The 72,089-nt window shown below is 39.3% G+C and overlaps 3 protein-coding genes and 1 pseudogene across 3 annotated transcripts; 2 read left to right on the top strand and 2 right to left on the bottom strand.

Moving 5' to 3' along the window:
- The first annotated feature begins 21,767 nt into the window (after positions 1–21,767).
- Positions 21,768–34,812, top strand: LOC107791612 (protein KAKU4-like). Its single transcript, XM_016613696.2, has 11 exons — positions 21,768–22,203; positions 24,440–24,495; positions 26,724–26,800; positions 29,839–29,957; positions 30,081–30,208; positions 30,790–30,963; positions 33,401–33,617; positions 33,696–33,775; positions 33,912–33,999; positions 34,136–34,229; positions 34,302–34,812. Exons 1-11 carry the CDS (start codon positions 21,948–21,950, stop codon positions 34,615–34,617), a joined length of 1,605 nt encoding a protein of 534 aa, XP_016469182.2. The 5' UTR covers positions 21,768–21,947; the 3' UTR covers positions 34,618–34,812.
- An 849-nt stretch (positions 34,813–35,661) lies between these two features.
- LOC107791610 (cytoplasmic 60S subunit biogenesis factor REI1 homolog 1-like) lies at positions 35,662–40,100 on the bottom strand (annotated as a pseudogene).
- Positions 40,101–40,886: 786 nt separating this feature from the next.
- Positions 40,887–43,728, top strand: LOC107791607 (uncharacterized). Its single transcript, XM_016613692.2, has 5 exons — positions 40,887–41,232; positions 41,404–41,608; positions 41,747–42,297; positions 42,472–43,082; positions 43,285–43,728. Exons 1-5 carry the CDS (start codon positions 40,887–40,889, stop codon positions 43,726–43,728), a joined length of 2,157 nt encoding a protein of 718 aa, XP_016469178.2.
- An 8,672-nt stretch (positions 43,729–52,400) lies between these two features.
- LOC107791608 (uncharacterized) lies at positions 52,401–57,542 on the bottom strand. The gene is made up of 6 exons (XM_016613693.2): positions 57,372–57,542; positions 54,413–55,546; positions 54,265–54,315; positions 54,082–54,180; positions 53,473–53,637; positions 52,401–52,784 (listed from the first exon to the last, which is right to left on the bottom strand). The coding sequence occupies exons 2-6, from the start codon at positions 55,520–55,522 to the stop codon at positions 52,632–52,634; spliced, it is 1,578 nt and encodes a 525-aa protein (XP_016469179.2). The 5' UTR covers positions 55,523–55,546; positions 57,372–57,542; the 3' UTR covers positions 52,401–52,631.
- Between the last annotated feature and the right edge of the window lie 14,547 nt (positions 57,543–72,089).

Below are 72,089 nucleotides of genomic sequence, written 5' to 3'. Positions count from 1 at the left end.
AGTGTACGTAGATGATGTGATCATAAAGTCTTGGCGTCAGGAAAACCATGTAGCAGACCTAAGGAGATTCTTTCAAAGACTTCGAAGGTATGATATTAAGCTCAACCCGGCCAAATGCGCCTTCGGGGTTCCATCAGAAAAGCTGTTAGGATTCATCGCCAGTCGACGGGGTATTGAGTTGGACCCATCCAAGATCAAATCCATCCAAGATTTGCCACCGCCAAAGAACAAAACGGAGGTAATGAGTCTATTGGGAAGACTAAATTATATCAGCAGGTTCATCGCTCAACTCACGGCGACTTGTGAACCTATATTTCGGCTGCTGAAGAAAGATGCTGCGGTAGACTGGACGGCGGAGTGTCAAGAGGCTTTCGACCAGATCAAAGGGTATCTGTCCAATCCACCTGTGTTGGTTCCACCTGAGCCGGGGAGACCATTAATTCTTTATCTGACGGTCCTGGAGAATTCGTTTGGCTGCGTGTTGGGGCAATACGACATTACAGGAAGGAAGGAGCAGGCCATTTATTATCTTAGCAAGAAGTTTACAGTGTATGAGGTTAAGTACACTCAACTCGAGAGGACATGTTGCGCCCTAACTTGGGTTGCTCAGAAGTTGAAACACTACTTGTCCTCGTATACTACTTATCTCATTTCCCGTTTGGATCCATTAAAATACATTTTCCAGAAACCTATGCCTACGGGGAGGTTAGCAAAATGGCAAATCTTGCTCACAGAGTTTGATATCGTCTATGTGACGAGGACAGCCATGAAAGCGCAAGCGATGGCCTATCACTTGGCCGAGAATCCCGTTGATAAAGAATACGAGCCTCTGAGGACGTATTTCCCAGACGAGGAAGTAATGCATACAGGTGAGCTGGAATTATCCGAGTAACCAAGCTGGAAGCGTTTCTTTGATGGAGCCGCAAACGTAAAAGGGGTTGGAATAGGAGCAGTACTCATTTCTGAAACAGGACGTCACTATCCTGTTACAGCTCAGCTATGCTTCTATTGTACCAACAACATGGCCGAGTATGAAGCATGCATTTTGGGTCTGCGATTAGCTGCAGACATGGATGTCTAGGACGTTTTGGTCTTGGGAGACTCAGACCTCCTGGTACATCAGATTCAGGGTGAGTGGGAAACACGGGATTTGAAACTCATACCATATCGACAATGTTTGCACGATCTGAGCAAGCGATTTCGATCAGTGGAATTCAGACATATCCCGAGAGTTCATAATGAGGTTGCCGATGCATTGGCCACTTTAGCATCAATGTTACACCACCCCGACAAAATGTATGTTGACTCGTTGCACATTCAGGTTCGCGATCAGCATGCTTATTGCAACGCGGTAGAAGAGGAAGTGGATGGCAAGCCATGGTTTTATGACATAAAGGAGTACCTCAAGATGGGGATATATCCGGAGCAGGCCACTAGAGACCAAAAAAGAGCCCTTCGGCGTTTGTCAAATGGTTTCTTCCTCAGTGGAGGAGTGTTGTACAGAAGAACCCCAGACTTGGGATTGCTAAGATGTATAGACGCCGGTTAAGCCACGACAGTTATGGCAGAGGTGCATGCTGGAGTTTGTGGGCCACATATGAGCGGATATGTATTGGCAAAGAAGATTCTTCGAGCAGGGTACTATTGGCTATCTATGGAGCATGATTGTATCAATTTCGTGAGGAAATGCCATCAATGTCAGATACACGGAGATCTGATTCATTCTCCGCCGACAGAATTGCATACAATGTCAGCGCCATGGCCATTTGTCGCATGGGGCATGGATGTCATTGGGCCTATTGAGCCGGCAACGACCAACGGCCATAGGTTCATTCTGGTGACCATCGACTACTTCACCAAATGGGTTGAAGCTAAAACTTTCAAGTCGGTAACCAAGAAGGCAGTGGTGGATTTTGTTCACTCCCATATCATCTGCAGATTTGGGGTCCCAAAAGTGATCATCACGGATAATGGTGGCAATCTTAACAGCAATTTGATGAGAGAGGTATGCCAATAGTTTAAGATTACACAACGCAATTCCACCCCATATCGTCCCAAGGCGAATGGAGCAGTTGAAGCAGCCAATAAGAACATCAAGAAGATACTGAGGAAGATGGTAGAAGGATCTAGACAATGGCATGAGAAATTGTCCTTTGCCTTGTTGGGTTATCGCACTACAGTCCGAACTTCCATAGGTGCTACTCCTTATTTGTTGGTATACGGAACTGAAGCAGTAATACCAGCAGAGGTCGAAATTCCATCCCTCCGAATTATCGTTGAAGCCGGGATTGACGATGATGAATGGGTCAAAGCTCGACTGGAGTAGTTGAACTTAATAGATGAAAAAAGATTGGTAGCAGTGTGTCATGGCCAGTTGTATCAGAAAAGAATGGCAAGAGCATACAATAAGAAGGTGCGCCCCAAAAAATTTGAAGTAGTGCAACAAGTATTAAAACGGATCCTCCCACATCAGATCGAAGCAAAAGGCAAGTTTGCCCCAAATTGGCAAGGGCCTTATGTCATGACCAGAGTGTTGTCCAACGACGCTTTATGTCTAACAGATATCGAAGGAAGATGCGTCGATATGGCTATCAATTCTAATGTAGTCAAAAGATATTATGCGTAATTTCTTTTATTATGATAGTTATTGGTTCGTTTGTTTGTACTTGGTACTTATTGGATACTGAAATGACGGAGGCAATTCTTTCATCTATCCAAAAACTTTTAACCTTTGCTCCCCCCTTTGAGCCTTAGTTATTCTTTCATACCCCTCTTTTGGAATCACTAATGGGAAAAAATATATGAAAAAAAAAGAAAAGAAATTAAAAGAAAAATGAAAACAAGATAAAGGTCATAAGAAAACAGAGGAACTGTGGGAACTACGTTTGACCTGATTCCTCAAAGAGGATACGTAGGTGCCTCACGGATCGGTCATAGGGCACCCTAGTGTGCATAGTGTGCATAGCTCCACATAGTGTAAATGTAAAAATCCCCAAGCAAGAAAACTGGGGCAGGAGTTATGTTTTGAAGTTTCAAAAAGGGGTTGATTCCAAGAGTTGTAGTGTTTCACCCGTCGAAGTTATTTTTGAATTTTGATAGCCTTTCTTTAAACTCACACAAAACCAACATCGATGTCCCAAAAAGACCTCCCGATCAATATCCGAGAGGTGCCGAGTCAAGCAAATGAAAATCGAGAATAATACACTGATCCCCAGCAAAGAAGATGATCATAAACTGGAAATGAATTGATAGCCGAAAAGAATCCCCGGAAGAGAGAGTCATATCGGCAGCACTTCCCCGTTGGAAAATAAAATGAGAGAGTCTTATCGGTGAAAACCTTCACAGGCACCATAAGGCGACGAAAGATGAGAGAAATAAAATGAGAGAGTCTTATCGGTGAAAACCTTCACAGGCACCATAAGGCGACGGGAGCTAAGATAAAGGAAAGAGTCTTATTAGTGAAAACCCCTCGAAGGGCACTATAAGGCGCAAAATAGATTGGCAAAAGGATTCGCATCTGCGAAGAGGTGGGCACCTATTTATCCCCAGCAAGTAAGGCAATCAGGAAGGTTGATCGATACAAATAGACTGGGTCGATTAATCCGTAATGCACGACATGATCGTTGGGACCAGTCCTACCATCCAGATAAGTTCTTTCCTTTTCTTCTTCCCCAGCATTTGTTTAGAAAGATTTTTCTCTTTATTTTTCATTTTCTGTCTAAAAAGACTTTTCCAGAAATTTGTTTTGAAAAGGATTTTTCAGAGTTTACTACCAGGGGCCAAAATGGTACAAAGCAAAATGCGAATGGGACAGGCCAAAGCCGAGGCAATAAGACAAAAGGCGTTTGTTGCAAAACCAAATGACAAACTGGCTTAGAAAGTTAAGGGGGGGACATGGAAAAGAAGCGGAAAACGACGGTTGAGGGACTTATGAACCAAGTTCCAAGAAGATCCCCAGCAAAACTTCGATAGATCACGGACCAAGGTCCGAGGTGGTCAGACACCACAGAAAGGGGGAAGGAAGAGAAAATTAATCCGCCGCAAGATAACCCTAACAGTCCTATCCCCAATAACGTTATCCCCAGGTGATAACATTCTATGCCCTATAGTGCTGGGAGGAAATAAACTTTTAAGGGAGTAGTTTTGGAGTTGGAAGGGACTCCCACAACTTGTTTTGAAACAAAAGAGCGGGGAAGGGATAAAGGGAAAACCATCCCCAGCAGAAATACCATCCCCAGCAAGCAACTTTATCCCCAACCAGTTTTGGGAGCGCAGAGCAAGGAAAAGGGAAAGGGAAAGGAAAATCATCCCCCAGCAGGAGTGACACGATCACTCACCATGTTAAAACTAACTAGATTCTCTTTAATTTCTACAGGAAAATAAAGGTTGATAATGGCAGAAAGACACGCCACAAGGAAGGTCACCAGGACCGGGGCAGAAAATTTTCTGCCGTTGTCAAAAATTTTCTCGGAGGAACGAGGAAACAAATTCAAATATTTTATGTCTTAGTTAAATAGGCGCCAACCTGTATAATGAGAGGAATATTTTTATGTCTTAGTTTAATAGACGCCCACCTGTATAATAAGAGGAATGTTTTCATGTCTTAGTTAAATAGGCGCCCACCTGTATAATGAGAGGAATATTTTTATGTCTTAGTTAAATAGGCGCCCACCTGTATAATGAGAGGAATATTTTTATGTCATAGTTAAATAGGCGCCCACCTGTATAATGAGAGGAATATTTTCATGTCTTAGTTAAATAGGCGCTCACCTGTATAATGAGAGGAATATTTTCATGTCTTAGTTAAATAGGCGCCCACCTGTATAATGAGAGGAATATTTTCATGTCTTAGTTAAATAGGCCCCCACCTGTATAATGAGAGGAATACTTTTATGCTTTAGTTAAATAGGCGCCCACCTGTATAATGAGAGGAATATTTTTATGTCTTAGTTAAATAGGCGCCCACCTGTATAATGAGAGGAATATTTTTATGTCTTAGTTAAATAGGCGCCCACCTGTATAATGAGAGGAATACTTTTATGCTTTAGTTAAATAGGCGCCCACCTGTATAATGAGAGGAATACTTTTATGTCTTAGTTAAATAGGCACCCACCTGTATAATGAGAGGAATATTTTTATGTCTTAGTTAAACAGGCGCCCACCTGTATAATGAGAGAAATATTTTTATGTCTTAGTTAAACAGGCGCCCACCTCTATAATGAGAGGAATATTTTTATGTCTTAGTTAAATAGGCGCCCACCTGTATAATGAGAGGAATATTTTTATGTCTTAGTCAAATAGGCGCCCACCTGTATAATGAGAGGAATATTTTTATGTCTTGGTTAAATAGGCGTCCACCTGTATAATGAGAGGAATATTTTCACGTCTTAGTTAAATAGGCGTCCACCTGTATAATGAGAGGAATACTTTTCAGTCTTTACATTTCATGTCTCAGGCGCCCACCTGTATAACGAGAGGAATACTTTTCAGTCTTATACTGCAGATCTTGAAATCAGTAACCCACCAGAAGGCAGAAGGTTACAACAGGAATCCCCAGCAGGAAACAATAAAAATCTCCAGCACCGGAAAGCAGAGGGTTGCAATAAGAGGTCCCAGCACAAATTCAAGCGCATGAGTCAAAAGGAAGAAAAGACGCGTCTTGAAAGAAGCGGCCTGTGAACATTAAATTATGCCCAGCATATCAAATCTGATGAAGAAAGTCGTATCCCCAGAGGAACCACCAAAAGCTTAATGAAGGAAGCCATATCCCCAGCGGACCGAACAAAATGAGGAAAACTGGTATTCAGAAAGGCAAAGGGCCAGTGTCATCCCCCAAACTCACGGAAGAAAAGCACCGGAAGAAACACAATCCGACAAGAAAGCAAGGCAACAAGAACAAGTTGAAGATAGATGAAATCTTATGATCCGTAGTCTAGCCTAGCTTCTTGTTTTCTTTTAAGCACGATGTAACAAGGAGATCGGTAAGCAGTGATAACAGCATGCAGCAGCAGTAACATTGCAGTTCCATGGTAGTCCCAGCTACCAAAACTTCCCGAACTACATTAACCTGATTCCCTTCTAGCCAGGGATATGTAGGAAACCTTTGAAGCAAAGGTTCGGTTAAATCTTTTTCAAAAAAAAACAAAAAAAAAAAACAAAATGCTTCACACGGAGTCTTCCAACGAGCAAAGTCGCTCGTGTCTGCTCACTTTATCTTTGCAAGAAAGCTCCTTGTGCTTTCGGACAAATAGGGGCAGTTGTGAGCACGTGATTTTTGCTTCACGGAAACTACTCCAAAAGAAATTGGAAAAGAAATAAAACAAGTTACCTTCGGGTACAATTTTGAGGATTTGTGTGACATTTTGATAATTGTTTTGTCCGTAAATGCTCACCTTGCTATAATTAAAAAATACAAAAAAAAAACATATGTTGCATGCATTTAGGAAAATGGTACATTTAGGAATTAATTAACCATTATTTGGTTTTAAAAGCGAAAATCACAAAAATACGCATTTCTATTCTATCTGTTGTCATGGTAATTTTATTAAAAGTTTTAAACTCGTGGATAATTGTTGTTAGGTGTTTGTGTATTTTAATCTTGGGTTTTAGGAATTTTTTGTTTAAATTATAAGAAGGAAAATACCGAATTTGGGCCAAAATTTAAATGAAAAATCAGGCCCAAACCAATTACCACAACCCAGTCCAAACCCAGACTTCCCAGGCACGCCCCCAAACGACGTCGTATTAGCGTCCCCATTCTGAGCCATTAATTGATTCAAATGAACGGTACAGATCAGGCCATTCACTTACCCAAACGACGCCGTATAGGGCTATCTGATCTCAACCGTTAACCCAATCCCATCCAACGGCCTCAGGTCATCCCCATATGCCCGACCTATTTAACCCCGGACCAGCCCGACCTCCTTTTGGTTGGAAAGACACCGTTCCCTTTAAGTGAAGGGATCCTGGTCCTCGATTTCACCTGATCCAACGGCCAGGATCCATTTTCCCCCTCTGTATATAAGCCCTTCATCACACCGCATGCCCCTATCCAAACCACACCCCCACCTCCCGTTCATCATCGTCTCTCAAGAAACAAACCCGTTCCAAACCCTAGCCGCCCCCATACACTCTCACCGTAAACCCGGCGGCAACGACGCCGGTGACCACCAAAGTAACACCCCTGATGCACCTAACCACCCTGAACACAGATCTGTTACCCCTTTGCCTCAAATCACCCCCCACCGTCTCGAATCTTAATTTGAAGATTCGAGCCCAACCCTGACCTATACCAACCCACCCCAGTTTCACACCAGTCACCACCCTGGCCTCACTCATGACCAAACCAAGCTTGGTTTGGTCAGAATCTACCCACAAATCCTCAAGCCCCAAATCGGACTGTTCGAACCCTAGAACACAAGAACTTTTGGGAATCTGGCCAGTTTTAATGGAGGGTTGGGGTCTAATGGACCTTAATCGAAGTGTTCTCGGTTGAGAACACCTCGATTAAAGTCTGTTCGACCTCAAAATGGGCAAACCCAGTCAAAGCTGGGGTCGTTTGTTGTTGAGCTTCCAGAGTGAGTTCCCTTTTTCTTTTCTATTTTTGTTTAAATGTTGTTTGAGTTGGTCAGCATGTTTAATTAGTTTGTTTGGTATTTCTGATATTTTCTTCCAATTTGTTCTCCATCTTCGTAAGACCTTTTTATTTGGTAGATTGTTCTTCTGTTTATGTTTGAATACGTGTGGTGATATACATGTTTCAATTTGATTAATATCGTCGAATAGATAATTCATATAGATTCCCTGTGTCGTGCAAAGTTGTTGAAGGCAGTTGATGCCCCGTTCATGTTGTTCGTTTAATCGGCTGATTGTTCTATGTTATAATTAGTATAGTCGATTAGATAAATGTCGTCGATTAGTACTGAATGTGCAAATATTCTGATTCGTATGGCTTCTTATGACTGATTGAATCATTGTCGTTTAGCTGATTGTTTGACACTATATGTGAATGGTTTGTAGCTGCAATGTAATAGCTAGAACTCAGTTTAGGTTAGCTTGAATTTGAACTTTCAGAAGTTCAAAATTTCCTGCTGTTGAAATAGGGTAAAACAGTAATAACCAGGGGGCTAACAGGGGTAGTTTGGGGGTGTGAAAAGATCAGAAATGGTTAGTTTAAGTTGGGCTGACATAGGGTACTGAAATAGGATTAAACTAATACAATAGTGGGGAACAAAACTTGGTAGCATGGGGGGGGGGGGGTAATTGAATATTATAGACTGCCCATACCTTTGGGTAGAAAACACATGCTAAGGGGTTGTCAGGAGGATGGGCATTGGGCATTTTGATTAGTTTAAAGGAGTTATGGGCAGAGTTGAGGGTTGGGGAAACGAGGCAGCCTGGGGCTTGCTTGTGTTTTTCCTATAAATAGGTTCATTAGACATCAGAAAAAGGGGGAGGGAGGAGAAAAAAAATCAGAAATTAGAGGTTGGACAATTTTAAGTGTTGAGAGTGAAAAAAGTGCTGGTTTTCTGAACATAACAAGCAGAAGTCACTGTGTTTCTGCACCTATTTTCTTTCTCTGCTTTGGTCTGGTTTGGTTGGGTGCACTGCTGAGTTTTCAGTTAGCTTCCCTGGGTTCCTTACTTGCTAAAAACTGTTTCAGTCTAAGTGTCTTGGTTCTCTGTTTGGACTGAAAGTCCACTGGTTGTTGCTGTTGGGTTTTCTGAAATTTCTGCTGGGTTTTCATTTAAGTTGCTGCTGAGTTTGGGTCTATTATTGGCCCATCCCTGTTGTTGTTGTTGCTGTGTTGTTGCATATTGCCCTGCTGATCATTCCTCTTTTCTTTTGCTTTCCTATACCAGGTACACGACTGATACACTATCAATGTAAGCTGAAATTTGAAGCTTGAATACAAAGAAATTGGAAGAGTTGAAGTTATTCTGAATTAGCTTAGAAATGTACTGAAAAATAGTTTGTCAGCATGATAATTTACTTTCCCTAATAGAACTACGTAGTTAGCTGTGATGTAACTGAACTTTTATGCATATCATTTAGTTGGAAGACCCTATGTGTTGCTTATAATTGAGAGTGATTAATGTTGTAGTAGCCATGTTCTATTAGTTCTTTATCATTTTGTCAAGAAGCATGTTAGGTACCCAATAGTACCTGCTTTAAACAAATGGCCTGTTTTAAGTTAGTGGGAATATGGCTTGATTAAGGCAAATAGTACGTTTCATTTCAGTTCCCCCCCCCCCCCATTTGTTTATAAATGCCAAACATATATCAAACACATTGAATATGCCCAATTGGAATAAGGGTGACCAAGGCCGAGTTTAACTTTATGCACATTGGGCCTGGGCCTGTGATATCTAAACAACTGCTCATATACGTGTTCAAGTTTCGGATTTTGCAAATCATATTCGGAACCCAACTATAACTAACTTGTAAGCATGTAAGTAAAGTTGGACCATTCTTCTTCTTTCATTATTCGAGAAAAATTCAATAGAAAACATAGCCACTATAGGATCGTCCTTTTAAAATAAACGAGATGAGCCTCGCCAAAAAAAAAATGCAAATTGCGGGGCCCTCAATAATTGATCATAATAAATACTTAGAATTTGGGACGGACTGTTTAGTGAATTTCACTGCCTTCCCCAAAGATAATAACGCGTTAGACTCTTTAGACGCGATTTAATTAAATTACATCCTTAAACTCGGGTGCACATTTATGTGACCCAAATCCAAATCTCAACGGAGTCGAAATGTGTCTCTAATCACGGGTACATTGATTGTGACGTGGTTCGAGATGCGTGTCCATAACGTTGCAAATCCCTTTTAAAAATAAGAATGAGATGAGCCTCACCGAATAAAAAACACAAAAATTGCGGGGCCCTCAGTAAATATTTTCTTTAAGATTGCTTAGATTCCGGGACGGGCTGTTTAGCAAATTTCACGGCCCTACCCAAAATAATGATACGCTAGTTGCTTTAGGCGCGTATTTAATAATGTTAACTTCCTAAACTCGGGAGCACATTTATGTGACCCAAATCCGAATCTCAACAGAGTTGAAATATGCCTACAACCACGGGTGCATTGATGTGACGTGGTTCGAGATGTGTTTCCACGATGTTACAATTCTTGATAAAAATAATAATTATGACAAAAGCGGTTAAAAGTTAAAATTCGCACACAGGTTCAATATGTATTAAATAAGATAATCAAGCCGAATATGACAATTGAGCGACCGTGCTAGAATCACGGAACTCGGGAATGCCTAACACCTTCTCCCGGGTTAACAGAATTCCTTATCCGGATTTCTGGTTCGCAGACTGTAATACCGAGTCATTCATTTCCTCGATTCGGGATTAATTTGGTGACTTGGGACACCCTAAATCTCCCAAGTGGCGACTCTGAAATAAATAAACAAATCCCGTTTCGATTGTCCTTTAATTGGAAAAACTCCTTCACCCCTCGCGGGGGCGAAAAAAGGAGGTGTGACAGTAGGTACTGTCTAGCCTCGTCACTACTTCACCGGGGTTAGGCCAGGCACTTACCAGTACATGAGGTCGGTTGTGCTGATGCTACACTCTGTGCATTTTTGGTGCACAGATCAGGGAGTAGCTTACGGACCGCAGCAGTAGGACTTCTGGGAGCTATCTTCAGTCCAGGGACTCTCGAGGTAGCCTAGCTGGCGTTCGCAGGCCGAAGTCCCTTTCCATGTTTTTTGTTTGTTTATCTTGTATTAGACAAACATGATGTATTTTCCCTTCAAACATTGATTGTAGTATTCTGTAGTAGTCCGTGAGCTAGTGACACCAGACTCTGGGTAGCATTTTGGTTCAAACTTCCGCACTTTTAGTTTTCAGTTGCTTTAGATTTAAAGTCTTCCGCTTAGATTTTGTCTCGTTTATTATATTGTTTGAAAGAAAGCAGGAAAGGTGTTTTAAATATTTGGCTTGCCTAGCTCCGATAGTAGGCGCCATCACGACACCCGATGGTGGGAAATCCGGGTCGTGACAAGTTGGTATCAGAGCACTAGGTTACTTAGGTCTCACAACTCACGGACAAGCTCAGTAGAGTCTGAGGGATCGGTACAGAGACGTCTGTATTTATCCCGCAGAGGCTACTGAGTTAGGAAAACTTCACCTTGTTCATTCTTGTCGTGCGATTCTGTTTCTCAAGTACTGATTGTCTTTCCACTCTGTTCTTTCGCAGATGGCGAGGACACGTGCTTCCTCTTCTACCGCGCAACAGCCTGAGCCCCCAGCAGCAGCCACTATTAGGGGCAGAGGGCGAGGCCGAGGCCGTGCCAGAGGCCGAGGCCGGGGCAGAGCTCAGCCCTGAGCAGCATTTCCAGCGACGGAGCCTCAGGTAGATTTTGAGGAGGAGGTTCCGGCCCCAGCTGTTCCAGTGGGCCCAGCTCAGGTCCCAGAGGGTTTCATAGCCACTCCAGTGCTTCAGGACGCTTTGGTCCGACTGGTAGGCTTTATGGAGGGCATTTCTAGAGTGGGTTTGCTTCCCGTAGCTCCAGCCACATCTCAGGCTGGGGGAGGAGTTCAGACTCCCGATACTCGTACTCCAGAGCTGGTAGCTCCTCAGGCTCAGGTTCCAGCAGTTCAACCAGCCATGGTAGTTCAGCCAGCTGTGGCAACCCAGCCAGGTATTGCGGCTCAGTCCAGCGATGGTGCGGCTATGTCCGCGGATGCTTTGTGGAGGCTTGATCATTTCACCAAGCTCTTCACAACCACATATAGTGGCACCCCCTCAGAGGATGCTCAGGATTTCATATTCAGTTGTCATGAGGTTCTACGGACTATGGGCATTGTAGAGACCAATGGGGTAGACTTCGCCACTTTTCGCCTGGCAGGATCCGCCAAGACTTGGTGGAGGGATTTCTATTTAGCCAGGCCAGCAGGGTCACCATCATTGACCTGGGATCAGTTTTCAGAGTTATTTCTGGGGAAGTTTCTTCCAGTTACTCAGCGAGATGCTCTTTGCAGGCAGTTTAAGCGTCTCCAGCAGGGTCCTATGACGGTCACCCAGTATGAGACCCGGTTCATTGATCTTGCTCGTCATGCCATTGTGATACTCCCCACTGATAGAGAGAGGGTGCAGAGGTTTATTGATGGGTTGGCCCAGCCGATCCGTGTTCAGATGGCCATGAGTGTCGGTAGTGAGATTTCATTTCAGGAGGCGGTAGATGGTGCCCGCCGGATAGAGATGGTGCCCGCCAGATAGAGATGGCACTTGCTCAGGGAGGTGGTCATGGGTCTGATAAGAGGCCCCGTCATTCTGGTAGATTCAGTGGTACCTCATCTGGAGGTAGGGATTCTTATGGTAGAGGCCATCCTTCGAGGCCCTTTCAGTCAGCTCTCCAGGCTTCTCATGGTACACCAGGTGGTCGTGGTTCTCAGCCGCAGTATTCTGACCAGCAGCTCTTCAGTTCACCATCAGCACCTATCAGTGCACCACCACTTCGTTTTTCTCAGCAACCGAGGGCTTGTTATACTCGCAGCGATATGAGTCACATTGCTAGATATTGCCCTCGAGCTTCCAGCAGCTCGCAGTAGCAGGGTTCTCGCCCGATGATCCAGGCACCAGTTGCCCCACAGCCTGCCCAGCCAGCTAGAGGCGGGGGTAGAGGACATGGAGGTGGAGGTAGAGGTCTTAGAGGTGGAGCTCAGACCGCTAGAGGTAGGGGTCAGCCAGCAGCAGATCGTCCTAGGGATATGATTCAAGGAGGTGGGGCCCAGCCCCGTTGTTATGCCTTGCCAGCCAGGCCAGAGGCTGAGTCATCAGATGCTGTGATTACAGGTACTATTCTGGTCTGTGATAGGGATGCTTCTGTGCTATTTGATCTCGGATCTACGTATTCATATGTGTCATCCTATTTTGCACCCTATTTGGTTATGCCTAGTGAGGCCTTAAGTATTCCTGTATATGTGTCTACGCCAGTGGGGAATTCTATAGTGGTGGACCGGGTTCATCATTCATGTGTTGTGGTATTCAGGGGTCTTGAGACCCGTGTTGACTTGTTGCTCTTAGATATGGTGGATTTCGACGTCATATTAGGGATGGATTGGTTGTCCCCGTATCATGCGATCTTGGATTGTCATGCCAAGACCGTGACCTTAGCCTTACCGGGTTTACCCCGCTTAGAGTGGAGAGGGACTTCTGGTCATTATACCCGCAGTGTTATCTTGTATGTGAAAGCTCGGCGTATGGTCAAGAATGGATGTTTGGCCTACTTGGCGTATGTTCGCGATTCTAACGCGGAGGCCCCTTCTATTGATTCTGTGCCCGTTGTTCGGGAGTTTCCTGAGGTTTTCCATTCAGACCTGCCGGGTATGCCGCCCGACAGGGATATCGACTTTTGTATTGATTTGGCTCCGGGCACTCAACCCATTTCTATCCCGCCATATCGTATGGCTCCACCGGAGTTGAAAAAGTTAAAGGAACAGCTGCAGGATTTGCTTGAGAAAGGTTTCATTAGACCCAGTGTTTCGCCTTGGGGTGCGCCGGTGTTGTTTGTTAAGAAAAAGGATGGTTCAATAAGAATGTGCATCGATTACCGACAATTGAACAAGGTTACAATTAAGAATAAGTACCCACTGCCGAGGATCGACGATTTATTCGACCAGCTTCAGGGTGCGAGGGTGTTTTCAAAGATAGATTTGAGATCTGGCTACCACCAGCTGAGGATTAGGGCATGTGATGTCCCTAAGATAGCATTTCGCACTCGGTATGGGCACTATGAGTTTTTGGTCATGTCATTTGGATTGACTAATACCCCAGCAGCGTTCATGGAGTTGATGAACCGAGTGTTCAGACCTTATCTGGACTTGTTCGTGATAGTCTTCATTGACGATATTCTTATATACTCCCGTAGTCAAGAGCAGCATGAGCAGCACATCAGAGTGGTCCTTCAGACCCTAAAGGATAGTCAGTTGTATGCTAAGTTCTCTAAGTGCGAGTTTTGGTTGAGTTCGGTCGCATTCCTGGGTCATGTCGTATCAGTAGCAGGTATTCAGGTAGACCCGAAGAAGATAGAGGCAGTCAAGAACTGGCCTCGACCAGCTTCAGCTACGGATATTCGGAGTTTCCTGGGGTTAGCAGGTTACTAATGTCGGTTCGTGGAGGGGTTTTCATCCATTGCAGCCCCTATGACCAGATTGACCTAGAAGGGTGTCCAGTTCAGGTGGTCGGACGGGTGTGAGGCGAGCTTTCAGAAGCTCAAGACGGCTCTAACTACGGCACCAGTATTGGTTTTGCCCATAGGTTCAGGGCCATATACGGTCTATTGTGATACGTCTCGTATTGGGCTTGGTGCAGTGTTGATGCAGGAAGGCAAAGTCATTGCTTATGCTTCGAGGCAGTTGAAGATCCACGATAAGAATTATCCGGTTCATGATCTCGAGTTGGCAGCCATTGTTCATGCCCTGAAGATCTGGAGGCATTACTTATATGGCGTGACGTGTGAGGTTTACATTGATCACAAGAGTCTTCAGTATCTTTTCAAGCAGAAAGAGTTGAATTTGAGGCAGATGTGGTGGTTAGAGTTGCTAAAGGATTATGATGTTACTATCTTATACCACCCGGGTAAGGCCAATGTGGTGGCCGATGCATTGAGCAGGAAGTCCGCCAGCATGGGTAGTCTTGCTTATATTCCAGTCAGCCAGAGATCGCTTGCTTTGGATGTTCAGGCCTTGGCCAATCGTCTTGTGAGGTTGGATATTTCTGAGCCTAGCAGAGTGTTAGCTTGCACGGTTTCTCGTTCCTCACTATTAGAGCGTATCCGCGAGCGACAGTTTGAGGATCCCCATTTGTGTGTCTTGAGAGACACGGTGCAGCGTGGAGGTGCCAAGAAAGTAACCTTAGATGATGATGGTGTATTGAGATTGCAGGGGCGAGTTTGTGTGCCCAATGTTGATGGGATTCGAGAGTTAATCTTAGCGGAGGCCCACAGTTCTCGGTATTCTATTCACCCAGGCGCCGCGAAGATGTACCAGGATCTGAGGCAGCACTATTGGTGGCGTAAGATGAAGAAAGACATCGCTGCGCATGTGGCTCAGTGTTTGAATTGTCAGCAGGTTAAGTACGAGCATCAAAGACCCGGTGGTCTATTTCAGAGGATTGCACTTCCCGAGTGGAAGTGGGAGAGGATTATGATGAATTTCGTTACTGGACTCCCGATGACTCGGAAAAAGTTTGATGCAGTTTGGGTCATTGTTGATAGGCTAACCAAGTCAGCGCATTTTGTTCCTGTTGCATCCACCTATTCGTCCGAAAGGTTAGCCGAGATTTATATCAGGGAGATTGTTCGCCTTCATGGGGTGCCGCTATATATCATTTCGGATCGGGGTACGCAGTTTACCTCGCATTTCTGGAGAGCGGTTCAGCGAGAGTTGGGCACCCAGGTTGAGTTGAGTACAGCATTTCATCCCTAGACGGACGGTCAGTCCGAGAGAACTATTCAGATTCTTGAGGACATGCTCCGAGCCTGTGTCATTGATTTTGGAGGCTCGTGGGACCAGTTTTTGCCTTTAGCAGAGTTCGCCTACAACAACAGCTACCAGTCCAGCATTCAGATGGCTCTGTATGAGGCGTTGTATGGTAGGCGATGTCGGTCTCCAGTTGGATGGTTTGAGCCGGGAGAGGCTCGATTATTGGGTACAGATCTGGTTCAGGAGGCCTTGGACAAGGTCAGGATAGACTTCGTACAGCTCAGTCCAGACAGAAGAGTTATGCAGACCGCAAGATCAGAGATGTTGCTTTCATGGTCGGTGAGCGGGTATTGCTTCGTGTATCGCCTATGAAGGGCGTGATGAGATTTGGGAAGAAGGGCAAGCTCAGCCCTAGGTTCATCGGTCCATTTGAGATTCTTGATCGTGTGGGAGAGGTGGCTTATAGACTTGCCTTGCCACCTAGCTTGTCAGCTGTACATCCCGTGTTTCATGTATCTATGCTCCGGAAGTATCGCGGAGATCCATCGCACGTGTTGGATTTCAGCACTGTCCAATTGGACAAGGATCTATCATATGAGGAGGAGCCGGTGGCTATTCTAGACCGGCAGGTTCGACAGTTGAGGTCGAAGAGTTTTCCTTTGGTGCATGTTCAGTGGAGAGGTCAGCCTCCTGAGGCATCGACCTGGGAGTCCGAGTCCGATATGCGGAGCCGTTATCCTCATTTATTTCCCGACTCAGGTACTTCTTTCTTTTGTCCGTTCGAGGACGAACAGTTGTTTTAGAGGTGGAGAATTTGACGACCCGAAGGGTCATCACCGTAGTTCTTCCTTGTTCCGCACTTTTGAGGCCTTGAAAACCTCGCTTTTAGTTGCCTCGATTGGCGTGCGCAGTTCGGACGCATAGCCGGAAAGTTTTTATGTTAGAATATGTGAATTATGTGAAACATTTGATGGATTTTGGTATTAATATGCATAACGTTGACTTCGGTCAACATTTTGGGTAAACGGACCCAGACCTGTGATTCGACGGTCCCGGAGGGTCCGTAGAAAAATATGGGACTTGGGCCTGTGCCCGGAATCAAATTTTGAGGTCCCAAGCCCGAGAAATGAATTTTTGAAAGAAATTATTTTTCTGAAATTTGATATGAAAATTTGAAATGAAAAAGGGGTTACAAAATATAGGTATCGGGCTCGTATTTTGGTTCCGACGCCCGGTACAAGTCTTTAATATGTGTTAAGCACTATCTGTAAAGTTTGGCTAAAAACGGACGTCATATGACGTGTTTCGGACTTAAAAATGGAGAATTTGAGTTATGAAAGTTGAAGAAAGAAAATCATGTGTTTGAGGCTTGATCCTATGTATATAATGTTATTTTGGCGATTTGATCGCACGAGTAAGTCAGTAAGATGTTTTTAAGGTTGTGTGCATGTTTGGTTTGGAGCCCCGAGGGCTCGGGTGAGTTTTGAATGGGGCCCGGGAGGTCTTGGACTTAAGAAGATGTAGGTTCAGGTGTTGCAGACACCAGTGCGACCGTGGTCATTTCCGTGCGGTCCGCGCTGGAGCCGCGCGACCGCGATACATTTTTGTGCGGTCCGCGTGGCTGAGTCTGAGGGCTAGGGTTTCAGGTTAACCAGCGTGGCCGCGCACTAAAACAGTGCGGTCTGCGCTGGAAGGGTTCAGAGAAGCCCCAATTTTTCTCCCACTCGGCGCAGCCGCAACACATTTTTGTGCGGTCCGCGCCAGGTCCTCAGAAAAGTATACAAGTTCGGAAAATCCCAGTCATTTTTCACTTTTCAAAAACCCAAAACCTAAGAGGCGATTTTCCCAACAACTTTTCTTTCCCAAAACGATTGGTAAGTGATTTCTAACTTAATTTCTTTATTCCTTAACATCTTTTAACATAATTTCAACTTCAAATCAAAGATTTTCTTGGGGAAAATTGGGTGTTTTGGGTAGAACCTAGGTTTTCTACAAATTGAGAAGTTGGACCTCAATGTGGGGTCCGATTTAAAAACAAATCATATGTTTGGATTCATGGGGGAATGAGTAACCGGATTTTGGTCCGAACCTCGAGTTTCGACCACGTGGGTCCGGGGGTATTTTTGACCTTTTTGGAAAAAAACCTTGAAAAATCTATTTTCATGCATTGGGGATGATTCATTTAGTAATTATTAATGTGATTAAGTAACTTATGACTAGATTCGAGCGGATTGGTGGTGGAATCAAGAGGTAAAGCTATACTAGAAGCGTGAGTTGAGTTTGGAGCATTCGAGGTAAATGTTTGTTCTAACTTTGGCTTGAGGGAATAGGATTAGGATGATATTTGCTACATGCTAATGTGGAGTATGGTGTATAGGCATGGTGACGGTTATCTATGCACCGAAGTCTAGCATGACCGTGAGTCTTGATTGCTTTTAATTCGAATAATGTGACACAAGCTCCTTGTTTATTTGGAAGTTTCATATAATGTGAACGGTTGAGGAAGAATGATTTAAAAGGAGAATGTGTTGTGAATACTCCCTTGCCGGGATGTGTAGACTGATATATATATATTCTCCCTTGTCGGGATATTTTGGGCTGTTAGTTGTACCCTTGCCGGGTTAAAGGTATTGAGTTGTTATTCTCCCCTGAAGGGGTCTACTATATGAAGTCAGATATTACGATCTATATTATGGGATTGTGTGACACGTCGTCCACTTATATATGATATTATGGGATCGTGTGGCACGCCGTCTACTTATATATGATATTATGGGATCGTGTGGCACACCGTCCACTTATATATGATATTATGGGATCGTGTGGCACGCCGTCCACTTATATATGATATTATGGGATCGTGTGGCACGCCGTCCACTTATATATGATATTATGGGATCGTGTGGCACGCCGTCCACTATATATATCATGGAAACCGGAGTTTCTTCTATTTATTTCCGATATTTCATTTTTATCTGTTACTCCCCGATAGCATGTCCCCTCCCAATTTTACTTTGTATTATCTTGTTATTGTTTTCTTGCACTTGTTGTATATATATATCTGTACAGGTTAATTGTGGTAGGTACTGTCTAGCCTCGTCACTACTTCGCCGGGGTTAGGCCAGACACTTACCAGCAAATGGGGTCGGTTGTGCTGATGCTACACTCTGTGCATTTTTTGGTGCACAGATCAGGGATCAGCTTACGGACCGCAGCAGTAGGACTTCTGGGAGTTATCTTCAGTCCAGAGACTCTCGAGGTAGCCTAGCTGGCGTTCGCAGGCCGAAGTCCCTTTCCATGTTTTTTGTTTGTTTATCTTGTATCAGACAAACATGATGTATTTTCCCTTCAGACATTGATTGTAGTATTCTGTAGTAGTCCGTGAGCTAGTGACACCAGACTCTGGGTAGCATTTTGGTTCAAACTTCCGCACTTTTGGTTTTCAGTTGCTTTAGATTTAAAGTCTTCCGCTTAGATTTTGTCTCGTTTATTATATTGTTTGAAAGAAAGTAGGAAAGGTGTTTTAAATATTTGGCTTGCCTAGCTCCGATAGTAGGCGCCATCACGACACCCGATGGTGGGAAATCCGGGTCGCGACATAGACAGTGCTATCTTAGCTAGCATGAAGAAGTATATCGATCATTGATTGCCAAGTTAATTGATCAAAGCAAAATACTTTCCAGTTTCTACTCAATAGAAGATGATGCTAACAACTGTTACGAGGAAGAATATTTGATAATTTAGCATCAAATAAATTCCACCACACAGGTACAATGTCTAATTTATTGTTTCTCATGTATGTTAATATCGTGTATGTATATAATGGACAAAGTTAAAGTTGATCTTCCATTTTATATAAGTTACTTTTGAAGAAAATTATGCTCTTCATGCGAGTTTAAAGAAACTTATATCTATTAATAATTTATGTAATGATACAAGACTGGTATGTAGAGGTTGTGACAACGTCATACATATAGAAATCTTGATGGGTCAATGTGTTTTCACGCACGTATTTATCCCTACAATTCAACTTTTACTCTTACAAAAATGAAGAATATCTTTTTAAATTTGTTCGAAAATAATTTTTTAATCTTAAATACAATAACAGAATACACAACTTTTCTACAAAGTATATGCGAGCATCACTAGCAAAAATGGATATGATGTCTAATAGTATTTAGTATAGAATTTATCTCAAATTTATTTTTCCTTATGTAAAAAATCAAAAAAAAAATCCTTATTGTAACCCTTAATCTTTTTTATATAACCCGTTGGTTACTAACAACTATTCCCTCCATTTCAATTTATTTGACACAATTTTCTTTTTACTTTATCTAAAAAGATAATAGTACATTTATATATTTAAAGTAATTTAATTTTAAAATTTCCTTTTACCAATAGTGCGTTTAATGAGAAGTTTCTATAGCCTTACAAATTAAAAGTGCCACAAAAGCTCATACTCTTTAAACTTTTAAGACCATAAATTTTAAAAGTCTTACTTTTTCTTAAACTTCACGCCGAGTTAAACTATACATTTCAAAACTAAGGGGCCGTTTGGTAGGACGTATTTCGGAAAATGATATATGCATTAGCTTTGCAACCTCCACTTCCAACCAAGAGGTTGTGAGTTCGAGTCTCCCCAAGAGCAAGGTGGGAAGTTCTTGGAGGGAAGGATGTCGGGGGTCTATTTGGAAACAGCCTCTCTACCCTAGGGTAGGGGTAAGGTCTGCGTACACACTACCCTCCCCAGACCCCACTAAGTGGGATTATACTGGGTTGTTGTTATTGTTGTTGATATATGCATTAGCTTTGGTATTATTAATCCCTTGTTTGGTAGTGTTTTTCAACTTATGTATAACTAATATTTGTATTAGTTATACATCCTATTCAGTACCATAATTTTTAATACATGAAGTCGTTTGGTAGAGTGTATAAGAATAATGCTGAATAGAGTCTACTAATAATGCTGGTATTAATTATGGTTGCATTAGTTATGCTGACATTAGTTATGCTCACATATTTCTTATCCATTGTTTGGTTTGATGTATTAAAGCGTTGCATAATTTCTAAAAGAATCGTTTGTTTACAAAAATACCCTCGTAACCAGTCCATCACTTTATCCTTTTAAAAGATAAATGTGTTGAGGAATGTTTTTATCTGGAAAAGGTTTAAAAAAATATTTGATTTGTCTACCTATATTGTATTATAGAACTTAATATTTATTTATAAAAATAAAATATGCTAAGTATTTATTTATTTAATAAGGATGTAATTTTATTTCTCACTTTCTTGGATTATTTCAAACTTGCATTAATATAATAGCATATTTTAATCAAGCATAAATTTTAAAAGACAATTTTATCTTTAAGCTAATGCATGCATTAAAACATTTATAAGCTAATGCATGCATTAAAACCTATAGCATTGTTAATACCATGGTTTCTTATGCATTAGTTATGCATAGGATAATACCAAATAAGATATATAACTGATGCTTGCATAACTAATGCATATGTTCAAAAAGTGTACCAAACAAAGTATTACTCATACACAAAGCTAATGCATACATTATTTTACCTAATGCATCATACCAAATGACCCCGAATAGGCATGTATAAAGATAAAAATATCATTTTAATACACCAAATCGAACAGTCGATAAGAAATAACTACAGCATAAGTAATTTCAACATTACTAATATAACCCGTTCAGTACTATTCTTACACACCCTACCAAACGACTTTGGTGGAATCATTTAGTTCGCAGACAAGGTTATTTTGGGATTGTAATTCTGGAATTATAATCCTAAATTAATAATCCCTTAAATTATATAAGGCTATTGTTTTGTTTGGCTCGTTGGATTAAAATTAGGATATACCATACAATCCAAAGCATGTCTTTAGTTTGAAAGTGAATAAGCTTGGATAACATTTTGTTTCCTATTTTAACCTTGGTCAAAAAATAAAGAGGTTGCAGTGCAAAAAGAAGAAGGATAAGGTGGTCATTTCAATAACTTTTCAGGATAACTAATCTCGGTATTAATTGTTCCACCTAAAAGATGGAATAATTAAATCTCAGTTTATGATATAATTTTATATTGCACTTGATTAATAAAACAAACCAAACATAATACGGAGTATAAATTTAATCCTAAATTTTATACCACCTATCTCATGAATCAAATGACCCCAAAGTATAAGCCTTTCTTTTTTACTCGTCCTCGTTTGTTAACCGAATAAACTTCGGATTTCAAAAGTTATGCTCTAAATTTTTAGTTTTTTAAGCTTTCGGTTTTAACTTCCAAAAAAAAAAAAAAAAAAACGATCAGAAGGAACCAAAAAAAAGAAGAAAAAAAGAAGAGAAACTGCTAACAGATAACAAGAAAGAACCTGTATAATGCAACTTCTTTTTGAATCCCCTTAACCTCTCTTTCTCAGACAAAACAAAAACGCAGAAAACCAACAAAAACACACCCGCTTTCACTCTGGGCAAATTACCACGCCATGGATTCCCGTTCCGGTGGAAAATTTGTGACGAACAGGCGAAAGAGATACGCCGTCGGTCCATACGACCGTCCACCACCACCACCACCGCCGCCGGAAGAACAACAACCGTTTCCAAAAAGCCCTAATTGGCTTACCAGCCGTGTTGTTCCGGCGACGCGTACGATTCTCTCCGGCGCCGCTAAGATTTTAACATCTGTCTTCAATTCCGACTCGTCTTCTTCCTCGTCTTCCTCCGACGCTGATTCCATGTTTGGTACTCTTCTTCAAATCTCTCTCTTTTTGCTTGTGATCTAAAAAGTGATTATTTACGAAATGCCACTTAATATTCATCTTAAAGTAGTGAATTCTCACTTTTTGTGCATTCTGGTGCCTTTATTTGATGTTTGTTTGAGTATTATGTTTGCATTTTGGTGTTAATTTTTTTTATTTTTTTTAAATTTTTGTTTGAGTACTTTGAAGAAAAGTTCCTCTTTTCATGTTTTTGGTGTTGTAATTAAATTATAGTAGGTTGGCTTAATTTCTGTGATTTTTGTTTAAAATACCAGCTTTGCTGGAAATGTTATAGCAGTATTCTGCTAGGTGATTTTAGTTTAGCCTGTGTGAGAGATTTTAGTCCAGTTAATTTTTTTCGTGATCTAAAAAGGGATAGATTTCAAAATACCACTTAGCATTCATGTTAAAGTAGTGGAATTTTATATTTTATTTTTTACATTTTGGTCTCTTTGATGTATTTGTTTGAGTATTATGTAAAAATTTTATCTTTTCATGGTTTTTGTATTGCATTTTTTTTTTGCATCGGATTGGCTTTAATTTTGTGATTTTTGTGCAAAATCTAACTTTTCCCAAAATGTTATGGTATGTACTAGGTGGTTTTAGTTTTTTTGGTTGTGCGTGTGTGTAGGAGATCTTAGTTCAGTTACTTCATTAATACATTTATTTGAAGTTCTAGAGGGAGAGAGAGAATTTGAGATTATTAAAGTTGGTGGATGTAGTCTTCAGAAGATACTTTTGAGTTGGTAACGATTTTCGTTAATAACTTCTCAAAAGGTTATTTTTTGTTAAGAACTATGGAACTGATAATTAAGAGTATTAAGTTTGGACTATAAAGATTTAATGCCCGCACCTGACATGATTTCTTGAGCATTCTTTATGACATTGACAAGACAAGAGGGGTTGCTCTGATGGTAAGCAACCTCCACTTCCAACCAAGAGGTTGTGAGTTCGAGTCTCCCCAAGAGCAAGGTGGGAAGTTCTTGGAGGGAAGGATGCCGAGGGTCTATTTGGAAACAGCCTCTCTACCCCAGGTAGTGGTAAGGAATCCGCTTAGTCAGGAAAAACAATAATATTTACATATGTAATTTGTACTGAAAAAAATATAAATTTGGTATATATAGTAAAGGTTAAACCCACTTGATACACTTTCTTTAATAACTGAGAAATTCCCGAGGGTTGTGAGACACGGTTCAGAACTCGGTGGATTATGGACCCCTCTTCTGCCGTTCTCTGCTTAACTACTATGCTTTTGTCTTTGGTAGGGTTCGAACCCGTGACTTATGCCTAACCCACACATTATGCGTTGCGCTCTTACCATTAGACCAAAGCCCCGAGGCAAATACGTGCCTTAAAAATCATAAATATAGTATATGTAGTAAAGGTTAAACCCACTTGATACATTGACGTGACTTAATGTATTGGTTAGGTGGTATTACACCTGTGAAGCTGCATGTTATAACTCTGCCTTGCCTTTGAGTATTTGATTTTATTTATCTCGTCTTTTTGAAGAAAGGAGACCCGTTTCTTACTTAAAAAGGGAATGGCAAGTAAAAGCGTGTAGCAATTCCTTTACGCTTGACAGATGCACATTCAGCGAAGCGGTTCGTTGGAAAAAAGTACTAGTTGCATATGTGAATTGTATTAAAAATATAGATGTAGTATATGTAGTAAAGGCTGTATATGGTCCCTGTACATTTGTACAAGATGGTGTGGTTTTCTTAGCGCTTAAATAAAGTGGGCAGTCTGAAAAAGACGCGTTGACACTTGTTATAACCCCCCCCCCCCCCCAACCACCACAAAAAAAAAACATAAATAGGAAAAAGGAAAAGGTAGTAGAACGAGGCGCCTACTGTACTTGGTGCAGCCCTTAACGCCGATTGCACTATGGTTTTGCTCAAATCAAATTGCTCGCAATATCCCGCATATGAGTTATGCATGTCGAGATGCATTGCTTGTTCTATGTGCCACTTGGAATTTTGAAACTCCCTTGCATTCATTATATAGTCTTGACATGTGTAGGAAGAATGCCTCATTCAAGCTTTAAATATGTAAAGCTTTCTTGTGCCGGTACTATTAACTATCTCTTTGACAATTTAGCATCGTTTCATCTCTGTATAATTCAAATACCATTGTGGCTGATAAAACCAGTTCTCATGGGATTGTCCTCTCATTTTCTATTTGTTCCTCGACTAGCTGACGTCTGGCTTTTATTGTAGCGGATGATGCTAGAGAACAGGACGATATTGGCTTGGAAGTGGATGAGTTAAACAAGGTAATTTCACAAATCTGCTTATGTTATTGATTTTCAAGCATTAAGAATTGCGTGATTTTATACCATGATTCTCCTAGTGATACTAGTTTGTTCGGTTGGTTTGGGTGAAAGTTATCTGTTGCATATTTAAGTGTTTGTGATTTTGTACCATGATACTAGTTTGTTCGGTTGGTTTGGATGAGAGTTATCTGTAGCATATAGGGTTTCCTTTTCAATGGGGGATACCGTTGGTTTGGATGTTCTTTTTTTTTTTTTTTTGATAAGTGAGTTGGTTAGGATGTATTAATGTGGTTCACCCTTGTTGTCTGTCCTCTGTCAATGTAAAGGAGAAAAATAGAGGACCATTTTTACCTGTTTCATATTTGAGCTGTGCTGTTAGGAGATTATTACCTCTGAGGAAAGATAGTCCTCATAATCCAATATTCCTGCATACTATCTCTATTTTGTATTCCAATAGTAGTGGTAAGAACTGAAGAACTAGTCATGAATTTTCTACACAAGTGGAGAGAAGTAGTATCATCCTGTGGAATGGAACTAGGTGACTACCCCTTTATTTTAGGTAAGCCTAGGTAACCGCAAAAAAACTACTTTCAATAAAGCACAGTTAGAACTTATCGAAAAGTAAAGCACGGTTAGGAAAGTGTCTATGGGGATTTGCTATTAAAAGATGATTCTTCATGGGAGAGCATAATTGTTATAAAATACGGGAGTGGCATGAGTGAATAACTTTTAGAAGAGATGACATACTCATATAGGCTTATATAAATAGAAGTACTCATATAAGGAAAATATGTTGAAAAAAAATTGTGAGGGGAGTGGTCTAGTAGTTTAGTGGTCAATGAAGTGGATGCAAACATGGAGACTAGGGTTTAAATTACAGTAGAGACAAAAAACATTAGGTGGTTTCTACCTTCTGCCTAAGCCTTGGTGGATAGTGTTACTCTATACCTATGCCGATGGGAGGTAACAGGTACCCAGTGGAATAGTCGAGTTGTGCGCAAGTTGACTCGGAGATTACTTAATTTTAGTTAGTAAATTGGAAGTGAATTTTGTTTCACAGAAAACAAGTTTATAATGATGGCAAATTTCCTAACCAGGAATAATGTTAACATATCGTGGAACCTACAATTCAGGAGACCTTACCGTGGCCAGGAACTGGACTAGTTGGAGGACTTTTTCATAAAGATTTTATGGTTATATCTAAATTGATTCGTAAGTTAATCGCAGGAAAGAGTTGGTTGATCTAAAAAATAATCTTTCTGTCCGTGATGACCAATGGAAGGATATGAAATGCCTACATGGTAATTTATATACAACTCGTGTCTTGAGAAAGATCTATTGCATGGTGTTCAACATGGAATGTCTTCCTAATAATCAATCAACTATCATTCAGTCCCAAACTAGTTGAGCTAAGTCATGTGAATACTCTGTAAGCATTGCACTATGTTCATGTCCATTTCATTTAGTACTAAATTATTTGTTTTATAGGCAAGTTAGAGGTTCTTTAAAGCAAGAAGTTACCTATATACCTCGCAAATCCGTACACGGACACAAGTCTTTAACTGGAATAAAATTCCTGGCAAATACTAGACCTTAACTAAGTGTGATAGAATAGTTCAACCTTAATACCAACTGGTTGATATCGTCTAGATGGACCCTTTTCCTCCATAGTGTTTTATTCTTGGCCAATTCCATAATATTCCAGAGATTGTAGGTCTTTTAAGACAACGTTTCTTCATGTATTTTTAGGTCTACCTTGTCCATCGTTGAGAATCCGTCTCATAAAGTTCATTCTCTCACTCCCCTAGGTGGCTACTGGCTAGGTCTACCTTGTTCCATCACCTTCCATCAACATATTGCCATGACTATGAGTTTGTGCATTTGAAACGCCATCGTAACAATAATGTAGAGAAGAGAAAACAGATTGTTGTAGACCGCATCTTTATGTGCAAAAAAAAAAAAAAGAGGTTTCTCTTTCCCAAGAACCAAAGGAAAAAAAAAGGGAAAAAGGGAGAGGATGTTGATCATGTATATGCCCCTTTCTGGTCATTTTTTTTTTGTAGAAAAGGAAAATACCATTTCTAGAGTTTGCTAGATACTTTTGAGCTGAAAACGAAAGATTTACTTGTAAAGTTTTCGACACCAAGTTGCTGTAATATGATTACTTACTTTTGGATTATCAAAAAAGAAATATTTATACTCTTTTTAACTTTCTTTTTGGAACGAAGGATCCTCAATTAAGTGGGGAGAGAACTACAATGAAGCACCTAATTGAGCAGCTACTTATGCAGGAGACATTTTCAAGGTTAGTACAAACCTTTTATTTATTTAGTCTGCTGAAATTTCTGTTTTATTAGTGTTAAATTGATCGATATTCTTTGTATGAGACTTGTGTCTTATCTTTCTGTGATTTTTCCTGTCTTTCCGTCTCCAGTCTTTGTGGAAGTTCACTTACCTTATTCTTAAACTTTAACTTTATATCTTAGCTTTTTATGCGAGTGTCATATTGGCCTTGATTTGTTTGAATTTTTTTATTTAATTGCTTCCTAAGTTTACTTGATGCGGAGCTTAAAGTTAATTTTATTGTTCTATCGCTTGTCTGCTCCCTTTGGCCAGTTTGGTAGTTCTTCTAGGGTTTGCTAACATTTGAAACTCGTCATGCTGATGTAGTTTGTATAATTTTCTGGGAAAAGGATAACAAGAAGTTCAAATTTGGATTTTTTCGTGATTCAGACTCATGATTCTTCCCTGATTCATACTCATGATAAACATTCTCTTTATATTTCATTAGAGGCCTTTTTTGGTGTGTTTAGCTCTCGTATCCTGTTTCAAACATCAACTTTTATTACCCTTCTCAAAAGATAGGGAAAAAGAGAGATTAACTTTTTATGAGTTTTCCTTGTTCAGGCTTATTTTTTTATTTATAAAATTTCTGCAATTTGATGAAAATGGGTGTCATTTGTGTCTGATTTTGGGGTTGAGTTGTTGTTTATGGTTTGAGTTCCAGGGATAGCATAATATGTTTAATTGGTTAGCTGGTTCTGAAATTCTTTTGCAATTGGCATAGTTCTTAATATATAAATGGTTTGCAATGCCTCCAATGCATAGGAATAAGTGCATTTACTCTTTCACTTGATGCTCAAGAGATCTAGCAATGTTTGAGAGAACGTCTGTTCTTCCTAGAGCTACGTTTCTCTTTTTCCATTCTATTTGAAATTGTTCATTTTTCTTTTGTGTTCTGAAATACTATCAACTGACACCTATTTTCATATCTTTTTAACCCTTTTTGTCATTTTTGAACCATGAGGTCCTTGAATTTAAAGGCCCAATGGTTCTCTTTTTGTATCTGCTATCGTCATATCTTGTTTGGTTTTAACAAGAGGAAGACCCTCATGCTTGTCCTAAATTTCAGTGGGATATAATTTTGAAGCTAGTTTAGCTCCTGAACCTGATTACCAATAGATTTAGAAGATCAATTCGTAGTCATATCTTCAGTGAATAAAATACACACACACACACACAGAGTTACGACCTACCATCTAACAAAGTAAGATGCTTAGACTATCTAATTGAATGGGTGTTAGATTTTAATACAACTTTTTTTTTTTATGAGGATGTTGATATAATTGTTTACTTCTAATATTGAAAGAATGAAGAAAATGTTATGATCGCGTAAAAGCTAAAAAGAAGGAATTGGATAACAAGAAAGTTTTATAGAATCTAGAAAGAAAGTGAGCAGTGAGGAAAATCTTTCAATAGCTGCATAAAAGTTAGAGTATCAAGCAAAGTACCTATGTATATTGCTCTCCCAAGCTGATATACGAATGTTAATTGCATACTCATTTCTCCTAATAAAAACAAGTTGCATTATATTTCTAATACTTGTCAATTACATGGTCTGTCACAGCTTATGCAGCATGTTTGACTCTGTTCAGAGATTAAAAAGTTAGTTTGGCTTGTATATTCTATTATCAATAGTTGAAAGAAGTTACTTGTAAAAAACTATTATAGTTGAAAAAAGCTTGATAAGTAGTAGTTGAAAACTTAGTGGAGATGGATACCATGTATTGTGTTTTAAATCTGAATTGCTAAATCAAATTTTAACTTTGATGATGTGAAAGTCGTCTAGGATATTTCCAACTGTAGGAGTTGGGACATCCAAAATGGGAAGTGTCGCATAAATTGGATGTAGTAAGTATTGAACAGAAGAAAGATTTCCCAGCACATCTGGGAACTGTTACCACATGATGTCTTAAGTAGTAATCAAAGGGTAAAAAATGCACGCAAGGGTGTGAGCTACTAGTCAACAAAGTGGGTGTAAACCTTAGAGACTAGGGTTCAAATCCCAGCAGAGACAAAAAGCACTAGGTGATATTTTTCCATCTACCTAAGACTTAGTGAGCAGAGTTACTCGTGTGGGAGGTAGCAGGTACTCGGTGGAATAGTCAAGGTGCGCAAGCTGGACCGGACAAATAAAGTAATATAAATGTACAGTTGAGGTTACGTGAACAGTAAACTACTGTGGCAAGAAATTGTTCTGCCTACTTGTGTCATTTCCGAAATTTGAAGTAACCTCTGAATCTGAGATAATACTGAATATAGAGTTGGAATTTCAATTTTCTGTTGGGGAAGAAAATGAAGAAGACGAGCAAGGAAGAATATAGTAATGTGGTTGCTCTTCCTCTTTCTGCACTTTGGGGGGGGGGGGGTAAGTAAGAAACAGGTCTGGGCTGCTAGCAATTTGGAAGAAAAGGTTTAGACTTGATATTAGCAGGTTTGAGGATGGGATTCATATTTAGTACATACAATAAGCAAGTCCAACTAGATAAAGCGGGTAGGCTTCTCTCAATAGCTACATCTTGTGGTAAGTGTCATACCAGAAGCTGAGCTCATGTAATACTGGTGATTGCCCATTTTGCATTGAATGCGGTGGTAGATGCTATTACCTTGTACTTGCCCTAGAACTGAGGAACACTTCCACTAAAAAAGTCCATTCATCCCTTTACATGTACATTTGTAAATAAGCATACAGTGTGCATATTTTTGCTTCTTTTTAATGTATGCATGTCTCTGTTTTTCATAGAAAAAGACAGACAGTTTCTTCTTTGTATGTTTGTCTTCAATTTAGTCGTTCCTTTGCGAGTTGTCCTTAAATACTGCTGTGGATTGATGCATGCTGAATGGAAAATTGAATAGGACTCCAACTCTTTGACAGTCAGATGACATGCATGTGTAGCATTCGAGCAAAATATGGGGGAAAAAATAGAAAAACGAGAGCGGAAAAAAAGATGGTTATTTTGTTTAAATTTCTTTCTCAACCTTATTCTAATGTTGACTTTGCAGGAAGGAGCGTGATAGGTTAGTAACAATCATCAACTCAAGGGTTGTTGATTTTTCATCACTAGAAGGAGAAGGCAGCTTTGGTTTGCGCTCCGCAATACCTGATCAAGCAATTGCAGATGGTAATAGCAAAGAATCTTTCATTCTCAAAAAAATAATTTAAAGAATCTTTCATGTGGTTTGGCTTCCGTTCTTCCCGCAGTGTGTTTGCATAAAAGCTGAATAGTCATCTATCTCTCATTCAGATACGCTGAACCTCAGCAGTCGTGCAATTGTAGAAGCAAGGAAATGGTTAGAGGAAAAGAGAGAGGAAAAGAGAGACGGACTGGGTTTAGATATTACTCACGGAGGTTTAAGCTCTGGAGTTAAAAACGTGAGTAAAATCTTTATCTCTGTGTAAGTCTTTCATTTTGCAACCATCTCATGGTTTATTTTAATTTACTACATTATGATTTCCCAGCTTTATCAACTTGAAGTTGTTTACAGTACTTTTTTCTTCACTGGCACGAATGTCTTCCTGTAGTTTCTTGACCAGATTTGTGTCCTCTCTTTTACGTACCTAAGCTTATTTTCTTTGAGTCTCTACATACTTTACCTTGTAAATACGAAAAAAAACTTTAAGAAGAGGTCATTGTAGTGTTGAGTCTAAATTGATTCTGGAAACTTGAAAAATGAGATAGTCTCTTTCCCGCTTAGTCTTGAATTAGTTGCGTAGTTTATCTGTGTACTTTATTAGAATCATTTTTTATATGTGTATTTTATCTGTAATATTAATGCTACTTCTAACTCTCATCATTACGGTAAGGAGCTTATTGTTGCTAGTCGTTTCCTATGTAATATTTGCCCGAACAAAGATTTCTAATTTTTACTGTTGTCAGCTATGTGGTACCGCAATGGAGCCCATGTAATAATTTGTCTTGATGCTGTCTTTGATATCTTGCTTGTGTAACGTAGGTGGATGATACTTTTGGCTCACCGGTAGATTTGGCTAAGTCATATATGAAGGTTCGTCCTCCATGGGCCTCTCCTACTGTTGATCATAGTGGACTTGGAACCCCCTCACATCTGAAGGCAAAGCTCTTTGAGGAAGGAACACCGTATACTGGGGATTCTTCCTCTTCCTTAAAGGTATTTGAAGATTTCGGAATTGCGTTCATTGCTGCCGTTTCACGTTCAATTTGGAGTATGTACACCCTTATTTATGGAATAGTGGTTATGGTTCAGAAATAATATTTATTGAATGGTGGTTAAACCTTGGTTTGCTAACATTAGACAACAATGTCCTAAATTACCACTGCAAGATTTGATGATTCAAAGAGCCGAAATTTGGTTAGTTATTTCAGATAGAACTGATCTGAAGGATTTGAAAAGCAATAAATTGGAGACTGGTGCTATTTTCTTGTTAGAAAGTTGAAAAAATAAGATGAGACAGTGACAGAGAAGAAAGGTTGCTTAGATGCTGTTGAGAATATTGTGTATATTAGTTACAATCAATTAGGGAGATATTGTTTAATTGTAGTCATGTAGTCTTAATTTGTTTCCTAGGTTAGAAAAGTTGTTTGTACTGTTTAAACATCCAATAGCTTAGGAGAATGACGAAGCTTCTCTCTCCCGTGTATTTTCTCTTTCTCACATGGTATCAGAGCAGGAAGAGATTCTGGCTTCTAGTCTCACCGCAACCCATTATCAAAAAGAATCTCCACGTGCTTGGCCATGAAAAGAATCAAGCCCACACATGAGGAGGTGTATTGATGAGATAATTATAGAAGTGTGCTCTCTTTAACATCATAAACTTTTAGATGAGATAGTCACATGCTTTAACAGTATATACTGACTAATGTCATATGGTGTGAATCCAAGTATATTTATGTTGACCGATCGCCAGACAGAAATAGAGGAATACCCACAAACGTGGTGCTTTTTAGTTTACATCGTAGTTAGAAATTGATGATGCTTTAATTCTTGTATACCATTTAGTTGAGTTCGTTTTTTGAATAAGAGCATATCTTGTCATTAGGTGAAGAAGGGATGCTAAGGAGAATTCTAATGTTCTATGCCTGAAGTAAAGAATGAGTAATTATGGCCTAGGATAGAATGGAAGGGGATGCAATAGCTGTCATAAATCCAACCTTGGATCCATTCCTCTTGCTTGTCATATCCACTTTTCCTTGTATACTAGAGGGCTAAATCATGGTGCATTTATTTGATATTTTGGTGTAGAATAATGGTGCTTTATTTTCCTGCTTTCTTTTTATTAAAATTCTGCTTTACTTTCCTTTTTCTTTATCTACAAATTTCGGAATTGTTTTACCTTTTTTTTTTGGGGAGGTGGTGGGGGGAAGTACTCAGATACTCTGTGATGACTGTTTTTGTCTCTTACATTCCAAACTTCCTACCTCTGTCAGGTGGCAGACTAAACTTCTAAAAGGCTTATAAAATGAATTTCCATTACTCCCTCCTACTGCATTCTCTCTCTTTTGTTGTCTCCTACTGCATTGTTGTCTCATGAGTGGTTCATTTTCCCTAGGCACTTATGTGTTGCCTTCATTTTGAAAGAACTATGATAGGTTTTGTAACTTTTGCATTATTTGATTTTTGGGTTATTGCTGATAATAAAGGTAGCTAAAGCTCTTCGGAGATTTATCATGTTGACCTCAAGAATTTCTCAAAAATGTCTTGGTGCTTTTGACTGTGAATTTTTTCTCCTAATGGTTGCCAGCAGAAGCAGATCCACGATTTTAAGTTTATGGGTTCTTATGACGACCTTAAGCTAATATACAATAATAATTGGGTCCACAGTCAGATAATTTATAGATATTTTGTGGATTTTTAATACATATACAAGGTTTGGACAAAAGCTACCGGGTTCATGTGAACTATAGGATACATGGTATATTTGCCTCTGCTTGCCTGTTTAGTTGTTGCTTAGATAGTGTTCCATTTTTTATGCGCAGTTGATGTGTTATTTTAATTTTCTTAATAGGTAAAACACTTTTGTTAAAACCTTCCTCCCTCGACAATACCTTTTTCCTCGGAAATCTATATCTTATATTATGTCATGTTCCAAGCTATACCTTTGATCACACTTTATGACTTGAGTAGTAATTTGAAGGAGGCTCCATGCTTCTGAACTTAGTAAATCGGGCATGTCATGTTGCCAAAGATGATGAAACAGCTACCAAGCAGTAGTAAACCTTTTACTTTATCAATTTTCTATTATTTCCTCCTAGGCTTACCAGTAGTACTAAGACTATTTTTATATTATCTTAGTCATTGGTCTTTATTATTACATGTTGTGTTTGTTGTTGTTGTTGTTGTGTCGTTCACGCTCGTCACCATAATACATTGTTGTCACATTTGTTTACTACTTGGTTGCTTTATCTTATTTCTACTGTTCCTTGAGCTGAGGGTCTATCGAAAACAGCCTCTCTATCTTTATAAGGTAGGGGTAAGGTCAGCGTACACACTACCCTCTCCAGACCCTATTTATGGGATTACACTGGGTTTTTTGTTGTTGTTGTTGTTGTTGCTATCTTCTGATATGTGTTTTGCAACTGGATCACAGAAAAAGAATTCTTTTGCATCTGGCTCATGGAATATTCATGATGAAATACGAAAAGTACGGTCAAAAGCAACTGAGGATCTGTTACGTGCTCGCCCTTCCAAGGAAGAACCAAAATCTGCAGTTGGTAATTTGACAGGAACTAGTACCGGAGAGAAGATAAATAGCTCAAGTTCTTTGAGACTTACTAAACTGTCAGATGTACCAATTAAGTGGTCAGGTGTGTTAAGCTCTAATCTTGCCTCTTTCTGCTGCAAATCACTAGCTTTCTGTAGAACCTCATCTTTTCCCCTTTCAGATGTGGAAATAACACAAGATGGTGGAGAAAATATCGCTCAGCCTCTAAATCCTGCCTCTTCCGTTCAGCTCCATGATCAGGTAATTGTTTTAGGGGTTTCAGTTGCCTTATTCAGTATTTGTAACATATGGACTATAAAAATATAGCATCTCGTATGGACAACAGAATATCATGTTCGCTTTATACTCTTGTCTTAATACTATTCAAGCTTTACAGAGTATTGAGGCAAGTAGGGTTGGCGAGCATGCTGCTTGTGAATCGCACAGGCCCAATGGTCCAGCTTTCCCCTCGGAGCACAGTGATGGTACTTGAGGCTATTCTTTATAATATGTTTGTTGGTTTTATGTGAAGCTAATTCGAAGTAATGGTTTCAAAAGTTAACTATTTACTTTTTACCAGGACAATTTCTCTTGCACATCTAACTGTTTTTACATGTTCAGGTCTTCGTATAACTGGCGCTGATGCACAGGAAGTGACTCAAACAAATGCAGCACAAAGTTCTAATGGCTATGCATCAATAGAAATAGAACCTAGGTAAAAAATTAATGACGTAGCTCTTTTAGATTTCTGTAGCTGGATCCGCAATAATGCTGGTTCTGTCGACAGTTTGTCTGCAGGTCTAACATCAGGACAAAACAATGTGCATGTCGGCGGTGAGAAGCCGAAACCAGGAATGTTGAGTCAGCAGAAATTGACTGAATCTACCCAAGTCGAGGATAAGTGTGAGCTTCTTAGCGAATCTGCTGTGGATGTACCAGAAATGAACGAAACAACCGACAGTCCAGCTGCTTCGATGCCTAGTGAAGAATTATCACAGGAGGAACCGGGTATGGTACGTGAGTTGGCAAAGAATGGCAAAGTTGTGAAGCAGCAAGGTAAAAGGCCAGTCAGAAATGTGAGAAAGACTAGAGCAAAGAGGTAAATGACTAGATATGTAGACCAGGCAGTTTGTAGACCTGAACCTTCTGTATATTAGCTTGAAGAGGAAATTTAAGCTATTTTAAGAGGATACTTGATTAATTTAAGCTATTGTAGGGATTCATCTTTTCCTTTCTTTTTAGACCACGTTGTGTAGTTGTATTCTTAAGTTCGTGTAGGGGACTATTGCCATCTCTCTCTCTCTCTCTCTCTCTCTCTCTCTCTCTCTCTCTCTCTCTCTCTCTCTCTCTCTCTCCCTCCCTCTCCCTCTCCCTCTCTCTCTCTTTGTGGCTTGTGTCGATTAGCACTAAATATGATGTCTCTTTCGGGCTTTTCTGTAATAAAATCATTTTTCTGTTGAATCGCCAAAAGTATGCTTTTTAAGTAATTAATATATATTTAACTCTCTTCGTCGCATTCTGCGAGAGATCTGAACCAGGAAATCTCTACTAATCTCCAATTTGGGTGCTGAGGATTGATGATTTTTTGTCATTGTTTTTCTTAAGCGTGTATTTGGAGTTAATGCCTTTTCAGATGTTTCAGGTTTAGATTTTAAATAAAAAACAATCAAGATTTAACTACTCAATATATCTCTAGTATCTTCAAGCAGGCATATCAAGAAAATTGTCCTCGAAGTCTGTTTTGATCTTTTGTCGAACTATGATTCAAAACTTTCCCCTTTAGTCACTTTTAAATCAAAATTTCGAGAGTTCTAAATTGGTACCTTGTTTGGAGAGAATAATTTTTTGGACAAGATGTAAACTTTTGATTAGATTATTTCCCTTTTGCCTTTACTTTTTCTACCTACTCTTCCATGAGTTTCTGCCATCAAATCCATTTGCAATATCGAGTCTTGGATTTGGTTCTTTCCTATCGTACTATCTCTTTCCTTTGTTATTCTTTCTTTTTATGGGAAAGCATTTGTTAAAGGAAGTGATGTAAATACATGAAATGCTATTATAGAAGCTAACGAAATATAATAAAAAGTTATAAAACAACTTTTACAAACGACCATAAAAGCTGTGAAGAATTAAAGAAGGCATGATGCTGAAACTTTGAGAAAATGTTGTCACTTCCACACCCGAAAAAAAATATTCCCAGTTCACCTAGCAAAATCAATATACCTAATACAGATAAGAGACAACCTAGCAAGATGATTAACTCTTAATCAACTTCACTTTCCTGTTCTCCAGCCAGGTGAAAAACTTAAGACCATGGATCTAATTCAATTAATCCACCTACCAATTTCCAGCAAAGAGTTTACCAATCAGCCGTCTGAGAAGGAAAACAATATTGCTATATGGTGTATCCAAAAACCAAAGTTGCTAGATAAATATTATAGCACTCATAGAAATATTGCAAGATAAGCCGTATAGTGCATTCATATGGAAGGGACTAATATGGTATATTTTTAGGGAGGTTACGAATGACATTGCTTTTCATGCCAATCTTAGAGCGCATTGCATCTACGCCACATCTGTTCATGGCCTTCAACACCTTCATCTTAACCATGTGCTCCCACGATTGCACGGTTGCTAGACCCATGCTTCGATACCTGAGACGAGAAAAGATTGTTCGCTAAAATGACTAATATTAGTTGTCAATGCGTGCCATGTAACAAGTCAAATATATACCTCGAGGTTAAGGCAGCGGTTATAACTACGTCATTAGTGCGAGTAGGCCTTGGCTTCTGGCGGTAATATCGCAAAAACTCTCTTGATCCAAGTGCTTTAACAGACACTCCAACATCAGTTCTTGTGGTTATTATGAGTTCAGGTCCACCACTTCCAAGTTCCACCCTGTTGTCAACATCATCGGACAAAACGAGCTGCTTTCCAGTTGCATCCACATAGCTATACTATGGGAAACACAATTCTTAGTAAATATATAACACAAGGAGAATGATAATTAAGTATACATTCTAGTTTTAATATCTTGGAAACTATCTTATCAACAAGCATACCTGCTGCTATAGTCATAAAACTCTTCTAATTCCGCTTCTTCATCATCACCGCCTGTCACCATAATGCACTTTGCAATGACTTTTTGCTTCCATATGCTTCCGAACTGCTTCTAAACTACTGAAAGAATCTTCTCATTAACTCTCTCGCCGTATCGCCAAGCCGGGTCTTTCTCTTTCGAACTTTGAGACATTTTAATATTCCTATTAAGATATAAGAAAAAAACATAATCAATAAACTGAAAATACATATAATAATAATATATATAATAATTAATTATATAAACTGAAATATACATTTAAAAAATCGCATAAACTAAAAATAATACATATATATAATTAATTTTATATGCTGAAATATAATAATAAATGAAATACATATAATAATTAAATATATATGCTGATATATAATAATCGAACGAAAAGGAAAAAGAGAAAAAATGGTTCCTTACTCTGTTCTGGACTGTAGAAAGTAGAAACAAAGAAAGAAAGAAGAAGAAGAAGAAAAATGAAGAAGAAGAAGAAGAAAAATGAAGAAGAAGAAGAAGAGCGACTGGTCTAAAGAAGAAAGCAGAAGAAAGAAAAAAGAAAAAAACGAGAAGAACTGAAGAAGAAATTACCTGGGTAAGGTCTTCGAGGTCGACTGGTCGAGCGACTGAAGAAGAAGATGGAACCCTAGCTTTTTTTGTCGACTGAAGAAGAAGAAGAGCGACTGGTCGAGCCCTCTGTTTTTGGTCGAAGAAGGGGATTGGGGTTTTTTGTCAATTTAGCGTCTGTTTTGTCGCTTTATCGCTTTCGCCGCTTCCTCGCTTCGTCGCTTTTTCCCGTGAAGCGTGCGCTTCTGCAGATCACGTCGCCTTAAGGAGCTGGAAGCGACACACTGTCGCGTCGAGTCGCTTCGCGCTTTAAGCGACGAAGTGCTCGCTTTTCTGAACACTGTGAAAGGGTGACATCTATCGTTGCAGTACAGACACATAAAATCCCTTTTAACCTGAGGACATAAAAAATGCATACGTAAGTATCTAAATAAACTGGAAGAAACAAAAAGAAAAAAGATACCTAAAATATTTACCTTGAGACCAAGATAAGTAAGAAAACCTTTAGGATCCTTCAGATACTCGACATCAGGAATGAAGAACCCATGCTTCTTGTGCATATGGGCCAGGCAACTTTCTATCGTATCGTGTTTTAAATCACACATGAAACAACAACACGGATCCAACTCATCAATGTGTTCATCAAGATCACTATCTTCATCGATAGTACCATTAGGAGTACTTCCGTTCATCTTTAATTGATTCAACGAGATAGTCGCCTCACCAACCATCTCTTCTTCTGAATCGACCTCCTCCCACTCGCTTTCATCACTTCCATTAATATCTTCATCTGCCCTGTCGGAAGGCTCATGTGAAGGTTGGCGTGGAAGAGGCTTGATGATAACACTATTCTCATAGTGATGACCTGGCTCTCGCGAAGCCCGTGCTAAGTGACTTTTAGATTGCAGATGCTGAGCATGAGCCTTAGAACTTCTGTATTCTTTGCCACAATTACCACAGCTATATAGCAAAGGAGTTTCGCTTAATCTTCTATTTTCTTCTGCAAGTGCAGATTGCCTGGCTATAAAGAGTGCCTCTGTCAATCCAGGAACTCCGGCAACCTGAGATAAAAGTCAAGGAACACAACAATGAGTATTATCCATGCACAACAATGTCACAAACAACGGTGACGGCACAAATTACTCCCCAGATTCTAAAAAGAAAGAGCTTCTTTTTAATACCCGGTAATCCCCAGCCATCACTTAAATACCAACCTTTGGTCAAAGCAGGGTTTGAACCCGTGATGTGCGCCTAACCCACACATCACGAGCTACGCTCTTACCACTAGACCAAAGAATTCTAAGATGGGTGAGTAATGCAACAATTAATGCGTTTGCTCCTCTACCCTTCTTCGCGTAAATACCAACCTTTGGTCAAAGCAGGGTTCGAACCTGTGATGTGCGCCTAACCCGCACATCACAAACTCGAGTTGTATGCTCTTATCACTACAACAATATACCCAGTAAAATTCCATTAGTGGAGTTTGGGGAGAGTAGAGTTTACGCATACCTTACCCCTACCCCGAAAAGGGTAGGGAGGCTATTTCCGGCAGACTCTCGGCTCAACAGGAGAGACAATAATATCAGAAAAGAAACAAAAGAAAAGGCATGTAACAACAAAAGATGCCAGAAAGAAAATAACAACGAATAAGTAAAAGGACAATAATATAAAACTATGCAAAACAACAATGTGAACACAACATAGACCGCTAGCAAACCTAATCAAAACTCTATCAGACTACCCGATACAAAGAGGGAAAGAACTCTCGACTACCCCCTAGCCTACCACCCTAATGCTTGACCTCCACTTGTTCCTATCAAGAGCCTTGTCCTCGGAAATCTGAAGCCGCGCCATGTCCTGCCTGATCACCTCGCCCCAATACTTCTTAGGCCGCCCTCTACCTCTTCTCGTACCTGCCAAAGTCACCCGCTCACACCTCCTAACCGGTGCCTCTAGGCTTCTCCTCCGCACGTGTCCGAACCATCTAAGCCGCGCTTCCCGCATCTTGTCATCCACGGGAGCCACGCCCACCCTCTCCCGAATATGTTCATTCCTAGTGTGCCCACACATCCATCTCAACATCCTCATTTCTGCTACTTTCATCTTCTAGATATGTGAATTCTTGACTGACCAACACTCAGCTCCATACAACATGGCCGGTCTAACCACCGCTTTATAGAACCCAAGAATTCTAAAATGGGTGATTAATGCAACAATTTTGCAAAATGCAACTCTCTAATCATCATTGCTTTCAGTTGCTCATCGAACTTGCATCAATGGCAAAAACAGAACACCTCACCTAAAAACTTAATTCTCTCATCTAAAAACTTAATCACACCATTCAACAAAGTACAACACAAAGGAAAGAGAATATCCCATCAAAATACACAGGAGAAAAAAAAAGAATCTTCACGCAAGAAAAATCATTCTAAACGAACAAAAGCATAATTCTAAACAAAAATGATCAACACAAAACTCCAAGAAAAACAAATCTAGTAGTATTCATTTTCAAGTACTAACAAACATGATAGAGATCATAATCAGTCATAAAAAAGTAAAAAACAAAAACCAAACAAACAAAACAGAGTTTTTGCAGGCAGTAAAACACAAAAGAAAGAAGAAATCCCATAAATACACTGAAACAAAAATTATGCAACAAAAAAATTATTTTACTTTTAAAAAAAAGGGTATTTAGCAGTACCTTGCGTTTAAGATTATAATGGTGCCATTCAGATTTGTAATGAAGTTTTTGCTCATTTTCATAAAAAAACTCCTTGTTACAGGCGTTACAAGCTAAGCCCCGCATTTCAAATCTTTTTCTTTTTTCTGCTTTTTTTGAGTCGAACTCCGTTTGAAATTGAAGGTCTCCATATATTCACAGGTCGGCCAAATTAAGGAAGAGATACTCTGAACCAAATGCCGTCGCAAGCACAAACGTATTTGCCAGATACTAGTGGAAAGGGTTTTTGGCACTTTTGGTCCTTGTGTTTTGAGTTAATATAAAATTTATCCCAAACAATTGGGAGTTGTCAAATTTAGCTCATTAGGAGTATAATTTATTGAGTTTGGATATAAATTGGTTGATATTTGAAAAAAAGTATTATTTAAAGTTAAGTTAAAAAATAATATTTGGAAGTTAACTGAAATAATGTCTATGGACGAACATAATATTTTTAAAATATTTATACAATTAGGTTACTTATTAGTTAATCAGGGGCGAAATTAGTATTTCAAGTTTATGAGTTCGGAATTCTAACCATTTTAAGTTATTGGGTTCTACATTATTAAATGGGATTTTTACCTATCTATACCATATATCAAACATTATTACCAAAAATGTTCATAATTTGTTATTTACCCATGTAGTCCACACTTTTACTACAAATTATATACCAATCCAAAAATAGATAAATTTTGCCATTAAAAAAGCCCTAAAATGAAGGCACCAAATCTGATGGGATTCTGTCAAGGATTTTATTCCAATTTTGAAATGAAGGCGATTTTCGTTCCTGATGAAGGCACCAGTTGCGTAATTCTCTCCTTCCTCAATAGAAAGAGATTTCACAAAAAACGCAATCAAATTTTACAATTACTGAAGAGAGACTATATCTGTTCTTCGTCTCAAATTGTACAAAATTGCTCTTCGTCGATATCAGTATTCAAATTGTAGAAACTATATCTCTTCTTCGTCTTTTTTCCTATCAACTACACGAAATCATGTCAAAAATCCCAATAATGCTGAAATCGAATGGTAATTGGGATAACTATGGCAGATTTAGAGATTTTGAAGTTGATGCCATTGTGGTAGATGATAATGCAAACTACGGAATTCTCAGTTCTACAATTGCAGAACAATTATCGATTGATACATCGGATAAAATTATAGAAAGCAAATACATTGTGAACGAGAATTGTCCTCCAATGGAGATTAGGAATGATATGGGGTTTCGTGCTTACATGGAAACCAAAAAGGAGAATAAAAACTTAGGTTCGTATCCTTTATGTATAAGCGTAAGAGATTTCAATATGGAATTGGCAATCAACAATGAAAGCACCAGTGCAGGTATGTTTGATTCGACATTGCAGAGAGTTATGGTGTTACTATGTTATCTACATATTACTACAATTACCTACAATTAAACTACAAAGCTCACATAGTACTGAAAAGGATAAAGCAATGTTGCTTTCAAAATTATCTACATAGAAACTACATTTATGAATTTATTGTTTGCAGGTTCGTCTGGATCCCTAAACTTACTTGAATTTCCATCCTCACCAGCTATAGAGGAATATCAAAGTGAAATAATAACTGAATCTACGCAAACATATATTGAAGAAGGACAAGTTTATCAGGACAAGCAAACAGTAGCTGCTGCAATGAAGAATTATTCAGTGATGCACAAGTTCCAGTTCAGAGTAAAAAGATCCAGTCATAGAAGGTATGTAGTTATTTGTGGATAATATATCAGCAAAATCAGTGTATGATTGAAGATAGGTGGGTTTTATAAATTGTAGTTAAATTGTAGTTAATTGTAGTTTTTTCATAAATTTGTGTAAATATTGTATTTCTTTTGTAGCTACTGGCTTATATGTGTTGCTGAAAGCTGTAAATGGCATTTCAAGGCAACGCCAATTAATGATTCGGCAATGTTCAAGATAAGAAGTTTCAGTCGTCAACACACATGCTGCCTAATGGACGAAACATTCATACAGCGCAAACGTACTGCAGCAGTACTTGGTAGCATGGTCGTTCCAAAGTATTGTGATCCTAAGACTGTTTACACACCAAAGGACATACAAACTGACATGTTATCCGAACATGGACTGAACCTAAGCTACATGCAAGCATGGAGAGCAAAGGAAAAAGCTTTACAGTTTTTGAGAGGGAATCCGTGTGACTCCTACAACAAATTACCCAAATATTTTTATATTCTTGAGAAGAATTATCCTGGTTCTGTTGTTAAATTGAAGAAGGCAGCAGATGATTGCTTCTTATACGCATTTGTTGCTCTTTGTACATCAATAAATGGTTGGCAACATTGTAGGCCGGTAGTAGTGGTTGATGGGACATTCTTAAAGTCAGCCTACAGGGGGATTATGCTGACAGCAAGCACCATGGATGCAGCAGGTAAATAATGGAATAATTTTGTACTTATTTGTAGACAGTCTTTAAAATGCAGTTAAATTGTAGTTATGTTGTAGTTATTTTGTAGTTATATAAAAGAATGTAGTTAGCATGTCTATATTTCTCAATATATATTGTAGTTGTTATTTAATCATATTTTATGTCTTAAAAATGTAGGTACTATTTTTCCCTTGGCATATGCTGTGGTTGATTCTGAAAACGACGCGTCTTGGAAGTGGTTCTTTGAGCAATTCAAGGAGGCATATGGTGAAAGACCTTCAATGTGTGTTGTTTCAGATAGACATGAGAGTATACTGAAGGCAACATCAGTTGTCTATCCGGGATTGGCACACTACTCTTGCATGTGGCATATATGGACAAATATAAGGTCAAAATTCAAGAAAGGACATCTACAATTACATGAATTGTACTTTGCTACAGCACGGTCATACACTATGGATGAATTTAATGAAAGGATGTTGAAGATTGAAGAGGTAGACCTGCGTGTAAAGTCTTACCTATATGATATTGGCTATCATAGATGGTCAAGAGTACATGCAACGGTAAATAGAACTTTTACTATGACGTCAAACATTGCCGAGTCATTGAATGCTGTAACAAAAGATGCAAGAGAGCTTCCAATATTTGATCTATTTGAGTATATGAGGACTCTTCTTGAACGTTGGACAAAAGAAAAGTTATCGAAGGCAAAGGGTACTTTCACATACCTTGGTCACAAATACAACAAAGAATTGGAAGACAACAGTACATTATCTCAGAAACTAAGGGTAAGATATTTTTTTGGTGCAGTAGAATCAAAAAAGTACTAGCTGCAGTTTTTCCAGATTGTAGTTAAACTGTAGTCAAATTATCGGTAATAATAGTTTGTAGATGAGTTGTAATATATTTGTTGCTGATTTGTAGGTAAATTGTTGATAATCCATTTTAATGATTGATGTATTATTATTTCTATTTGGTCTTCAATTGTAGGTGAGGGCTTCAACAGATCATATACATACTGTGTTAGATGGTGTGAAGCGGTACATTGTGTGTCTAGAAAACAAGAAATGTAGCTGTGGACAATTCCAACTTGATGAACTTCCATGTGCGCATGCTTTGGCAGCATTAAGGCATAGGAATGAAACATACGAAAACTATTGCTCTCCGTATTACACAAGGAAGAGCCTTCTGCTTACCTATGAAATGCCAGTAAATCCTCTTCCTGATGAAGGCAAATGGGAAGTGCCACAACATATTTTGGATGAGGTAGTAAAGCCACCGGCGGGAGATAAAAGGCAGCCAGAGAGACCTCACAAGGAAAGATATAAAACATTTGATGAAATAAAGTCAAAGAAATACAAGGTGTCATGTGGTAATTGTGGAGGTGAAGGGCATAACAAAAGAACTTGCAAGAATGCGCCGAAAAAGAAATGAATATCATGTAGTTAGAATAGTTATTCAAAATAAATGTTAGTGAGCTCAAATTATCGGATTTTCTTGTCTAATTGTTTAAGTTTTTGAAGATGAATAAGAAGTATAAACATCAATTTGTGTATCTGCACTATTTATGTTTTTATGTATTCTGTCAAGCATCTAAAGTTGTCTTTTTTTTATAGAATAGTTAAACTTTAATATTTACTGTATACAAAAAAAAACTGATATTAATAAAGAATGCATTCAACGTAAATTGTATCCAGATTGTAGTGAATATGTAGTTTAACTGTGTTAGAACTGTAGTCATGTTATTCATATGTAGAGGAGTTGTAGTTAAAATGTAGTTTGACGTAGTTTAAATGTAGATAAATTGAATTTTTTTTATAAACCTTGTTGTTAAAAAATGGCTAAATTATTTATATGATTCCTGTATTTATTTTATCTTTCTGCTGTGTAACAAATGACAGTTATATACAGATATTACTTGGCACTTGAAGGTATTTATAAAAATAACTTGAAGATTAAAGTCAAATTGTAAGACAAAGTTGTTGCTGTAAAAATGTAATCAGAGTACTCGAGTATAATGTAATCAACAAAAAGTGTTGTAGAAAACCAAAATGACATATTTCCTACATTGTTTTCCAATTCAACTACCAAATTTCACAGACCAAACTAGGAACACAATAGTCTATTTCTTCTTTCGTTGCACTCTAGTCCTCTCGTTTTTTGCCGGAGTACCCTTCCTCCTTGCTAGCCTGCCAGTAACCTCACTCTCACTGATTGACCCATCTTCTTGCTTCTTTGTTGCATAGTCCCACAGTAGAGCTCCATAGCGTCTACGGTGTTGGTCAATATCAGAAAGATCTTCCTTTGGGATTGCCAAATCTCCAAGGCTAACATACTCCGCAAATGCAGCCACAAATACACCACAATCGCTGTATAAGATGAGAATTTTTCATTATATAACAAATGATTAAAATAAAAAAATTAAACATATAGAAAGGGAGATTATTTTTTTACACTGAGCCTTCCTTTTGTTGTGGAATCTCAGCAACCATCCATTGTATGTCGAGAGGGTCCGTAACTGGTTTTTCGATGTATGCCTTTGTGCTCTTGAAGTTAATGTCTTTACGTTTACCATAGAAACCAGTGCATGATAAATACAGAGGGATAATGATTGAAAACTTGTCAACCAATGTCTCTACTGTTTTATGACGGTTTGCTCTCACCATGGAATCATAAACATAAAGTTGTCTGTCCTTTATGTCAAAAACTAGCAACAACCAATGGAAGTTCTCTACAAGGTTCACAGGCATGAGCACATAGTCAACAAGATCCCAGACAACATTAGCAAGAATTCTGTACCCAAGAATATATTCTCCAACATCATCCTCGGGTTTAACAACCGAATACCTTTGTTCCGGTGGAGAACTTATGAACTTGTCATAGATTCTTTCAATCTTTGTCTTGAACAAGCAATCCGTGGTTGTGAACCTAGTATTATTGTTGGGGCCATATTTGCCTCTTTTTCGCAGATAATACATAATAACATCAATGTGCTGCCAAAATAGAATAAACATATACAATAAGGTACGGTGTAACCACACTTGTCTACAAGACTGCTACAGATTAACTACAATTTGAATTTATTAAAAACTCTAACAGATTGCTGCAAATTAGCTACACTATAACTACAGAAATATAACAGTTAGTCCAAGTTCCTCACAAAATGTAATTTAATTGTAGTTTGTATGAACCATAGTGAACAAGTACTATATGTACAATTGACCCATCAGACTACAAAACAACTACACATTAACTATATTTATGCACTGTCTACATTTATTCACTATACAGAGGAACAAATGAAACATACCACCTAACTTAAGCTCCCAAAAATCAGCAAGTTCAACCTACAGTTAATATTAATAGGCACAATCACAAGCTCTACAATATTACTACAAGGTAACTACAGTTGTGGTACACGGAGATTCCAAGTCAGTCAAAAGTACCAAAATTCCAGTTTGTACATACAATCATCATCACATATGATACATAAGGTCCATAAAAAGCAAAATTTCACAGCTGAGACATAAATATAGTAACATATATATGTTGTCTACAATATTACTACAATTACACATCATAGCTGAAAAATAAACTACAATTACACTACACAGCTGAAGACAAAACATATATTGTGAATGATTATGTTCTTTATACTTACTGTGTTATTGATGACTTGTCCGGGGTGAGCAAGGTCATAAAACCAGTCCTTCTTATCAATCTTTTCACAACCAAAATCCAACCAAGGCTTGATTTGGTTATCCTTCTTGGAAAAGTAATATTTCCTCCTGTAATAACAAAAAAAAGATGATCAAATACAAAAAATTTACAAAATGAATTACAATTTTAAAGTATAAAAATGGTGAACAGACAGTGTAAAATGAAGCATTCATACCTCCTAGATACTTTATCACTACGAATGTATAACCAGTTGGTGAACCTTTCTGTCAATTCAGGATCTACATTTTCACCTATGACACTTGTGAAGGGGTGCTTGAGGTAAAAAAATTTAGGTCCAACAGATGTGCTGCCTCCAGAACTATACAAAGATGTGAAAGGTGATCGTGCATGTTTTCCCGGTTGCCTTGTTCTACCGGGATGAACAGGGGTTGATTCATCTCGTATGGGCTCGCCATACATGACCAACTGTGATAAGTTTTCTGGCAGCTCAAAGTCATCCAATGTCAAACCTTTGTTTTCAATGCCTTCAGGAACAACTTTTTTATCAATGCCTTCAGGAACAACTTCAGTCACAGTCACACCGTGAATTGGCGACTGTGGAACTTCACCTTCTGTAGATAAGTGTAGATCAATGTAGATATGAACAATATTATGGAGTTATAGAGAATATAGAGAATATATTACCTGCTTGTTGTGGCTCAGCCACTTCATCAATTACTGGTTCTTCCTCAATATTTCCTTGTAGATGTTCTGGTGAAACATCAGCTTGAATGAATAATTGGGAATGAGAATTGTAGATATATGTAGGAATATGTAGTTAAGGTGTAAATTATTAAAATTTTGCATAAAAATCTTATTGTAATGAAGGAATGGTTCTGTACCTGCTTTATATGCCTCAGCTGCTTCTTGGAAGTCAGGATATAAGTCAACATGTGGTTGAAAATGTTCTAGAGAAATTGTAGTTGCAACACATAGTAAAAAAATGATTAGTATAATTTAATAATGCTGTCTTGAAATTTGTAGATATGTATGCATGAATTTTGTAGATACCTGTATTGCTTGTGCTTCCATGCAGTTGATCACCAGCATTGAACTGGAATTGCTGGTTGTTATCTCCTTGATGTTGGTAATTATTTTTTGTTGAACTACTAGCAAACTACAATTTTGGGGAATATTTGAGACTACTTTATTCATATGTCTTAATTAGTCTTAGTACAAAATTATATGTAAATTCTTACCTTTGACTCATCCAAATCAAACCTCTTGTTTATCACATTCATAACACCCTTCAAAGATTGATCTATGAACTCTCGAAGGCTTGAGAGTTCCTCAAAAACATCCTTCCTATAGGCATCTAACTTTACATCAACCTAAAAATTAAATATATAATTAGTTGGTAATCTTATTCTAACTGCTACAGTTACACTACAATTCAACAAACTATAATTGTTATAGATTTATACCACAAATTAACTACAATGTATAACATACTATAATTGTTATGTAATGAAGTCAAAATGTAGCAAATTATGTCAATATATTGTAGTTATTCATAATACCTGCACAATCCCCTTTTCCAACTTCATGAGCTTGCTACTGACAGATTCAATGTCCTCTTGACAATCTGTATATTTGGGTTCAAATGATGGAGAAGCAGCAGTTGGAACATGTGATAGTTGAGCACCATGTTCATCTTCATATTGAATCTTGTCTGGCAGATTAAGCACTCCAAGCTCTTCTCCAGATTCAATCATGTTTGTGAACTGAATGATGAAAATAACAGTTAATTCAAGTGACAAAAAAATGTAGATTCAATGTAGTTATTATGAATGTAATTGTAGCATCATACAAAAGTGGAAAAAAATACCTTGATCCACTCAGGCTTGATCATCTTCTCTTCAATTGCAGTTAACCAAATCTGCCCCTTTGTAGCTGACCATCTTAAAATGCGAGGTATAGATTCAGAACATCTCGTAGCAAGCTCGGTGCTGACGGACGAGCAACACTCATATAGCCACACTTGCAAGGCTAATGAGCATCCCCGTATCAGATAAGAATGTACATGGGGATTAAGACGATGTCGGACAGATTCAATAACCTGCTTGAAGGATTTGATACCCCATGGGTATGACTCAAAATTACCAGACTCTATTAGAAAGAACATAAACTTGTCTATGAAAGTCACATTGTCTTTATCAGAAGGACAAACAAAAAATTCCAACATATAAAGAATGCACAACTTCACCGCATCCACATCGTTTGCCCATGCTTTATTAGTCACTACTTTTTTCAAATGCCATTTCTCAACCCTTTCTTTGTTTGGAAAATATGTATTCATTAAAGGGCTAATATAGGTGGAAGTGTAACCATAGTCTGAAAACTTATTCACACAATTAAGACCAGTTATCAACCCAAATTCTCTCAAGGAAAAATTCAATTTTTTACCCTTAAATAGTACTGAAAAATATGAGTCAGTAGACTTTGTCAATTCATACTTCATCAGAAGATGAAGTGTTTGGTTTTGCATACAGATTTTGGGGAGACCTAATAAGTAACCAAAACAAGTTTTTCTGAAAACCCTTAAAGCATTCAGAGAGAGTAAAGCTTGTATCTGGCTAGGTATGCTAGGATCACACAAACTGTGAAATCTAAGCACACCATAATCAACATTTTGTTGTGCAAAGTAAGGTCCATTCTGTAGAAAATATAAAATTAATGAACATTAGTAGTTTGCATAAAAAGGAAACAGTAATCTACATATAACTACATGACAAATACAAAATATAACTAGAAGAAGAATAGCCTACCCACACCTATAACTACAAAACAATAACAGAAGAACAATGCACGTGTAAACATTATCTACAGAATGTAACAGTTACTTCAAGTATGTCACATAAATGTAGATTAACTGTAGTTAGAATGAAGTTAAATATATGAGCTATACAGGCTACAATAAAAAATAACATATCTACAATTTAACCATCAGACTACACATCAACTGCAAACTAACTACATTTATACACTGTCTAAGAATCACAGTTCCAATTAAACTACAAAATTGAGACAAAGAATCTACAGGATGTAACAGTTACTTCAAGTATGTCACATAAATGTAGATTAACTGTAGTTAGAATGAAGTTAAATATATGAGCTATACAGGCTGCAATAAAAATAACATATCTACAATTTAACCATCAGACTACACATCAACTACAAACTAACTACATTTATACACTGTCTAAGAGTCACAATTCCAATTAGACTACAAAATTGAGACAAAGAATCTACAAAATTAGGACAACACCATATTTTACCAAAATACACTTGAACAATCAAAGAAGAACAATGCACTTGTAAACATTATCTACAGAATGTAACAGTTACTTCAATTAACTCACAACATGTAGATAAATTGTATTTAGAATGAAGTTAAATGTAGCAGCAATACAGGTTGCAATGAAAAATACCATCTCTACAATTTAACGATCAGACTACAAATCAACTACAAACTAACTACAGTATACACTGTCTAATAATCACAGTTCCATTAAACCTACAAAATTGTGAAAAATAATCTACAAAATTAGGACAATACCACATTTGGCCAAAAAACACTTGAACACTAAATTAACACTTGAACAACAGATTTTTACAACCAAAATCAAACTACAAAACAGTGAGGAAACATAAATAGTGTTTACCTTTATTGAAATTTTTTTCTTAACCAATTTTGGTACTTTTTTTGAGGGTTTCTTCTTCTTTGGTTTTGATGAAGAAGGAGAGACCTTGTGTTTTTTTACAGATTGAACTTTGGGAGAATCATCTACAAAATCGTCATCTACACTCAACTCTTTCCCCTTGCGTTTCAGTTGATTGTCGACTAGTTTATCAACTCCACCAACATCAACATCGTGCAAATGCTTGCTTCTCATTTCCGCACGAATTTGTCTAGGAGATGAAATACCAGTAGTTTGTTCACTTGCATGCGTCGTTTGTGGGTTTTTTGGTGGTGATTTTGGTGTTAAAACACCCAAATCAAAGGTTGGAATATCAGCTAATATAGCTTTTGATGATTTTTTTGGGGAGTGTTGGTTTTTTTCATGATTTAGGAGTTGAAGACAAAGATGGAAGTGAATTCAAATCGTGGGGGATACTATCAACTGAAGGTAATTAAGTGGAGAAGAAAGTGATGGTAATTGTGGGTGAGAAGAGATTGTACGAGAATGGAGGAAAAACTGAAGGTAAATCGTGGGGGTGGGGAACTGAAGGTAAATCGTAGGGGGTGTGGGGGGGTGGGAGGAGAGAGGGGCGGGTAAACCAAATAACGTGAAGATACAGTCCTATAATTATGCCTAATAAAAATGAACCCTTAATTATATCCCTAATTTGAATTATGGTATAGAAATGGTAATTTGGTATGCTTAAATGTAATAAACACAAACCTTAAACATTGAGGGTAATAAGTTTTGATATATGGTATAGATAGGTAAAAATCCCTTATTAAATTATAAATAATCACTGAATTGCTCCCGACAAATATAAGGTTTGAACCAAAGTTACTGTTCACTGAACCTGTAACCGAAACACTTACTCCGCCCTAGTAGGTAATTATAGGTAAACCTCTTGAATCTTGATAGACATTAATGTGTAATCTGATAAAAGTGGTAACTAACGTGCTACAAGTTATAGTGTAAAGAATATTTACATATATCACCTAATAAATTGTGCTGAAAATATGTTCATTTGCGGGTCAATTTGAATAAATGTCAGAAATAGAAGAAAAATATATTTTTGATTTGATTTATTAGATATAATCAGGAACAAGAAAACTGCTTCTTCAGTATGGTATGTAATCAAACAAGTGGTTCTGAATTGGATGAGCTGGGTTAGGACCCAGTGACCCACTATTTAGCCTCAATTGAAAACACTTATAGTCCTTATTGCAACCTTGTTTGTTAGCCCTTAACTGCATTAGTTGTACTTAACCATTAGAGATGATAGTTTGCAAAAGTGTGTTGCAAAGCAATGTATCCAAACAAGGGTTTGAAGAGCATTGGGGTCTTGTGGGGCGGGGGAGGCAGTGAAGTCATCAGGTCACCAACTTCCTTGACTCTGGCACTGGGATACATGAGAGAGTTGCAGAGACCTATATTTTTGGTAAACAGTCGCCCGGGTCTGGCCACTGCCCTTATGAGGCATCCCTTCTTTCGAAGTTATGGGGCTATTTTGTCGAGTTACTTAGAGAGAGTTGTCTCGCGCCCTTAAATATTCTCTACCTACCAACCTGTGTCGGTCTTGGGTACAGCTACCCTCTTACACAAAGTTGTTCGAACTTTTCATGGGAGTATGGCATGGGTTACTTCAATGTCGTAGTGTCTGGTATTCGAACATTGGCTCGAGACATTTTCTCTACCCCTTCTTCTCCCTGTTTAGCTCTTCTTTTAAGGGGTTATTGTGTAACAAGTGCATAATGTCCACCGAAATGCCCATGGGTTTTATCATCAACTTGATTAATTAATTTCAAATATAAAGATTTTCTATTATAACGGGTTATTCAAAAGGATTCCCCGCCCTTTCATCAAGTATTCTGCTTTTTCCTGGATATTCGAGTTAAAATATGACAAGATTTGAATCCATGACATTTTGTACCCAAAACAAATGTGTTACCAAGCTAAGCCACATCCCTTCAATTGCTCCACAATGTAATTATAGAGAATTCTTGTCTTGTTTTCCACATGGTTATTTACTCCGCCCTTTTCAAATATGATTTCAATATTATGTATAGCCGTACCTAAGGGCATATGGTTAAAGTAGAAAAGTGTTATGGCTCTCAGTTGCTTGTGGAGGTAGTAACAAACATACATTTCATCAATAAACTCTTAGTACAAGATACCTAATTGAAAGAGAACCACAAACCACTACATGGGGAAACAGAGAAAAATAAAAGCAGACAAGTGTCCATTAGAAGGTCTATTTTTTGTACTTTTGGTTGGACTGCCTACTTTGGATATTTAAGATTGATAGTTCATCAACCAATGTTCTAGATTGACCACAACTTCAAATGGTGTGAGCAATTTTAATGAATTTCCAACAATAAAAGAAAACAAATAAATGTGAACAGCAAATGATGAAAAGGGACGGCATTTTCCAGAACTCCGATTAACTTATCTCATTGAGCCTTTCTCCTAAGGTTGGTTTTGTCATATAATCGTAAACCATCCTTATACCTAAGTGATGTAGAGGCAAATGTGAATAGAGTACAACAACAAAAAACCAAGTGTAATCCCACAATGTGGGGTCTGAGGAGGGTAGTGTGTACGCAGACCTTACCCCTACCTTCAAATGCGGGAGTACGCAGATCAAAATCCGGAAGTGGAGTTGAGATGACAACACCAGTAAGTAAATTACAAAAACCACAAGGATTTAAGTAAAAAAGTAATCAAAGTTTATCAGCTATCACCACAAAGCCTGTAGTGGGGCTTGGGTTTATTGGTTGATGTGACAAGAACTGTATATGTACACAAAAGGAAAAAAAATTCAAACAATGAACAGAAAGTAAAGGTTTATTTGCAATCCACCCTAACTTGATGAATTTGTACATAGGGAAACTATTGAGCTTTCCCACATCTGGGGTTGGAATCTAAAAATGGAAACTAAGATGGTGTTGTAGATGGCTGTGATGGAGATGCTGAAGATTTGCATATAGGACACCAATTCTTGTGCCTCAACCACTGTTGTACACACTCCACATGATAACCATGGTCACATTCCAACCTTCCTATTTCATCTCCAATCATATACTCCTCCTGCAAAACATGTCATTACTTAACTGAGTTCCAACTTTGAATTTTTGATATGCAACATCCTAGATCATGCAGCGGCGGATACACCTTCCTACAACAGGTGTGATCCAACACCGCTTGAAAATAATGCAAAGATAACTTCAATTTTGAACAAGTGAAAAAGCCTTAGAACCTCTAAAAACCCAGACCCGAAACCACATAAAAGTCGAGCAGTGATAATATGTTGCCACCGCAAGTACAACATCCTGTGTACGCTTATAGATGCATGGAACTATGTCTAGAATAGGATAGACTTGCATAACATCTTTAACCAAACGTTGAGAGATTGGAAGTACTAATAGCAGAAGTAAATTTAGTGACATTCACTCAAATTATGTCTCTTATTAGGTCAAAAATATCTCCACTTCATCGTGTCAAGAACAGAGTTTGACAAGGCATAAACCTAGAGAACATTCCCTAATGAAAAATTACCTATCTGAAGAACTAAAACATCTTAGTATGTACAACGTAAAACTAATAATAACTGCACTGCAAATAATTGTGCATAGGAAAAAATACCAAAGTGAAAATGAAAGGAGCTATGAACTTAGAAAGGAAGGTGAAAAGCCTTACAAATGACGAATTAGATTAAAGCATAAAGCATCAGGCACTTGGAATATACAAAATATCACTTGAAATAAGTGAGGAAAACCTGGCAAATAGTGCATTTGATCTCATCTTCATTCCCATCGCTACCAAATTCCCCTATTTCTGAAGGCATAGCCTGATATATGCTTTTCTGGAGGCACTTTGACAATGCCTCCTCTGGTAGAGCTGTGCTAACACTGCCCATCCTCTCCTCAAGAGCTAATAATTCCTGTTAACACGCAAAAAAGATCAAGCTCTATAGGCTGTAGAAGATAGTGGAAACTTAAAATTGTACGAACCAGAAATGTATTCTTTTTGCTCCATATGAAAAGATTAATCAACACCCTTTGAGCTATCATGTGAAGTGTGAGCACAGCCCCATTCCCCTCGCACCCCCACCCACCCCCCACCTCTCCAAAAGAAAGGGCTTTTTTCATTTTTGTCCCATCAGCCGAAAATAATTACGTCCGCTAGCCCAAATATAGAAAACATATATACTGATTATGTATATAATATGTATATTAATACTTAATATACAAAATTTATACATTTGCCAGCTATTTTTTTTTGGGCAGCCATAAATGTAATTATCCCCCAAAAAACTAGACTTTCTGATGAAAATGAGTATTGCTGAACATAGTCAGTAATCATATACTGAAGTAGAAGTACAGACCTCATAGGACATATTGTCTATATCCAGTCTCATGCCTCTATGCTGGTCATAGAAGTTAAGGCCACCAAGAAACAAGTTGGTCTCCAACACAAGTAGTTGCTGCACATGGAAAAAAATAAGAGGTCATCATAAATACAAATAAAGAATTCCCCGGGTGGTCAGAAATACTCAAAGACAGAATACCTCGTATGTTAACTCTTCATCTTGTTCCATTCTCTCAAGTGCCACCAGTACCTGTACAGTAAAGCAGTGACCAAAATGAAATACTGTAACCATCAGGTAAGCCTCGGGAAGAAAACAAAGTTGACCGCAATTCCTTTGAGTAAAATACCTGAGCAACTCCATCCATGTTATATCGCTGCAAGGCGTCACGGTTTATTAATTGGTTGATGCCTAGGTCTGCTGAAGTCCCATGCACCTCAGCTGGGAAATCTTCAACATCATTTCCAGGAAAACTATAAGCACTGGAATCGCTCGAAGAGGCATCTGAGAAAAACTGACTTGATGACTGCAGACTGAGATTTAGAGATTCGGGCTGAGATGATGAATCTCGTATTGAATCCCTTAACCTAGGCACATTCATTGACCTACGAGTCCTAACTGATACAGCACGATTATCCACCCTAACATCGAAGTTTTTACTACCCCTTGAATCAGAAATTGTGATACCACCACGAGTTGGACGAATGACATCTCCTTCTTTTGGTGATGCCCCACTTACTTTCTTCCCTTTAGAGGATGAACTGCTTTCACCTTCTGAGTTCCTTCTTTTTACCATGTCCCTTCTACTAAATCTTGAATCTGTCGTTGAAGAGACATCTGATCCTGAATTGTATTTTAGATTTCTCGGCACATATCCAGCCCCACTAGAAGTTCCCCTTGTCCCTGTGCCAATTGCCTTCGATGATGAAGAAACAGAGGAACCTACTGGACTATTTTGATTGGAATACTTCGGACTAAATAGTCTACGAGGTTTACTGCTTGATGAAGCTCCACTAGAGCCACCTACTTCTGTCAATATAATTTTACTTGATCCAGTATCTCGCATTACTGAATCGAATTGGGGTTGCTGCGCTTTTGATGACTTCATGTGGTCTGAAACATCAGGCTCACCATGTAAACAAGTAGTTTCTGATTGATCATTTCCTACGTGAGAAAAAGATTTCCTGTGGGATTCCTTGAGTGACTTTCTAGCATTAGACGATGTTCTAGATGAACTCCCAACAACGTCTTTTCCATTTGAAGAAGTGAAAGAAGGCTTGAGAGGTCTTGGTTTCTCTGTACTTCTAACTTGCAGGCTCTTCATAGAGTTGAGTCGGCTGCTGCATCCATATCGGGAGCACAACTGAACATTTTCATCCCTGCTGTCGGCTATGTCCCTCAAACCTCTTCTGGGAACGTAAAGCCCATTAACAGCTCTTTTGCTCGAATATTCATCCATAGATTACATACAACCTCCTTATTTCTGTTAAAACCAAATAGCCTAAGGTTAGTATTAATAAGGCCTTAGAATCAAGAATTTAAACACTTGCTTTACCAAATTAAGACAGGACTAGGAAATAATTTTATCAATTAAATACTATAGCAATCTCCAAATTCCAAAAAGAATGATCAACTTCATAGCAACAGAGAAGAAACTTCATTCACTTTCAGGGTGATAAATATATAGAAAACTTCAAATCAAAATAAATTCATGAAGTCATAACCATTCATGGATGACAAAAACTTTCTCCAAGTCCTAATATCAAACTCAGTGAGTCAGTGTTTTCTTCAGAAACTTGTGAATCTTTTAATGGAAAGACCAATAGTAGTATTACTATTAAGACAACAGTAACGAAAGTGGCAATTAGTAATCACATCAATTGCATGTTAATCAACTATCATCTAGCATGCGCCTCGGAGAGCACGAACAAAGGCGTTCAATATTACGAGGATTTGTCATAATTTGACCATTTTTTAGCAGCACTTCTCTTTTTTAGGGACTTGGGACCAACTATGCGAAACTCATGGCAAGTAAACCTAAGTATTAGTAAAATTGCTCATACAACTCTGAATAATACAAATATAGATGATTTGCCCACAAATAATATTATAAAGATGGCTAAGCATTTACTGCAGCTGCCTAAAAGTGAATACCACTTGTTTTTCATCAATTCCTCATAAGATACCGTCAAACCTTTCTATAAGAGCATCGTTTGTTCCGGATATTTTTGAATGTTATAGCGAATTGCTATTATAGAGAATATATAGTATAACAAAACATGACATTTGGTTCCGAAAAAACGTGGCTTTTATAGTGAAGTGCTGTTATAGTATGTTGTTATAGAAAGGTCCGACTGTATTCCAAGAACCATACACATAAAGAACTATCCAGCAATCAGAAAAAAGAACTAACTGAAGAAAATACTTAAAAAGACTTGCTTATCAATTCAAAAATTGAACCTTCTACATAATATTTGAAACAAAGCTATCAAGAAAACCTCACAAAAAAAACATATAAAAAATTTCATCTTTGGCACATAAGTATTAAAAAAGATAGAGAATCCCAATAAAACTGAGCATAACAAGGAAAAATCATGTTAAATTCAAACTTCAACAATGAATAAAAAGACATCGGAGACAGAAACTTGGAGACAAACACATGTCAAGAAACTCATACTGTTCACATATCATCAGTCAGAGACCATTGAAATAACTTTTTTAGTTCACTAAGTATCAAAATACAATGAGAAATTATAAAAACAAAACAAAACAATAACTCCAATAAAATTGAGCATAATAAGAAAAAATAAAACGGAAATATCAACTTTTAAAATGAAAAGATTACGATAAGAACCTATCAAGGAAACCAAACAACATCACACATGTTCAAAAAATCAAAATTTTGATATATCAACAGTCAAAGACTATTGAAAATAGCTTTTCCAATTCTTTAAACTCATACCCATATCAAATATTACAAAAAAAAGTGTATTATAGTTATCATATCATCAGTCAAAGACTATTAAAAATAGCCTTTTAATTTCTGCAAATATCAAAATATTAAGAGAAAGGGAAATTACAACAGAATCCCAATGAAATTGAGCACAAATAACAAATAATAAGAGTGAAAAAATCAAATTTTAAAATGATTTATTACCAGAAGAGCCTATCAAAAATAGCAACTAGAACAAAACCCCGTGTCAAGAAAATCATACTATTGATATATAATCAGTCAAAAGACTACCGAAAATAGCTTTTTAAATTTTATCATTAGTCATCAAAAAAGATTAACACTTTTTTTTCTCTACCTTCTTCTCTTCTTTGTTGTTCTTCGTCTTCTTTACACAAAAGGAAAAGAAAATGTGAAGAAAAGGCCTTTTTAGAGAGAGAAAAGTGTAAATAATGTAGGATCCTAAGCAGGTGGAGAGGGACTAATAAGAGAGAAAAAATGACAGAGAGGAAAATATTCTCAAACGGATAAATATACTGAAATGCCGTCCTACCAATGTATTTAAGAAGAGATATCAGCCGTTGGATTAGAATTTTAATTAGAAAGTCAAAAATAATGGACCACGTTTACTTGTTGTCCCCACTTTACTTAAACAGTACCACGGACTATCAATTCTTTAAAATAAAAAATTAAAAAATTCACTCTTTTTCGAGGGACAAGAAAAAGTAATAAATTCAGTTTTTTCTTATTAAAAAAGTGATAATATGTTCTCTCTTTGAAAAGAAGACCCGAAAAGGGTAAAAATCAATTTTACCAAAGTATAATAAATCACTCTCCTTAATTTTTTTTGTTTTTTTTATTTTTTAATGGTGGAAAAGTTCGTACGATTAGAAACAGAAATATTTGGGACATCCAGTCAAGAACTTCCACCTGTAGAAGATGAGAGTAGCAAAGATGAGGATGTTGAGATGGATGTATGGGTGTACCAGGAGAGATAGGATTAAAAATGAAGCTATCCGAGACAGAGTGGGAGTAGCCTCCGTGAAGGACAAGATGCGGCAGTCGAGGCTGAGATGGTTCGGACATGTTAAAGAGAAGAAGCATTGATGCTCCTGTCAGGAGGTGTGAGAGGTTGACCATGGAGAGTTTGAGAAGAGGTCGAGGTAGGCGTAAGAAGTACTGGAGAGAGGTGATTAGACACGACATGGCGCTGATTCAGCTCACTGAGGATATGACCCTTGATAGGAGGGTGTGGAGGTCGAGGATTAAGGTACAAGGTTAGTAGGTAGTTTATAGTTGTTCACTGATAGTCTTAGTAGCATACATGTCCCTTCATATTCTTAGAGTTCTATTACGTTATGTGGTTGTGTTCGCCTCAAGTTGTATTCCCTGCTGCTATTATTTGGTACTACTTATCCTTTATTCCCCCCCCCCCTTTTCTCTTCCTTCCTTACTTTCCACTTCTTCTTCTTGTCTTTCCTGAGCCGAGCGTCTATTAAAAACAACCTCCCTACCTGTATTAGGTAGGGGTAATGTCTGCGTACAGACCACCCTCCTCAGACCCCATCTGTTAGGATCAAACTGTGTTTGTTGTTGTTGTTGTTGTTGTATGGTAGGAGTAGCCCCAGAGCATCTCCAACCCTCCCCATTTCTTCAAAATACAGTCCTTTTTTGTCAAAATATGGCTCCAATGCTCCCTTATTTTTGCCCCGAAAATGGGGATGAATAGTCTTTTCCATTACTATTCATCCTTACTTTATTATTATTTTTATTATTTAACTCTTTTAATTCATCTCTTTAGATATACCTAATTATGTTTATGTAATATCGTTATAATATTAATTTTACTTCTTAACTTTGGCGTATAATTTTGATAAATTAATTTTCGTACATTTATTATTTTTATGAAATTATAAGTTAATTATTATAATAATTGTACAAAAAATATATAACCATCTCAAAAAATGAATGATGCAAAATAAAAGATTAGATGTTGCTAAATTAAGGACAAAGATGCTCATTTTGTACTTCGTAATGCATTACAACAACAACGACCCAGTAAAATCCCACAAGTGGGGTCTGGGGAGGGTAGTATGTATGCAGACCTTACCCCTATCCCAAAGTAGTAGAGAGGCTGTTTCCGGAAGACCCTCGGCTCAAGATAATAAAAAAAACAAAAAGGAGAGAATATTAGTTTCACCACAGAGATCATAGGAAAAATAGGAACATAAAATGCAGAAAGAAAAATGCAAAACAAAAATGATGGTTAGTCAATAGGTCCTGCACCGAAAAGAGAAAATAGTAAGACACTGCAACGCCCTTAGCTATTTCAGACAAAAACCCTACCAGACTAGGCTCACAACAGTACAAGGTAACGCAAGACTCAGCTACCTCCTAGCCTACAACCGTAATACTCGACCTCCATAACTTCCTATCAAGTGTCATGTCCTCAAAAATCTGAAGCCTCGCCATATCCTGCCTGATCACTTCTCCCCAATACTTCTTAGGCCGCCCTCTACCTCTTCTCGTGCCCTCCACAACCAGTCGCTCACACCTCCTTACTGGAGCATCTGGGCTTCTCCTCTGTACATGTCCGAACCATCTGAGCCTCGCTTCCCGCATCTTGTCATCAATGGGAGCCACGTGCAAAGTTGAATATTTATGTAATATTTAATTTAACTTTTACCATAGTGTAATATGTATTTAATTATATTGTATCTCAATGATTTTACTTTTATTTATATTATCCGTTAATATATATAATCTATAATATTTGCTTACAAATTATATTATTTAAAAATCTATGGTATAAAATAATTTCATATTAAATTATATGTGATGAATATGTAAAAAAAAAGATAGCATTTCTTTAATAGAAATAAGAAAATAAAATTTAAATAAAAGATAATAATATAATATTGAAGAGAGAGAAGAATATAAAATGGAATATTCTTTTTTGGAGTAAAAAATTGAGTAATGATTGGAGTAACTTACTCCATTTTGGAAGAGAAAGTGAAGGCAAGGGTTGGAGATGGCCTCAATGGAGTACAAGATGCGAGATACAGGGCTTAGATGATTTGGGCATGTCAAGAGAAGAAGCATAGATGCTCTAGTGAGGAGGTTATTTACCTTGAAAATGGTAATTACAATTAAATTTGATTTGATGGTTCTAAAAATACGTGATCTGTTTTTATGCTAGTTGTTAGGCAATAGATGCTAAGTGTGATATTAGAAAATAAGGTAAGATCTTAAATATAGTACGTTACGCAAACTGAGAGGCTGAGAATCAGGGTCTCGAGCCAGGTTACATGAGGCTTCGAAGTCGATCTAGGTTCTAAGCTGTGGAAGGTCGATGAAGGGCTAACAGTATTGAGAGCTTTGATGAAGGCTCTTTATGATCACTAATGAGCAATAATGAAGAACAATCAATAGAACACAATAAATGTAAATAATAGAATCAAAAGAGAATGTGTTAAAAAGAGTAGATAATGTTCTTGTATTGAATGTTGTAAAGTGATATTATGTATCAGATATTATATGTGTTACAAAATGACAAGGGTCCCCTTTATATATAAGGAAAAAATCCCAACATAGTACATATGCATTTATTACAAGGATTTGAGGCTGGTACAACCATTTAATGCCACGGTACGGGCTTGAACTAGCCTAATAGACGTGGTTAACTTTAGTCACGTGCCTTGGGAACTTCCCGTTTGTCCATCATAGCCTTTGATTTGCACTGCCTCAGGGTCGATCGTTGAGAACCCTTGGGGTTGAACCCTGAGCTAAACTTCGATCCTTCTGGGGGCGATCTTTACGAGGTGTTTTAACTATCATAAAATTAAACCCTCTGATTTTTACCGTATATAGATAGTCCCCTTGTTTCTTAGAATGAAAATGGTAAGAAACGATCTTGAATTCTTGGTACCATCATCATGACGTCAGTCCATTAGAGCATTAAATGCCATGACTCAAAATACTGCACAACACTTGCTATCAAACACAACTATCAAGAAGCCCATGAATCGCTACTGGCTCGGCCTTTCCACTTCCCAAACGCCACCCATATGGCTTCTATAAATACCCCAACCGTTTGTTATTCACATTTTTACAGCATCTTCAATTTTCCAGAGTTGAATTCATTGTCTTCTACATTCTTCTCCCTTCTGCGCTTGCCTTCTTACTTTCTTTCTCAGAAACTTGTTTTATAGTTATGGCTAGGACCTCTAGAACGGTTCCTCAAAAAGAGGGTGTTGCTTCTTCGTCTCGCCCATCCAGGGGTAAACCAAAAGTACCCCCAACTGTCGAGCAATGTACCCCTACCAAATTCGATATTGTATCCGATTTCTTCGTCGAGAATCCTCCTTCTATGCCAAGTCGATGTGAACACGTGTCTCGGTACATCAGCGTGGTGACCTATACGCACAAAGTGAGGGAAAATTGTCGATGGGGGGAGGCAACGTTGGTAGAAATCCCCAATTCCGGGGAAAGCATAGTGGACCATAAAGCTGGATTCCTCAGCGTATACACATACCCATTTACTTTAGGTCCCGCAGATTCTTCGGATCCTTCTTCCTCATTGATAGATCTGGTGATTCTGAATTTTTGCCATGTGTACGAAGTGACGCTCGGCCAGATCTATCCTTCTTTCTGGAGGATAGTTCATATGCTTCGGTACTTTTCCAACAAGGTCGGGGGTATGACATTCACTCTTAATTATTTGATCAGACTATACAGCCCTCGTCTCTTTCGGGGTTTGATCAAGCTTCATCCTCAATCCGCGAGGCCGTTCTTTTTTAGCATCGATGAGGACAAGTATCGAGGGTGGATGAGCTGGTTTGTCCAAGTGAGGACCTCAGACATTATCCCGACAAATAAGATGCTATTCCCGAAGGAGTGAAATATGAACCGTAAATGCCTTTACCTTGAGCATATTTTATTGCCTTTTCATCCTCTTCTGAAAAAATGATCCTCTTTTGATTATGCAACTACCATTTGGTACCCTGGTGCGGTCTATTGGGATAGATAAAACAATTGGATTTCGCCTTCCCTTATCTCGATCATTCTTGGCGTGATTTGGCCAAAACGCGTTGGCAGACCAACAACCACGGTACGCTATTTACTACTATCTCCACCATGCTTCCTTATGAATATATTTTTTATGGTGGTGAGTTTGATGTATCATGCTTGTGTAGGCCTCGGGGATTGAGTGTCGATGAGGCCGGCTCCTGCTGGTGAAGAGGGAACCTCGAAACCCAGCAAGGGTAAGAAAAGGAATAAAGAAAATTCGGCCAAGTCTTCAATTAAAACCGACGCCACAGTCTCGACTTCGACTGTTGTGGCAAGTCCCCGAGCCGAGGATGAAGGTGATGATGATGATGAAGGTCCTTTGGTAAAAAAGGACGAGACGAGATGCAGATTCTTTGCAAGTCATTGGGCGGAAAGCCACTGAATCGGGGGTGGTCGGCACAGACCAAACCCGTGCTGAGATGACCCTCGAGGAGGGTGCGGACGTAAGTCCTTGAGTTCCAAGTTGGACATGGTATAGTCTGCGCCGATGATCCAGCTACTGGTGACTTTGGAGGGCCTGAACCCAAAGCTTCTCGGGGGCGAGACTAAACCCTTAGAGAGATTAATGCCCTGGGTAGCTTTAATTTGGGCCATTCGTACTCACCGGGGGGAATTCAGGGATGCACAGGACCAAGTTGCCGCCGATATGGGGGCTTCCCATAGGGGGGAAGATATTCTCGGAGACATCTTCGTCGGTGTTGATGAGGACGTTGACCTTGATGCTCTCGTTTCTCTCGAGGAGGCAGAGAGTTTTCAACAACAGGTGATACTCTTGACATATCGTTTGCACTTTAAATTTTTGTTCTTGACTTTCTAGCTTTTCTGTGTTTTTGCAGGCTAAGAAAATGTATGACCATTCCTTCTCTAGGATTCTAGACAATCTTTCATATTGTAGTAAGGAGATCGAGAAGCTTACCTTAGAGTTAAAGGAGTCAAAGGTCGCCTCTACCCGAGAGGGGGATGAGTTGAGTAGGCTTCAGGCTCTTTTGGAGGGAGTGCTTCGAAAAAGAGTTGGCCTTGCCGAGAAGGTAACACGGTATCCATGAACTCATTCATCATTCTCATAATTTAGTGCTTACCGACTTTTTTTTTCTTTGTAGATCGGGCAAAAGGATGCCCTTACGGGGCAACTTCGAGAAGAGGTTGCTACTAAGAATGCAGAGATCTTCGAGCTGAGGAGGCAAAATGAGGTCATGACCTCGGAGAGATACCTCTTGCTGATGGAGTTGACATCGACCTAGGGTCTTCTTTGAAATCCTCAGGAAGAGGCTGTTGCACTATCAGCGGCCAAGTCTGAGGCCGAAGAGAATGTGTCTTCATACATAAAAGATGTCGCAAGTGCGAATGAACTAGCCCGAGAGATATCAGAAAAGGCAGAGCAGAAGCTGACTCGGGCCATCGCTTAGGCTCATGCAAAGGCAAGGAGGCAGGCTCTTGAGGAAGCAAGCGCTAAAGGCGCCGATCTCCCAGCTGAGACTGAGGAATCCCGAGACTTGGAGGAAGAATCGGCATTCTCGGCCACTTCGGAAGAGGGTTCCGGAGATGATCAAAAGAGCAGTGGTGGTGAAGAGTAGACCTACGTTGTTTTCCTTTCTTTTTTGTGTATGCATTTCTTGTGAGAGAAGGTCTTGTAACGATGCCCCTTGTAAATATATTTTTAGCAATGTAAGAAAATTTTTCTGCTTCAAGTCTTTGAATTTTTTAGACTTCAGTGTCCACATGGAGTTAGCCTTCGAATTTTGATGTTGGCTCCTCGGAGCCCATACTTGGAGTAATTGGGACCCTCGAGATCGGGCACCATATCGAGATTAGGTCGATGGCCTTTTAGAATCGATGCTTATAATAGCAGAAATCCTCAAGGTCTCAACGGGTCCCGAGCGCTGTGTGATAGCATCAATTATGCAACGCGGTTATGAGGCAACCGGGGTGGTCCCACCGGTACACTTCCCCAAAAAGTGGCACTGACATGGTCAGAATTAATTGGCCCTCAGGATAGGCGAACAGCCGCTGCTCGCCCTATATATGCATTTGCTCATTGCTCAACTGAGATCTCCGCTACTTTGAGTAATTATCCCTCTTATAGAACTCTTATTCTTTGTGCTAGTTCTCTCACTATTTCAACTCAAAGATTTTTCCCAAGTCTTTATCCTCCTCTTCTTATTTTACCATAGCCATGGCTGCTACATCCAAATCCGTTCACCAAGGAGAGGAGAGTTCTGCCTCCATTTCGTGCTCGGTCGGTGGTACACCGCTAGTGTCTGGTGAGCTAACCTCGAGATGTTTTTTCTCGAGGAGAGACTTTACATTAGGGAGACCTCCCAACGTTTAGGGCTATCGGGAGCATGCATCGAGGTTTATTTCCTCAATAAAGGAGGAACACCCTGAGATGGTTAAGAAGGACTGCAGATGGGGTGGAAAAGTGGTACTGCAGGAACCTTCCCCAGAGGAGAGCGTTATGGCTCATGTCGAGGGGTTTTTGAACGTATATACATACCCCTTTACTTTGGGCCCTCTTGATAGGGTCGTGCTTGAATTTTGTTGGAGATATCAGGTTACCTTGGCACAGGTTCACCCATCGTTTTGGAGGATAGTGCTGATGATAAGATATTTTGTAAATAAGGCCGGGCTCGAGTTCACCCTCAGCCATCTTATTAGATTGTATCAGCCCTTGCATTATCGAGGCCTGATTACTCTACGACATCGATCCACCCGGCCCTTTATTGCTATCAATGAAGGACCGAGGGTGGATGAGCCTTTCGTCCGAGTGAGAACTGTCGATATTATCCCTGTAGAGTTTCTTCCATTTCTTAAGAATTGGAACTTTACACGTAAGTGGTACACTCGTGTTCTTATTATTTCAATCCATAGTGGAGGTGGACCCTGTAAAGATGCTTTCTTTTTCTTTTTTGCAGCGATCCCATAGATGCCACGCGTGGTTTCTGACCTGGCTGATTGATCTCGGAAACTGGAAGCTTGCTAGACCTATGACGAGCGTAAGTGGCGAGATCTGGCTAAGGGTAGATGGGAGGCAAAACATCACGGTACGTGGTGTGTGGCTCGCTTTCTTTGAAAGTTACTTTCTTTTATGTGTACTAACTCCATCACCGCAGGCAATGGAGATTTTTTAGATGAGACCGTCCCCCCCAGGAGAGGAGAAAGAATCGTCGACTTTGGGGTCAAGGACTGATAACAAACGGAAGGATCCCTCGAAGGACGAGGGTGCTTGTAGCGAGGCAAGCCCTATTCAAAGGCTTAAATGAGTTGTATCTACTGAGCCTGTGGCATCCGAGGCTTCTATCTTTGGAAATGTGGTTCATCCCTTGCCGCTCGGGATACAGGTGCTCAGCCTTCGTCCTCGCCCCCATCGAAGGTACTTCGAGGGATGTTCGAGACCAGGGACCGCCTAAATCAAGCGGGGTCTCGAGCGACCATGTCTCCACCGAGATCGGTTCAACTGGGGCCGGTAAGGCCAGGCCAGTGGATGCTCGCTCAACCTTTGAGGAGGCTCAACGTCTTTGTTCGGTGGTGAGTTTGACTCCGTAGATCTTCTAATTTTATCATTTTCATTTTCTCATTGAGCTTCTTTTTCATAGGACTTTGACAATCTCAAGTCCGAGTTGTTTCGCTGTGAAGCTCGGTTGAGGAAAACCTTGGATGGGGAGAAATCCCTCAGGCTTCTTTGTGATAAAAGGGGAAATGAACTGAGGCACCTTCGGTACGAGGTGAATCGAAGCCTGAACTATGAAAGCCACCTCGAGAAACAGGTAACATTTGCTCCGAGGGGATGCATGCTTCTTCTTCTTTCCTCAAAGATTAACATTTTTATACTTCAGTTGCAGAGCAAGACGGAGGATCTGGAACGCCTTTGGGGCGAGGTTGGCCAGGCCAAGCATGAGTGTGACGAGATAAGGGCTCATATTGATGCCCATATTGCTTCCAAGAAGAACACTTTGGCCAAGGTTTCTGCCCTCGAGATACAACTTCGGAATGCCCGTGAAAACAGCTCGATTCAGATAAGCAAGATTGCAAGTCTCGAGTCTGATCTTTTGAAGATGAAGGCTGAGGTCGTGGACACCTGGGCTGAGGCTGAAGAGATTCGGTCTAAGGCCGACAAAAAAATGGTAGTCTATTTAAAAGACGCCGCTGATGCTCGAGCTAAGTTGAGAGGTGCTTCCGATCGGGAGAGCAGAAGCATTAAATATGCCCAGTGCAAATGCCAAGTTCCATGCTAGGGGCTTCGATCTCTCGGAAGAGATAGCGCAGGCCAAGGCAGATGAATACGATGCCAAGTTCTTTTTTTCTAATGCCGAAGATAATGAGGAAGAGGTCGACGGGCCACAGTCCCCCGAGGGGGACGTAGACTAGGCTTTTTCTTTTGATTCTTTGTACAGTGTTCTCAGAGAACTTTGTAAATGTAGTTGTTTCTTCGTGTATATGTATAAAAGGAAATCTTTCGGTCTTATCCTTCAATCGAGGCAGAACCCTTGGGTTTGCAAATCGGCCTTAAGACTTGTTGGGATGGCCCGTAGGTTTTTACGCGTAGGGTCAGTACGACATCTTAATATAGACTAGCGATAGTGGATCTTACGCGTTGTGTCGGTATGACCTTTAATATAGGCTGGCAGCAGTGGCTCTTACGCGTTTACCCTTAGGCATTTTTAGTTAACTACTTTGAGTTCAATCTCCGAGTCGGGTTTCGACTCAAGCTCGTTGGCCCGTAAGTTTTTAAGCTGGCCCTTAGGCTCTTGCGCGTTGGGTCGGTACGACCTCTTAATATAGGCTGGCGACAATGGCTCTTATGCATAGGGTCGGTACGACCTCTAATATGGGTTGGCGACAGTAGCTCTTACACATAGGGTCGGTACGACCTCTAATATGGGCTTTATTTTTCCCTCGCTAAAGACTTTTTGAAGTTTTTGTGTTCACCCGACTCTTCGACGGTTCGATAAGAACCTCAATTGTGAGCCGTTAGGTAGCAATAATTGAGCACCCCGGGAGGTTTCGCTCGACAACTGAATTGTTTTGAAGCCTATTGTTTGGAGCTGACATGATCGAAGCTCTTTTTCTTATGCCGAGGGTAGCCTGATTAACCGGTTCTTTTCGAAGTTTTTTCGAAATAATTGAAGGCCTGTGATTTTGTAGCGACGGTCGGGCGTCCCCGAGTCGCGTTAGTTTGGCTGACACAACCTTGTGATCATAGTCATTGTATTTGACCGTAGCCTTTTAGTCCCCGAGTGAAGTAACTTCGGCATCTATATCAAGGGTATGCCTTTTTAGGGGCCTTACAAGTTCGAATATATAGCCTTAGCTTTAAGATCGGGATTATGCCTTTTGAATGTCTTATAAATTTGGTCACTTGGTACAAGTGTAAGTCATGCCTTGCTTGAGGTCTTACAGATTTGGTTACTTGGTACAAGTATAATTCATGCCTTGCTTGAGGTCTTACAGATTTGGTTACTTGGTACAAGTATAATATGCCTTGCTTGAGGTCTTACAGATCTGGGCATACCCGGAGGTATTGCAGCATTGATGATGCCTCATGGAGGGCTTATATTGTTGATAATGCCTTGTGGAGGTCTTACATTTTCTAGTATTTCCATGTGGAGGGATTTTGGGCTCGAGGTTGCCTGCTTGGGGTCTTACGACCTGGAGTTTCTGATGGCTCGATGGGGTGATAACCGACGACAGTCCCCGACACGTCGAAAGTTTTTTGGCTCTAGAGCCTTTCTTTGTAAACTCGGTTTTGCCTCGTTGAGGGCTTATGAGCTCGAATGTTTCCGACTCGGAGGTCATATGGGTTCGACCTTTTGATGTCAGTCCCCAAGTGTTCGGGAACATTCCGACTCTAGAGTTGTTTCTTGCAGAGGATAGCAGAATTCTTTGAGGCGTAGAGTTTTTTGATGGAGGAGAAAATATTCTTTGATTACTTGGCGCAAGTATACATGTTTTTTCCATCAAGGGCTCAATTATTCTATGCGGACACGGTTCATTCGACCGTTTTTCCCGATACATCATTTTCCTATTGAGACCCTTTTTGGCTCATCTTGACTTTTTCGAGAAGGTGATCTTCCGGGGGGGATGCCCCACAGTGTTCAAAGTTGATTGAAGAGAAGCCTTGAACACTCGTGAAATTCTCCTTAGGTAGCATATAGATGTTACCTCGTTAAAAACCTTGTCAGTAAAACCCTTCTTGGGATAAAACCCGATCGAAGGAAAAGAGTGCAACGTATGCTTTGAAACCTTAAGGTCTTCGAGCTGGATAACGCTTCGACTGTTCTGATCGGAGATCTATACGAAGGTTAGTGTAAGATGTAAACTAAAAAGGGGAATGTTCATACCTTAGTGGCGACGGTGCTTTTAGCCTCGATATGCCTCCAAAGTTTGCTTAGGGGACGTAGTACGGTCCTTTGTTTGTTTTATTCGGGTGTAGCCTAGGATGTTCCTCGTGATTGCTACTTTACTATTTGCTTATCCTTTAACTCCTTCGATGTTGAAGGGCATTGATGTCGGTGCCACATCGTGCACCACAAACATCTCCTTTTTTGCATGTTGTTCTCTATATACGGTTTTTATTCCATCTTTCATTGGAAACTTCATAATTTGATGCAGGGTTGATGGTACTGCTCTGATGCAGTGTATCCATGGCTTCCCAATCAAGGCGTTGTACCTCATGTGTCCTTCGATGACATGAAACTTAGCATTTTGTGTTGTTCTGACCACGTTAATCGGGAGGGTGATTTCCCCTTTGGTTGTCTCGCTCACCATATTGAATCCGTTGAGGACTCAAGAGGTGGGCATGGTCTAGTCGAGCAGCCCGAGCTTCTCCACAACCCTTGACCTGATAATGTTGGCCGAGCTACCTGGATCCACAAGTACACGTTTAATTTGAAATGTATTCACAAGAAAAGAAATTACCAATGCGTTGTTATGAGGCTGAGATAGGGTATCGATGTCCTCGTCGCTGAATGTGAGAGCTCCTTGGGTATTTAACCTCGAGTCTGCTTTTCCCTAGTGATGGATATTTTTGTTCTTTTGATAGTAGGTTCCTATGGGATGTCGATTCCTCCCATGATCATGTGGATGACATGTTACGGCTCATCTATTTCATTCTTTCTGTTCGCCTCTTTTTTTTGGAACTGATTTTTGGCTCAGTTGGTAAGGAACTCCCGGAGGTGTCCTTTGCTAAGTAGTCGGGCTACTTCTTCTTGGAGTTGTTTGCAGTCTTTGGTCCTATGACCATGTGTGCCATGGAATTCGCACACTAAGTTATGGTTCCTCTGTGACGGATCCGATTGTACGGGCCTTGGCCACATGCATCTGTAATTTTACCGATGGAAGATACGATGTCTAAAATGTCAACGTTGAAGTTGTATTCCGACAGGCGTGGTACCTCTGTTGGTCCTGTGTGCCTATTGAATTCGACTCTGCTCACGAGTCCCCAAGGGTTCTGACCTCGATCTGTTCTTCGATCATTTTTGGGGTATGTTACGCCTCAGGGCGTTTCTCATATCTTCGGTGTATGGTTGGTACCTTTCCTTGTTTGTCTTTGGCTCCTTTGCCAAGAGTCTGCTTGGATATATCAAGCCCGAGGGGGATCCCAGTTGGTCATCCTCGACCCTAATCTTCGATTGATATCGGTTGGGAACATCCGACCAAGTCACGGTAGGGTATTCAATCAAATCTGCTTCAGCTGCTTCGAAGCCACCGAGCTTCGCTCATTTAAGCCGTGGGTGAAGGCCTGCACTGCCAGTCATCGGAGACTGGTGGTAATTCCATTCGCTCCATTTGAAAGCGAGATACGAACTCCTGTAGCGTCTCGTTTTCCCCTTGTTTGATTTTGAAGACGTCTGATTTCCTTGTAGCCACCTTGATGGCACCGGCATGCACCTTTATGAAAGAGTCTGCCAGCATGGCAAATGAGTCTATTGAATTTGGAGCTAGGTTGTGATACCACATCATGTCCCCTTTCTAGAGTGTTTCTCCGAACCTTTTTAGCAGGACGGATTCGATCTCGTCGTCCTTCAGGTTGTTTCCCTTTACCGTACAAGTGTAAGCTGTGACGTGCTCGTTGGGGTTCGATGTCCCATTGTACTTCAGGAGATCGGGCATTCTGAATTTCTTCGGGATGGGCTTTGGAGTGGCATTTGACGGGAATGGTTTTTGTATGAATTTCTTTGAATCAACACCCTTAAGGATCGGGGGTGCGCCCGGGATCTGGTCGACCCTCGAGTTGTAGGTCTCTACCTTTTTGTCGTTGGCTTCTATCATCTTTTCGCCCGACTCAATATTCTTTGTGAGGTCTTCGAGCATCTTCATAATAGCAAGGTCGGTTGCTGACCCATTGTTTCTCGACCTTTCAGGTAATTGTTCGGTTCGAGGGGCCGTTGCTGGGGCTGCTGTACTCGGGTTTTTTTTGTGGCTTTGTAGTTGAGCAATTGCCAGTTGTTGTGCCCGCAACATCTAAAAAATAACGTGAAGGCTAACCTCTTTTTCCTCCCGAGCTGGGGGAGTTTTTTGAGCTTTTTGTTGGTCTCCTTGGCGTACGCTCCTATTAGTGTGGGAGCTTAGATCGACATGTTGGGCATTGCGTGATGCCACATCCGCAGGGATTGGCTCTGGTGCATCCTCAGGGTTTCGTGGTGGTACACCAATTCCTGGAACAACTACACCATTCTCTCCATAGTCTTCAAGATCGTCATTTTCATATGCATTCACTGAGTTAGACATTTTGACCTGAAATCAAAGATTCTTGGACAAGAAAAAGTATGAAAGATAACTTGCGTTATATAGTACGCCAGCAAGAAAACAATCACTATTACTTTTAGCCCCACGGTAGGCGCCAAACTGTTTATCTTGAAAATGGTAATTACAATTAAATTTGATTTTGTGGTTCTAAAAATACGTGATCTGTTTTTATGCTAGTTGTTAGGCAATAAATACTAAGTATGAGATTAGAAAATAAGGTAAGAGCTTAAAGATAGTACGTTATGCAAACCAGAAGGCTGAGAATAGGGGTCTCGAGCCAGGTTACACGGGGCTTCGAGGTCGATCTAGGTTCTAAGCTGTGGAATGTCGATGAAGGGCTAACAACATAGAGAGCTTTGATGAAGGCTCTTTATGATCACTAATGAGCAATAAATGAATAACAATCAATAGAACACAATAAATGTAAATAATAGAATCAAAAGAGAATGTGTTAGAGAGAATAGAGAATGTTCTTGTATTGAATATTGTAAAGTGATATTGTGTATTAGATATTATATGTGTTACAAAATGACAAGGGTCCCCTTTATATATGAGGGGGGAATCCCAACATAGTACATATGCATTTATTACAAGGATTTGAGGCTGGTACAGCCATTTAATGCCATGGTACGGGCTTGAACTAGTCTAATAGACTTGGTCAGCTTTAGTCACGTGCCTTGGGAACTTTCCGTTTGTCCATCATAGCCTTTGATTTGCACTACCTCGGGGTCGAACCCCGAGCTGAATTTCGAGCCTTCTGGGGGCGATCTTCACGAGGTGTTTCAACTATCATAAAATCAGACCCTCTGACTTTTACCGTATACAGAGGCATGAGAGGTTGGCCTCGGTTGGTCTGAAAAGGGATAGAGGTAGGCCATATAAGTACATGGGAGAGGCAATTAGATTTAGGTAGGACTTGGCGTTGCTTCAATTCACCGAGAAATGATCCTTGATAGGAAGACATGGAGGTCGAGAATTCGAGTAGAAAGTTAATAGGTATTCGAGTGTGTGTCTTTCATACCAGTAGTATTAGTAGTTAGCCGTGTATTTGGTTATTGGTAATCTTTAATACTACATGTTTTCTTATTATCTTATTGTTGATATTGTTTGTTCTCTTACTATCTTGTTGTTGTTACTATTTGTTTTCATATTATCTTGTTGTTGTTATGGCTGGTTGTTAATGCTTTCTTTCTTTTTTTCCTTAAGCCGGGAGTGTATCAGACACATTCTCTTTATCCTTAATTTATCCTTAAGGTAGGGA

The sequence above is a fragment of the Nicotiana tabacum genome, chromosome 5, assembly GCF_000715075.1.
Source record: "Nicotiana tabacum cultivar K326 chromosome 5, ASM71507v2, whole genome shotgun sequence".
NCBI lineage: Eukaryota > Viridiplantae > Streptophyta > Magnoliopsida > Solanales > Solanaceae > Nicotiana > Nicotiana tabacum.
This window is presented reverse-complemented; position numbering and strand designations above follow the sequence as displayed.

Excerpts from the sequence above, each read along its gene's own strand:
- LOC107791612 (XM_016613696.2), top strand. The coding sequence starts at position 21,948 with ATGGATTCCCGTTCCGGTGGAAAATTTGTGACGAACAGGCGAAAGAGA. Across the intron at positions 24,496-26,723 it reads AAGTGGATGAGTTAAACAAG|GATCCTCAATTAAGTGGGGA; the intron begins GTAATTTCACAA and ends TTTGGAACGAAG. Across the intron at positions 34,000-34,135 it reads CCCCTCGGAGCACAGTGATG|GTCTTCGTATAACTGGCGCT; the intron begins GTACTTGAGGCT and ends TTACATGTTCAG.
- LOC107791607 (XM_016613692.2), top strand. The coding sequence starts at position 40,887 with ATGTCAAAAATCCCAATAATGCTGAAATCGAATGGTAATTGGGATAAC. Across the intron at positions 42,298-42,471 it reads AAGCACCATGGATGCAGCAG|GTACTATTTTTCCCTTGGCA; the intron begins GTAAATAATGGA and ends TTAAAAATGTAG. Across the intron at positions 43,083-43,284 it reads CATTATCTCAGAAACTAAGG|GTGAGGGCTTCAACAGATCA; the intron begins GTAAGATATTTT and ends CTTCAATTGTAG.
- LOC107791608 (XM_016613693.2), bottom strand. The coding sequence starts at position 55,522 with ATGGATGAATATTCGAGCAAAAGAGCTGTTAATGGGCTTTACGTTCCC. Across the intron at positions 54,181-54,264 it reads ATGAAGAGTTAACATACGAG|CAACTACTTGTGTTGGAGAC; the intron begins GTATTCTGTCTT and ends TTCCATGTGCAG. Across the intron at positions 52,785-53,472 it reads TCAAATGCACTATTTGCCAG|GAGGAGTATATGATTGGAGA; the intron begins GTTTTCCTCACT and ends CATGTTTTGCAG.